General features: G+C 44.7%; 2 protein-coding genes across 5 annotated transcripts; one reads left to right on the plus strand and one right to left on the minus strand.

Moving 5' to 3' along the window:
* Positions 1-9,277: 9,277 nt before the first annotated feature.
* Positions 9,278-15,211, minus strand: LOC116873793 (C-C chemokine receptor type 1-like). Of its 4 annotated transcripts, XM_032867841.1 has the most exons (3): positions 14,898-15,211; positions 14,307-14,399; positions 9,278-11,376 (listed from the first exon to the last, which is right to left on the minus strand). In XM_032867841.1, exon 3 carries the CDS (start codon positions 11,309-11,311, stop codon positions 10,256-10,258), a length of 1,056 nt encoding a protein of 351 aa, XP_032723732.1. In that variant the 5' UTR covers positions 11,312-11,376; positions 14,307-14,399; positions 14,898-15,211; the 3' UTR covers positions 9,278-10,255. The 4 variants fall into 4 exon arrangements, 3 of the variants coding, with proteins under 3 accessions (XP_032723732.1, XP_032723733.1, XP_032723731.1); XM_032867842.1 differs by lacking the exon at positions 14,307-14,399 and having other exon boundaries at positions 14,898-15,210; XM_032867840.1 differs by lacking the exon at positions 14,898-15,211 and having other exon boundaries at positions 14,307-14,612.
* A 19,799-nt stretch (positions 15,212-35,010) lies between these two features.
* Positions 35,011-54,048, plus strand: LOC116873794 (C-C chemokine receptor type 3). Its single transcript, XM_032867843.1, has 2 exons — positions 35,011-35,249; positions 52,747-54,048. The coding sequence occupies exon 2, from the start codon at positions 52,757-52,759 to the stop codon at positions 53,837-53,839; it is 1,083 nt and encodes a 360-aa protein (XP_032723734.1). The 5' UTR covers positions 35,011-35,249; positions 52,747-52,756; the 3' UTR covers positions 53,840-54,048.
* The last annotated feature ends 17,622 nt before the right edge of the window (positions 54,049-71,670 follow it).

Consider the following 71,670-nt stretch of genomic DNA (forward strand, 5'->3'; position numbering starts at 1 on the left):
TGCACCTAACAGACATATACAGGACATTCCATCCAGCAACAGTAGAATACAAGTGTGCACGAAACATTTTCCAGGACAGACCATACGTTAGGACACAAATAAGTCTTAGAAAATCAGAGAAGATTGAAATCTTACCATATATTTTCTCTGACCACAATGGCATGAAACTAGAAATCAGCAACAAGAGAAAAACTGCAAAATTCACAAACATATGGAAATTAAACAGCACTGTCCTGAACATCTGATAGATCAAGGAAGAAATTAAAGGGGGAGATACAAAAGTTCCCTGAGACAAAAATGAAAACAACATACCAGAACTTATTGGGTATTACACATAAAAGGATGAAACTGAATCTATATCTTACACCACTCAAAAAAAATTAACTCAAAATGGATTAAAGACTTAAATATAAGACCTGAACAATGGAACTCCTACAAGAAAATACTGGAATAAAGTTTCTTCTTTTTTTTAATTTTTTATTTATTTGACAGAGAGACATCACAAGTAGGCAGAGAGGCAGGCAGAGAGAGAGGGGGAAGCAGGCTCCCTGCCAAGCAGAGATCCTGATGTGGGGCTTGATCCCAGGACCCTGGGATCATGACCTCAGCAGAAGGCAGAAGCTTAACCCACTGAGCCATCCAGGTGGGTCCCGGAATAAAGCTTCTTGACATGGGTCTTGGTAATGATTTTTTAAAATATGATACCTAAGTATAAGTAACAAAATAAGAAATAAACAAGTGGGTCCACATCAAACTAAAAAGATTCTGCACAGCAAAAGAAACCATCAACCAAGTGAAAAGACAAGTTACAGAATGGAAAAAAAAATACTTGCAGGGACGCCTGGGTGGCTCAGTTGGTTAAACGGCTGCCTTCAGCTCAGGTCATGATCCCAGCGTCCTGGGATCGAGTCCCGCATCGCGCTCCTTGCTCAGCGGGGAGCCTGCTTCTCCCTCTGCCTCTGCCTACCACTCTGTCTGCCTGTGCTCTCTCTCTCCTCTCTCTAACAAATTAAAAAAATAAATAAATAAATAAAAAATACTTGCAAACCACATATCTGATAAGGGGTTAGTATCTAATTTATAAAGAACTGATGGAAATCAATCACAAACAAAACAAAGCAAAAACAAAAAGAAATAACCCAATTAAACATGGGCCAAGTACTTGAATAGCTATTTCCCCAAAAAAGATGTATGCAAGGCCAACAGGTGTATGAAAAAATGCTCAGCATCAGTGTCATCAGGGAGAAGGAAATTAGAATAACAGTGAGATATCACCTCACACCTGTTTTAAAGACCATCATCAAACAGACAAGCAATAACGAATGCCGGTGTGGATGTGACGCAAAGAGAACATCTGGGGCACCATTGGGATTGTATATGGGAACAGTTACTATGGAAAACAGTATGGAACTTCCTCAAAACGTTAAAATAAAACTATCATATCATATCTATCATATCATATCAAGCAATTCCACTTCTCGGAATATATCCAAAGGAAATAAAAACATGAGCTCAAGAAGATACCTGCACCCCCATGTCCCCATTACTTATAATGGCCAAGGCATGGAAGCAACCCGAGTGTCCATTAGTGGATGAATGGATCAAGAATTGTGATATATATTTTTCAGCCATTAAAAACAAGGAAATCCTTCCATGTGTGACAACATGGATAGACCTAGAAAGGCATCATATATGTGAAATAAGTCAGACAGAGAAAGACAGAGAAAGACAAATACTGTATGATCTCACCTACATGTGGAATCTAAAAACAACAGCAACAACAAACTCATGGAAAAAGAGACGAGACTTGTGGTCACCAGAGGCAGAGGGTGGAGAAGAGGGAATCAGAGGAAGGGGATCAAAAGTTACAAACTTGCAGTTAAAAAATCAATGAGTCTTAGGGATGTGATGTATGACATAGTGACCACAGGTAACACTACTGTAGAGTATATAGGAAAGGTGTTAAGAAAGTAGATCCCACTGGTGCATAAACAATCAATTCTGGAAAACTGAAAAGAAATTTAAAAAATTAAAAAAAAAAAAAAGAAAGTAGATCCTAAGAGTTTCCATCACAGGGAGAAAATTTTTTCCTCTTTTCTTCTCCTTCGTTTTTAAAAATTCTATCTGTATGAGAAGGTAGATGTTGGCCAGACCTACTGTGGTCATCATCCCACAATATATGTAAATCAAGCCATCATGCTGTGTGCCGTAAACATGTGGTTATGTTCAATTATTTCTCGATAAAACTGAAGGGAAAAACCCTTAGAATGGGACTTCTACCTTGGGTCATTCCATTTTCTTCCCTCATCTGTTGATGGAGACTTCTGTTGTTTCCATGCCTTGGCTACTGTGAATAATGCTATAGGGAACAGGGGAATACAGATGTCTCTTTGAGATAAGGATTTTGTTTCCTTTGGACTTCTATGCAGAAGTGGAATTGCTGGATCATATGGTAGCTCTGTTTTTAATTTCTTAAGGAAACTTCAACCTGTTTTTGATAGTGGTTGTACCAACTGACATTTCCACCAACAGTGTACAGGGTCCCCTTTTTCCCACATCCTCACCAACACTTGCCATCTCTTGTCTTTTTGATAATAGACATTCTAATGGGTGTGAGGTGATATTTTACTGTGATTTTGACTTGCATTTCTCTGATGATGATGTTCCCTGAGTGATGTTGAGCACCTTTTCATGTATCTGTTGGCTCTTTGTATGTCTTCTTTGGAGAAATGTCTATTCAGGTTCTTTGCTTATTTTTTTAAATTATTTTTTATTATGTTATATTAGTCATCATACAGTACATCATTACTTTTTTTTTGGTATTGATTTTTTTTTAATTTTATTTTTTATAAACATATATTTTTTTCCCCCAGGGGTACAGGTCTGTGAATCGCCAGGTTTACACACTTCCCCACACTCATCATAGCACATACCCTCCCCAATGTCCATAATAACCCCATCCCCCCCAACCCCCCTCCCCCCAGCAACCCTCAGTTTGTTTTGTGAAATTAAGAGTCACTTATGGTTTATCTCCCTCCCAATCCCATCTTGCTTCATTTACTCTTCTCCTACCCCCTTAACCCCCCATGTTGCATCTCCTCTCCCTCATATCAGGGAGATCATATGATAGATGTCTTTCTCCGATTGACTTATTTCGCTAAGCATGATACCCTCTAGTTCCATCCACGTCGTCGCAAATGGCAAGATTTCATTTCTTTTGATGGCTGCATAGTATTCCATTGTGTATATACACCACATCTTCTTTATCCATTCGTCTGTTGATGGACATCTAGGTTCTTTCCATAGTTTGGCTATTGTAGACATTGCTGCTATAAACATTTGGGTGCATGTGCCCCTTTGGATCACTACGTTTGTATCTTTGGGGTAAATACCCAGCAGTGCAATTGCTGGGTCATAGGGTAGTTCTATTTTCAACATTTTGAGGAACCTCCATGCTGTTTTCCAGAGTGGTTGCACCAGCTTGCATTCCCACCAACAGTGTAGGAGGGTTCCCCTTTCTCCACATCCTCGCCAGCATCTGTCATTTCCTGACTTGTTAATTTTAGCCATTCTGACTGGTGTGAGGTGGTATCTCATTGTGGTTTTGATTTGTATTTCCCTGATGCCAAGTGATATGGAACACTTTTCCATGTGTCTGTTGGCCATCTGGATGTCTTCTTTGCAGAAATGTCTGTTCATGTCTTCTGCCCATTTCTTGATGGGATTATTCGTTCTTTGGGTGTTGAGTTTGCTAAGTTCTTTATAGATTCTGGAGACTAGCCCTTTATCTGATATGTCATTTGCAAATATCTTCTCCCATTCTGTCAGTTGTCTTTTGGTTTTGTTAACTGTTTCCTTTGCTGTGCAAAAGCTTTTGATCTTGATAAAATCCCAATAGTTCATTTTTGCCCTTGCTTCCCTTGCCTTTGGCGATGTTCCTAGGAAGATGTTGCTGCGGCTGAGGTCGAAGAGTTTGCTGCCTGTGTTCTCCTCAAGGATTCTGATGGATTCCTTTCTCACATTGAGGTCCTTCATCCATTTTGAGTCTATTTTCGTGTGTGGTGTAAGGAAGTGATCCAATTTCATTTTTTTGCATGTGGCTGTCCAATTTTCCCAACACCATTTATTGAAGAGGCTGTCTTTTTTCCATTGGACATTCTTTCCTGCTTTGTCGAAGATTAGTTGACCATAGAGTTGAGGGTCTATTTCTGGGCTCTCTATTCTGTTCCATTGATCTATGTGTCTGTTTTTGTGCCAGTACCATGCTGTCTTGATGATGACAGCTTTGTAGTAGAGCTTGAAGTCTGGAATTGTGATGCCACCAACTTTGGCTTTCTTTTTCAATATTCCTTTGGCTATTCGAGGTCTTTTTTGGTTCCATATAAATTTTAGGATTATTTGTTCCATTTCTTTGAAAAAAAATGGATGGTACTTTGATAGGAATTGCATTAAATGTGTAGATTGCTTTAGGTAGCATAGACATTTTCACAATATTTATTCTTCCAATCCAGGAGCATGGAACATTTTTCCATTTCTTTGTGTCTTCCTCAATTTCTTTCATGAGTACTTTATAGTTTTCTGTGTATAGATTCTTAGTCTCTTTGGTTAGGTTTATTCCTAGGTATCTTATAGTTTTGGGTGCAATTGTAAATGGGATGGACTCCTTAATTTCTCTTTCTTCTGTCTTATTGTTGGTGTAGAGAAATGCGACTGATTTCTGTGCATTGATTTTATATCCTGACACATTACTGAATTCCTGTACAAGTTCTAGCAGTTTTGGAGTGGAGTCTTTTGGGTTTTCCACATATAGTATCATATCATCTGCGAAGAGTGATAGTTTGACTTCTTCTTTGCCGATTTGGATGCCTTTAATTTCCTTTTGTTGTCTGATTGCTGAGGCTAGGACTTCTAGTACTATGTTGAATAGCAGTGGTGATAACGGACATCCCTGCCGTGTTCCTGACCTTAGCGGAAAAGCTTTCAGTTTTTCTCCATTGAGAATGATATTTGCGATGGGTTTTTCATAGATGGCTTTGATAATATTGAGGTATGTGCCCTCTATCCCTACACTTTGAAGAGTTTTGATCAGGAAGGGATGCTGTACTTTGTCAAATGCTTTTTCAGCATCTATGGAGAGTATCATATGGTTCTTGTTCTTTCTTTTATTAATGTGTTGTATCACATTGATTGATTTGCGGATGTTGAACCAACCTTGCAGCCCTGGAATAAATCCCACTTGGTCGTGGTGAATAATCCTTTTAATGTACTGTTGAATCCTATTGGCTAGTATTTTGGTGAGAATTTTTGCATCTGTGTTCATCAAGGATATTGGTCTGTAGTTCTCTTTTTTGATGGGATCCTTGTCTGGTTTTGGGATCAAGGTGATGCTGGCCTCATAAAATGAGTTTGGAAGTTTTCCTTCCATTTCTATTTTTTTGGAACAGTTTCAGGAGAATAGGAATTAGTTCTTCCTTAAATGTTTGGTAGAATTCCCCCGGGAAGCCGTCTGGCCCTGGGCTTTTGTTTGTTTGGAGATTTTTGATGACTGTTTCAATCTCCTTACTGGTTATGGGTCTATTCAGGCTTTCTATTTCTTCCTGGTTCAGTTGTGGTAGTTTATATGTCTCTAGGAATGCATCCATTTCTTCCAGATGTCAAATTTGTTGGCATAGAGTTGCTCATAATATGTTCTTATGATTGTCTGTATTTCTTTGGTGTTAGTTGTGATCTCTCCTCTTTCATTCATGATTTTATTGATTTGGGTCCTTTCTCTTTTCTTTTTGATAAGTCTGGCCAGGGGTTTATCAATCTTATTAATTCTTTCAAAGAACCAGCTCCTAGTTTCATTGATTTGTTCTATTGTTTTTTTTTTTTTGGTTTCTATTTCATTGATTTCTGCTCTGATCTTTATGATTTCTCTTCTCCTGCTGGGTTTAGGGTTTCTTTCTTGTTCTTTCTCCAGCTCCTTTAAGTGTAGGGTTAGGTTGTGTACCTGAGACCTTTCTTGTTTCTTGAGAAAGGCTTGTACCGCTATATATTTTCCTCTCAGGACTACCTTTGTTGTGTCCCACAGATTTTGAACCATTGTGTTTTCATTATCATTTGTTTCCATGAATTTTTTCAATTCTTCTTTAATTTCCTGGTTGACCCATTCATTCTTTAGAAGGATGCTGTTTAGTCTCCATGTATTTGGGTTCTTTCCAAATTACATCATTACTTTTGATTTGGTGTTCCAAGGTTCATTGTTTACCTATTGGGTTATTTGGTTTTTACTTTTGAATTTCATGAGTTCCTTGTATAAGTTGGATATTAATGTCTTATGGATGTGTGGTTTACAAATATTTTCTCCCGCTGCATCGGTGATCTTTTCATTTTGTTGATGCTTCCTTGTGCTGTGCAGAACCTATACCTTATATGCCAAAAAATAAGAAAGGGCTTAAAAATTGGTAGAAAGGATAAAAAAAGGACGTGGGATCCAGCTTGAAGGGCTCCCAGTAGATAAATCTGGGACAGTTCGTGCATCGAAACAGTAAAGATAATATCAGATTCTATCCCATTAAATAAAAAGGGAATCTATGAAGTCATGATGATATAAATAAATGAATGAATGAATACATAGGTGGAGGAGAAAAGATGCTTTTACTTTTTACAGCGAAATGCCCACTAATAATGGGCACTTATTAATTATTAGGTATAATATAATTTACAGTGTAGACACCTTGTGGAGACTTTCTAAAGCAGGTGATAGAGTTTAATATCCTTCATGATGGGACATGTTGGCAGCAAACGCCTCCCGATATGATGTACTGAGAACAACACAGCATCACTTCTGTGAGATTCCTGCTCTAGTTCATAACCTGACCCTAATCATCAGGAAACATCAGGAAACCCACAACGAGGAACCATCAGCCGGGTATCCATGGTATTCAAGATGTTTAGGTCAGGAAGGACAAGAAAAGCCTAAAGAGGTGTTCCTGATTGAAAGCAACTAAGAAGGCATCCCAACTAACGAAACAATTCTAGGTCTTGGGACTATGAAGGACATTATTTGCAAAGTGGGCAAAATTGGAAAGAAGGTACGATTACCTGGTTGATTTTGTGTCCGTTCGTTTCTGCTTTGATCACGCGGGAGAGCATCCTTGTTTCTAGTAAAATCATTCTGAAGTACAAAAGGATGATGAGACATCATATTTGCACCCTGCTCTCAAATGGTGCTGGAGAAAAGTAGTACATTTATATCTAGTTATCTCCCTGTCTATCTTTAGAGACAGAGAGGGAGGGAGCGAGAGAATGATAAATTAGAGCAAAGGTGGTAAAATGCTGACAGGTGGGGAATCTGGATGAGAGAGGCGGAAGTCTTTGGGCTCTTCTGACAACCTTTCTGAAGGATGAAATGCTAGAAACAGCAATAAACTGGACGAGACCCGCACACACGGGAGCAAGGAGCGGAGCTGGAGGCAGGAAGGCATCTCAGGAAGGGTTGGAGTGACTGAGGAGGAGCCCTGGCAGGGGGCGTCAGATCTCTTATCTGATAGATTTGGAGAAAGATCACCCAAGAAACAGACTTAACTACAGAGAACAAACTGCTGGGGAGGGTGGGTGAGGGGTGGGTGAATCAGTGATGGGGATGAAGGAGGGCACTGGGGGTGAGCACTGGCTGCTGTATGCAAGTGTTGAATCCCTCTATTGTACACCTGTATGTTAACTGGCTGGAATTAAAATAAAATAAAAATAAAAATATAAACAAACAAATACATAAATAAAAATAAAAAGTTACAAAGTAATCATCCATTTTCCTTTCTTTGCTTCATTCAGTCCTCAGGTTAAATCTGCTCCCCATGGGGCTAGATACTCGTCTTAGCCTCCCTTTATAAAGAAACGGGGCGAGGGGGTCAGAGACCCATCCATTCAACCAGCATTTAGTAAGCTCTCACTGCAGTCCGGTTTTACCATGGCTACGCAAAAAAATGTTGTGTGATTGCAGATGTGTGTGTGTAAACCAACACAGGAAGGAGATGCCCTGTGACATTAGTGTGCTAAGAGACACTGCACGCAGGTAGTGGCGACTGACTACAAATGCTTCTCGTTTCTTCTTTGGCCTTCTTATCTGTTTCCAGTTTTCTACAATGAACATTATTGCCTTTGTGACAAGTTAAAACATAAGGGTTCTTTCAGAAATGGACCTGGAGGAGGTCGTCATGACAACCTTTCTCGTTAGGACCGTTTTGTGGCTCAAACATTGTTTCTTGATGCCGTCTTATCTGACCAAAGTGGCAGACAAATGTTTTTTTAATTCCATTATGCCTTCTCCTCTCCATGCTGCAGAGACTAACTGGCAGGTTTACAAGTGGAAAACTGATTTCCCCGTTGACTCCCAAAGTCTGGATCTGTCCCCATTTTCTGGGTGGAAACATAAGCCCAGGGCAGTGTGACCGTCTCCTTCCCAGATAAAAACTATCCAGACCTTCATGATACCGGCCTCTTTACACAAAGAAAGCACGCCTACATAGTAGGTCCCTGCATGATGGGGAGGGTGGCTGGATAAAAGCACAATTTCAGGGTCCAAAAAGAGAGCAGCCAGCCCAGTGATGTCACTGTGCTGTAAGATGGGACACCCACTCCCTCAGGGTACTTTCTGACTGATGAATTCCTTCATCCCCTTTGCTGCCCAGCGCCATGGACTCCACCACAGTCCCACTCACCCTGGCGGGTGTCTCCAGGTGTCCCTGTACCTGTGTGCCTCCCATGGCTCAGAGAACTCAGAGAAGTCGACACTCGTCACTGCTAGATTGAACTGACTTGTGCAAACAATAATGGGGAAATGGGTGGCATAAATTAGGGTGTAGCCCTGCTGTGGAACACAGTGCAGCCTTCAGAAAAAGTGCTTTAATATGATTTATTCACCTGGGAAAGTGACCCCAGCATACTGCTACTTAAGAACAAAAAACAGCAAGAGTACAGTTGAAGTCTGTCTTTGTCATCATCGTAAATACACACAGGAGATAGCAAACACCAAACTAACAGAGAATACATAGAAAAGGGCATAGTTGTTGTCTTTGGGTAGTGAGAATTGGGCGTTTTGGGTGTTTTCTTTTCCCCCTTTGAGTTTTTAGGCTGTTTTGTTGTTGTTGTTGTTATTTGGAAAATGATTTTTAAAGAAATACACGTCCTAGGGAAAAGGGAAGAAAGAAGTGATGACCAGGAGGTCTCTGGTGAGAGATCAGGTGTTAAGGACATGGAGGGGAAATATGTTTCTTTGAGTTAAGGGTCCTCTCAACCTTCCACGTGAGGGTGAGTCCCCACCTCACCCCCTTCCCTCTCAGCCTCAGACACTGTCAGCTTGCACACCAGGTCATTTTTTCCTGCGGATGGGTCCAGGGTAACAGCCGGAGCCCAGATTGGTAAAACCAGAAGGCTTGCATGGGGAAGCGGAGGAGGGAAATCGACCCTCTCTCCTTCTGCCCGATATTAGTTTCTGCAATAAAGCCAGCAGAATGTACTCCTGCCTCATCCAATTTACAAGGAAGGGAGATTCTGGAAAATATTCAGAAAGAAGAAACTGGTAAATGGAAATAATGACTCCCTCCCCTCTGTGTCTATTTCAAGAAGTCAAATGTATTGTGCACGTGGTCTGTGTCTAGACCATGGCCTGGATTGTTTGGTTTTTGCAAATGTAACGATTCTGGCCAAGAGCTTTCTCCATTCCACTGCCGAGGGCTGTTCCCCAATCCTATTTCCCACTAGGGCTCGAGATGTTCCATCATAGAGTCCTCTGTTCCTCGGGGTTTCTAAGAGCCTGAAACCTGCAGGGGGCATGGGGTGGGGGTAGATGAGGGTGGGGAGGAGGCTGCTGGCTCCTGCAATGCTCAGATTGGAGTCAGCAGGAAATCCCCACTTCCAAGTTCACTGGTGGTGGGGGCAGGGGCAGGGGCCCGAGATGCTCAGTGGCACTGTTTACAAATGTTAATGCTCACAAATCATGAAATCCCATTTGGGCCCAAGCTCTTCCCTGGAACCCTCTGTTCCAGTCCTCTGGAATGTCCCATTTCACTCATTCACTTCCTTTCTACCAGGGAGGAGTTCTTGGAGATGGCTCAGTCATCCCAGAAGTGATTTAGTCTAGACTGCTTTTAAACTCACCCCCACACGGCTGCAATTCCACACTGTGCCAGGTGTCCCAGCCTGCCTTGGCTTGGGTCAGCGTGCCTGGCAGGTCACCTTTGCTGGGTCCCAGATCAGCCTCCAGGGGCCCGAGTCAGAACCCAGCGGAGAGTTCCTGCTCTGCGGTGGAGGGCGTCACAGAGCTGGCCCTCTCGAGTCTGTCCGTGGAGAGGAAGGGGAGCCTTTTAACCAAGCTCATGGATAGCAGCTGGCGCAGGTACCTGCGGAACCGCTCCCCGACGAAGGCGTAGATCACGGGGTTGACACAGCAGTGCGTGTAGGCGATCACCTCCGTCACCTGGATGGCCAAATCGAGCTGTTTGCTCTGCCTGCACTCATCGGCGAAAAGGCTGTCTTGGAAAGCAGAGACCAATATGGCCAGGTTGTAGGGGGTCCAGAAGAGAAAGAAGACCACCATGATGACAAAGATCAGACGGACGGCTTTGGCCTTCTTCTCATTGGGTCGTTTGAGCAGAATCCGTATGATCTCGGTATAGCAGATGATCATGACCAACAGGGGCAAAACCAGACCCAACATGTTCAGTTTCAGAGCCTGGAACTGTTTCCAGGCTTTGAGGGTTTCATGAGGGAAGTGGAGGCTGCAGGTGGTGTGGGAGAACTCCCACTGGATCTTGGAGAAGTAGAAGCCTGGGACGGAGGCCAAGAGGGCCAGGGCCCACGCGCCACCGCTGGTGATGAGACCAAAGATGACGGTCCGAACCTGCAGGGCAAACACGGCGTGGACGATGGCCAGGTACCTGTCCACGGTCAGCAGGATGATGAAAAAGATCTCACTGTACAAGCCCGTGTAATAAAACCCCGAGAGCAACTTACAGGTGCCATCACTGAAGTTCCAGTCATCCTTCAGCTTGTAGTCGATCCAGAAGGGCAGCGTGAAGAGGAAGAGCAGGTCAGAAATGGCCAGGTTGAGGAGGTAGATGCTGGTCATGCTCTTGAGCCTCTTGTGCTGCATGAGGACCAGCAGCACCAGGATGTTGCCGACCAGGCCGATGATGAACACCAGGGAGTACAAGGGGGGCAGCAGCTGGGCTCCAAAGGCCCTCACCTCTCCCTTCTGGCATGGGGTTATGCCCTCATAGTCATATTCTGTCGTCATGTCATAGTTCTTTGTGGGGGCCGAGGTTTCCATCGTGGATTTTTGCACGAGTCAAGGAAGATGATTTCTGTGGTTACTTGGCCAGGAAATGCGGTGGACTGCGGACAACAAAGACGAGGCGGTGATTACAGGTTTTCACCCACCTGACAACTGTTTACTGAGTACCGACTATGTACCAGGCCCCGGGACTCGACCTTGAGCAAGGTGGGATCCAGGTCCTCTCTGCCCTTGTGGACCCTGTGGTCTAACAGAGGGTGTAGGCAGTAAACAAATGGGCCCATCAGTCATTAATTCAATTACTTTGGCACTAAGTGTCGTGAAGGAAAAGGCTACCAGCTGCACAGCACAGACAGAGGGAGATCCCGCCACGCTGCCCCGAACCAGTGCTATCCATGGCCTTGGCATTGAACTTAGTGCTAGATAACTCCTCCCACCCCGACCAGAGGGGGTTCTGCTATCATTCCCTGGTTTAGAGGTGATGATGCGAGAGTCAGAAGTGGTAAGGACACGTATCTAGGAGAATGAGAGCTGAAGTTGTTCTTGCATGCATTCCTGAAGCCACGTGCATCCTTGTGTCCAATCACGGAGCAATGATTTTGCACTGTGGGGTCTCTGGAAGGAAGCTGAGAGTCCCAGACTTGCAAATGGGACTTCATGGCTGAGGGGGCTAGAAAGGTTCTCAGCCAGGGATTATGTAGCATGGTGGGGGCACATGAAAGTGTGTAGGGTTATTATTTTATTTTATTTATTTTATTTCTTGGTTGCCACTGTGACTAGGGGATGCTACCATCTGGTCATTCAGTAGGCAGGGCCAAGGATGTTCTCTAAAGCAAAAATTATCGTATCCCAAAGGCCCATAGTGCTGTCATAGTGAAATTCTAGAAGGCCAGCCCCATCCTTTAGTATAAGAGGACCCTGAGGACACCAAAGCAGGTCAGCTTGGCTCACGTCATACAGCCTTGATGGGGCCCACGTGGATCTACAGGTCACTCAGTAGACCTCCCGTGAGGGCCGTGAGGAGGATTCAGAGGACTGTATAGTCTGGGAGGAGTGGGGCAACCTCATGAGAAGAAGAGTTGGGGGTGGGCAGGGGAAGAGCTCAGAACAGCCTCGAGCCATGAGACATCATGCGATGACCGGTAGCTGGAGTTCTGCTGAGATACGCTCTGAGATATTTTTACCCAGGGTTGGCTTGAAACAAAGAAAAACAAAAGAACCACTAGAGAGCTTGACTTCATGGGACTTTCCCAGCCCCCGATTTTCAGCATTTGTTTTCCATCCTTTCCACTTACGACAGAAACCTCCCTGAAGGGAGCATGGGCTTTCGTAGAACCTACCAGTGTGTGACTTTGGATGAGTTAATCTACCTCTCTGAACCTCAGTTCCTCATCTGTATAGGTGGGGCTGAAACGAGCACCTCAGTTCCTCATCTGTAACGTGAGAAAGTCACACCTTGCAGGACTACTGTAGTGTGTGAGAAAAGCTACCCCCTAGTACTTACCGGGCCCTCAGCAAATCTTGGGGTTCCTCCTTCCCTGCACTGATCCCTCTCTGGGGCCAGTCCCCAGCTCCAGTCCTGTTCTGGCTGATGTACCCTGCTCCCCAAGTTCCCCCACCCGTTCTCTCTGTAGTTAATCTGGAAAATGAATTCTCAAGAGTGATGAACCAGGACAGTTCCTTCCATGCGAACTGCCCTTTGAAATTTTCAGTAGGTTCCCACCAGTCTGAAAAGTAGCCAGTTCCTACATCATAATTCCCACCCTGAATCTGGGGTCTCTAGCACTCTTCCTTCTAAATTGCTTAATGAATGTTTTCTTCCTACAAAATTGGAAAATGGCCATTGGAAAATGAGGCACATGGGGTTGGGGTTGGGGGGGTGACAGTGTCATACACCCTGGCTGGGGGACTGTCATTTCCAGTCAAATCCCCCCCTTATGGCCAACTCCTCCAGCTCTGGACTTTCCTCTACCCAACCAGCCCTACTTCTGGAGAAACCCAGGCTGACTGTGCAAGCTGTGTGAACGATTTCTGATTTCCCGTCCGAATAAGGACAGGTCGGCTTTGCGGACAGCATTTTTGGGTGGGCTGGCAGGTTTTCAGCAGAAGTTCCAAGCAGCTTGGAAGCCCAAGGAACAACTGGTGCAAGACTGAGCCCAGGAGCCCAGTTTCTGGGGAATTTTGGCAAAGGTGAAGGCAAACGGAGTCAGCATGGCTCATGCCATTTGAGCAGAGAATTGCTTACACCAGTCCCCTCCCCCGTACACTTCTAACTGCAATAACTATTTTGCCAACTTGCCAGGCACCACACAACAACTCTGGGAGAGAGATGGCCTGGCATGGGGCTATGGAGGGAGGCAGAAGGACCCTGTTGCCATCCAGCCCCGCTGGAGTCTGCTGCAAAGTCCGCCCCAAGGCCATTGCTCAGCAGACAGCTGGAGCCCTCGACGCCACCTGGGACCTTGCAAGGGCAGCATCCTCTAGCCTGGGAATTGGTGAAGGCCTTGAGCAGAGAAAGGGCAGTCTGCAGGGATAAGACACCCAAAAGGGTGGTGTGCAGGGGCTGGCTTATCCTGGTTCATAAAAAACCAATCGTGTGCTTATCTCCCCAGCTTAACATTCAGGGGCTCTATAACTTGAAATCAACCATAGTGAGGATATTTACACCATAGAAATCCACAAACACTAGAAATCAGCCCCCCCCCCCCGAAAGCCACTTGTTAAACATTTACCGGTCCTTCACTCCCCACAGTCTGCATAGTCTAGAGCTGTCCTGCTAGTCAGATTGGGGACTGAAGTGCCAGTAAGTGGTACACAGCCTGACGAAAACCTATGCAAACTTCCGAGTTTCTAACTCTGAAAATCTGGGCCACTCCAGAGTTTATGGAGGAAAAGTTGAAATAGATACCTCCAAGTAGCCCCCATGCCCCTCTCTCCTCAGAGAAAATTCTGACCCGCCTCTTTGTTAGTAGAGCAGAATGGATGCATCCCAAGAGGACATCTCCCTGCCTTCGGGAGGGTAAAATCCTACCTCCTCGAAAGACAAACCAGCAGTCCTGATTGTAAGGCTCCTTGGGTCTAAGTCTTCTCAAGAAACTGGTCCAGTATCAAATCATCCTCGCATCTGCAACGTTTTTTTCTAATTAGTATTTCCCTTTCGCTACAATTTCTTCATACACCGTGTTTGGTTTTTGTTTACACAGACCAGTTTGGCAAGTGATTTCCTCTTGAATGGTTTTTCAGAGATCCTCTTGTTCTTAACTGACTTTAGAAAGGCAGATTTTCTCAATCAGTCACCAAAAACCCATCATTCAGGAAAGCTTTCCTTTTTTAGCAAAAAACAAAAACAAAAACAAAAAAAAACACAACCATTTTACATCTGAGCACCCCATCTTATAAATTCACCCCTTGTGAGTATTGCTATACAATTAATTGCCTTATAGGTGCATTGATGGTCTACTTAGGCGTTTGCTTGACCCTCGAAGAACTCCTCACCTTTGAGGAGGCAGGTAAAGAATGTCCTGCAACACGAGGACCCCAGTCCCACCTGGCTGCATGCATGACAGCAAACCAGATTGACCTCATGGTCACTGAGGAGACAGAACAGACAAGTGCCACTTACTCTGGTCCCTAGGGGTTTTGTCCACGAAGTCTTTATTTCTGGAGCTTTTAGAATCTTTATGAATTCAAGGTTCAGCGTCCTTACACAGCAGGAAGTCTTCTGTTTCCTGTGTGATGACTGAGGACTCCAGGGTTCACAGTCTTTCAGAATGACAAGAAGGGGATAGAGTTCTTCTTTTTGTATCTGGTTGGGTGTCCGTGAGTGGCCACGACACCTGCCAGTGGCTGTTCCTTGATGCTGGGTTTGCTCGAAGGATTGTCTCTGCTCACAGAGATCGTGAGAGTGATTGAAAGCACAGAAAAAGGATTGTGCTTCTCCCTCGGGAGCTCTGCCTTAAGGGGACTGGGCTGGGTGGGGTTGGGTGGAGTTGAGAGGGGGAGAGGTGGTATGAGGTGTTCTGGGAATTTGTGAAGCAATTGAAGGCTGAGATTATGCGTGTGTGTTGAGGGTTGTGGGAGGGCGGGGTGCGGACGTCTTGTGGTCAGTGAGGAGCCTTTTTTTTCTTAAAGCTTGCAAATGGAAGGGTTTAAACCAGAAGTCTGGGTCCTGTTCCTCAAAATGAGAGGGCTGATAGCCCAAGAGAAGTGGCATTTTTCTCTTTGGCGCCCCCCCTAGGTCCTTCACCTCTGACCATTTGCTGTCCCTCTCTGCACCCCATTCATTGTGGGACCAAACCCCACTGAATAGTTTCACCTCAAGGAACCCCCAGCCTGGAGTGAGCCCAGGTCTCTAGGTTGGGTTTTGGCCTTTCCTTTCTGATTCCAGGTTCCTGTTGTGTGTGATGATCCAACCAGAGGCCAGGGCCAAATCCCAGCTTGGTCCTGGAGACAAGGGCAGGTAAGGATGCCTTGATAAGTCTTGGCTCCCGCTCTATCGAATGAGAAGGCTGAACACTTTGGCTCGTAGCGGGATGCCCCAGGTCAGCTTGTAGGTAAAGGGTGTCCCAGAGCACCTGGCCCAAGAGAAAATGTCTGATGGAAGATGCCTCTTGTGAATTTCCCCGAGGCGGCCAACACCTGCTCTGCCACTGAGCTTGCAGCCCGCTGGGGTTTTGCTCCTTTTCCGTAACACAGGACTCCGCTAGGCCTTCTTCACAGATTGTGCAAAGCACCAGTTCAGAAAGGGATGCCTGTGTGCTTTGGAAATGTCGCTTGTCCCCTCAAGGCTGTTTCCTGATCCGTAAAATGAAGACTTTAGACAAGGTCTTCAAAGGAACATTCCATGAGTCTCCTGGGATCGGGTCTCCCCTCTTCAGCAGCCTGTCCACAGAGAGATGGGGGAAGAGGGAGGCCAAAGGTGACCAGATGGACCAAGAGGGAGACGGGCCCAAGAACTTGCTGCCTTTGTGCGGAGAGCAGGGCATGAGGGGCGCGCTCTGATGAGCCTGGCAAACCAGACCTGCATCTCATCCTGGGTCCACCTCTTGGTAACTTTGAGTGTATTATTTATGCTTTTGACGGTCTCTTTCCTCTTCTGTAAAACAAAGTTAATGATGCCGACTTTCTAGAGGATTAGATGAAGATGGAGACATGCCTGTGAATGAATGGTTTGGTGGAGTGCCTGAGACGTGTTCGATGCCTGTCTTAATTTGGGGTTCCCGGTTAGGTGCAAAGCCTGGAGTGGAATGCAGACACAAGTAGTGTATTTTCAGAGGATCCTAGGGAGCACTGCAGGGGAGGGGAAAGCGGGCCAGGGAAGGGAATGTGATGATGAGGGTAGCACTGTAGAAGGCAAGTGGCACCCTGGCCTTAGGGGTAGCTCAGGGAGCCCCCAAGAGTCACCCCTACTGTGGGACCAGAGGTGAGGAGACCAGGCATGTATCTATTAAATCTCTACCTGCCCATCGCTGGCAGAGGACTCCTTCTCATTGGCTTGTGTCACTGAATATCATTCCCAGGAGATTCTCCACCAGGGCACAGGGCTGGTCCTTTAGGTACTGGCCATCGCCCTAGACATAGCGGGGACAGGTAGAAGTATCAGTAAGGTGCACACCCCAAGATTCTGACCTTGACTTCGCCTAGGTATCTGACTCCTTCATTTGGCACCCCCTTCATTTGTGTCAACCCCTGACCTAGCCTGCTGACCCTCTCCTTTCATCTCACACACTTCCATTGTGTGGGATTTTGACATCGGATGTTGACCCCGCCATTTCTGCTGCTCCTATCCTGTCTCAACCTCAACATCCCAGAAATCTCATGCTCTGTTTAATCAAGACAGGGCAAGGCCAGGCTCATGGACTGCGTGGAGCCTGATTCTCATGGAGGCTCACTCTTCAGGTTCAAGTGGTACACCTGTAGCTAAATTTCCAAGAGGGACTGGCAGTGCCAGGACCATGGAGCTCTGTCTGCTGCCCAATGTGTCATCTTCTCTCCCCTAAGTTCTGCTTGTTTCTCTACTGTGCTGTGTCACGTCCCAATGTCATCGAGGGTGTTGGCCACACCCATGACCCTTCTCCTCCCGCCTGGATCGTGCAAGATGCCACCTCCTCTCTTGAAGCCTTCCCACGCTGCAGCAAGAAGTCCATCCGGGAGGGGCAGACGCTGGAGCTCTGAGAGTTTTCTGGGGGAGTGGTGGAGGTCCCTTTGTTTACACCTGATGACATATGTTGGATACTTTTGACAATAAATAGCAAGGCAGTCCACTCGAAATAGTTCAAAATAAAAATGAAAAAAAGACTAAAAACTGTTCTTGTCTCACGAACTTAGATCTTAGCTAATAATCTCTAACATTCCCTTGTAATAATTCTTGATGATTTCACAATCCACACATGTCTGCAGCCTGACACCCTCACGCTTAGGGGCTTAACATCGCGCTGACACTGTGGCGTGAATCTGTGGGGCATGGGTGTCCCCGTGTGGCAGTGGGTACTGGTGTTCGACGGGGGGGTGTCCTAGTTTTCCACATGGCCTCCCGTCCTCCGGCTGGCTACACCAGCTTCCTTGCCTGGTGGTGGTGGTGATGGGTGGGGGTGGGGGGTCCTCAGACATAAGCAGAGACTGAAGAGTGTCTTCAGGCATAGCATCAGAAGTCACCGATGTCCCCTCAGCTGCATCCTGTCAGTCACAGCAAGTCACAGAGCCCAGCCACAACCAAGGAGTCGGGGGATGGAAGGAATGTTTCAGCTGGAGCCATCGAGTACACTGTAGAAGGCCATGTGCCCCAAGACAGGGGGGACCTGGAAGCCCTATTTTATCCTCCCCCAAAGTGCAGGTGTCCTCCAGCTCTGGGGCCAATGGGTTCCTTGAACTCCTCCCCTCCTCGGCCGTGTCTTCCACATTCCCCAGCCGCTCACTCCCGTGATCCTAACTCCTGGCTCTCCCCATCATACCATCTGCGGCCTTCATACCTCGGTCCCCAGCACCCCAGCCTCTGACCCCACTCCCTCCTTTCCTCCCTCCTGCACCGGTGGTTCTTGGATCCCAGTGGGTTGTCAGCTTTCCACAGACCATCTGCCTCCTCCTGCCTTTGCTGTCCATCATTGTAGTCCCTCCCTGACCTACACCCTCCCTCCCTTCCTGGGCTCCTTTCGGACCTTGTGGGGTCCGCCCAGCAACATCCAGTCCCGGGCAGAACCAGCGCCACACGCATACCCACGAATTTGAGCGTGGCCAGAGGGAACCCTGCAGGCATCCCGCCCGGGATGGTTCGAAAGGAATGGTGGCCCCACCGGAGGGCCCACGGTCACCCATGGGCAGTGTGATGACTCTGTCTATCTTTCTGACGCGCTCAGACCAGCTCTCTGGCCCGGCCCGGAGAGGGCTGCTAGCGACACCTCCAGGCATCGTGATGTCTACCAGAAGACAGGGCTGCCTCTTCCTTTCATCAGTTTAGAAGAAAAAGGAAGTTCCAGGGAGTTCTTTGAGAAAACAGCCCCTGGAGAGGTCGCTTCTCTCCAGTGAGCCCAGGGCAGGGCCTGGGTGACAGTCATCGGAGGGAGAGCCCCTCCTCCCCATTCTTCTGTCACAGGGCAATGCTCAGCAGGAAACAGAAACTGGAGGGCAGGGTTTGAAAGCTTAGAACCAACCGACAAGGGGAAGGATGAGCCCATGATCCTCATCTAGTCTCCTTCCTCTCCCCCTCCTGCCCACCAGACTCCCTAGTCTCCGGGGTGGTCGAGAGCTCCCCAGAGCCTAGCCGCTAAGCCTGTAGACGCAGCCCACCAGACCACGGCAGGTGGCAGGGGTAAGCGCCGGCAAGGACTGAGTAGTAACTCACTGTCAGGAGGCAGGGGTCTGTGAAGAAGGCGATCAAAACCTCTCGTGCCTCGGATCGAAGCTGCAGACCGTGAGGCGTATGCACCTGCCGCCTATCTCTTCTGAAAGCTGAACCCTGTGGGGAGGGGGAGGAGAGTACTCCTGCGGGCACTGGTTCCCTCCCACTCCATCCATCCCTCACCCAGGATGTGCCCTCTGTCTGTGTCACAGGCCCCCAGGTGAGTGAGGCAGGGCCTGGCACTCCCGTGTTCACCCCAGGGGGTGGCCTGCGAGCGGGCAGCATCAGCATCACATGGGAGCAGATTAAGAAGATTCTCCGGCCCCACCCCAGACCTGCCGAATCAGAATCCCCACGATTGGGTGTTGAACCCAAGAAGCTGGAAGCCCTCCAGGGCATCTTATTTATTATGCTGGAGTTTGAGAATTGTTGCTAGACACTTGCTGATTAATGTGTGATGGCAAGACCTGAACGCACTTCCAGAAATGCAGACCACGGGCCTGCGGAAGGAGAAACTGCGTTTTCACCAGATCCCCCCGGGGATTTGTTTGCACAGTATGGTGTGAGACACCCTGGTTCTAGAACGTCACGGTCCAGTGATTATATCTGTGTAAGGTTCAAGAGATGCCCAGAGGAAGGTGGGTGGAGTCCCAAAGCATCCTGCAGAGACGTTGACACCTAGTCCGGATGCCCCTCTGGGTGAAGAAGCTCGGTAAACACTGGGGGACTGCTTGTCGCTCAGAAGGAGAGCGCTAGCTGGGCTAGCTAGACAGATAGACACGACTTCCAAGCCCCACCCTGAAGCTTAGTGCGGCTGCCCTGGGCCCTGACCTCGTGTGTTGGTGAAGTTGAGGAAGTCACGCCTACCCATTGCTGGAGGGAGTAGAAATCAGGTCCCCCACCAGGGAGAACTGTTTGGCCATTTCCATTAGAAATCCAATGGGGGGGGCATCTGCGTGGCTCAGTGGGTTAAACCTCTGCCTTCGGCTCAGGTCATGATCTCAGGGTCCTGGGATCAAGCCCCACATTGGGCTCTCTGCTCAGCAGGGGGCCTGCTTCCTCTTCTCTCTCTGTCTGCCTCTCTGCCTACTTGTGATCTCTACCTGTCAAATAAATAAATAAAATCTTAAAAAAAAAAAGAAATCCAATGTGGGGGCACCTGGGTGGCTCAGCTGGTAAGCATCTGCCTTCCGCTCAGGTCTTGATTCCAGGGTCCTAGGATTGAACCCCACCTTGGGCTTTCTGCTTAGTGGAGAGCCTGCTTCTCCCTCTCCGACACCCCCTGCTTGTGTTCCCTCTCTCACTGTCCCTCTGCCTCTGTCAAATAAATAAATAAAATCTTTGAAAAGAAAAAGAAATCAAATCTGTGCTTCTTTTGTTCTAATTCCACCTGTAGGAATTGATCTTATGAGTATTTACACTGGGGGCAGAAGATACAGGCGGCAAGGATGCTCCCTGGTTTGTGGGGGCTGGTTCAGGAATAGTGTGCAAACTTCTGTGTCAGTAAAAAATGCCTCCAGGCTGGAGGGACCGAGGATGCTCCCAGTGGGGGAGGGGCTGCTGGTGCAGGTGCCCTGTGAGGGAAACAGGTGATGTGGGGAGCGAGGAAGCTTAGTTTTCACTGTGTGTTATTTGGTACCTCTTGGCTTGCATCTACCGGGCTGTTCTTAAAATGTGGTCCAAAGGGGTCTCCCAAACCCATCCCAGGGGACCCTGACACCTTCCGTTTTCCAACTATGTAGTTGTTGGGCGTCTGGTTTCCCTCCACAGGCATCAGCTGAAACAGTCATGACGGACAGGGGCTGAAGCAGTTTCAGGGATCCGGCCACTCTTCCCACTGACCTTTTTTTTCATCTGGGAAAATATAACTATTTTCCTGAAAGTCTTATTTATGTTATTATGGAACAGTTTTCATTCCTGTTATTTTAAGAGAATGACATTGTGGAGCACCTGGGTGGCTCAGTGGGTTAAAGCCTCTGCCTTCGGCTCAGGTCATGATCCCAGGGTCCTGGGATTGAGCCCCACATCGGGCTCTCTGCTCCGCAGGGAGCCTGCTTCCTCCTCTCTCTCTCTGCCTGCTTCTCTGCCTACTTGTGATCTCTGTCTGTCAAATAAATAAATAAAATCTTAAAAAAAAGAGAGAATGACATTTTAATAAGTTCTCAGTGTTGATTTCTGCAACAGTAAATATTAATAACCCATGTAAACAAAAGGTCTTTGGTGCCTGCGGTCACTGTAGAGTACCCACATTCCTGAAACGCAAACCCGGGTGCAGGTGCCGGGCAGACCGATGCAGATATGTTCTTCTGAATTCCTGACTCTGCCATTAGTAGTTAGGGACCCAGGGCAAGTTAACTATTTTTCTGAGCTTTGCTCTGTGTGCCTTAATAAGATGATGCACGTAAGATGTTTACCACATGGTATATACTTGGTAAACTCTGTTATGATAGGTCCCTAAACCCCACAGACAACTCAGGCTACCCAGCTGACCCTCCAGTGACATTAAGTTGACAGCTTGAACTTGGCACCCCTGAAAGTCTTCACGCCAGGAATTGGCCAACGCTAATGCTACACGTCAATGCCTTTTTCATTCCTCCCTGCCAGAAAGCTGATATGAAACCAGCTTGCCTCTGCAGGGCAGCCACAGGCCATGCACTAACGGGGAGGGGGTGTGTGGAGGGGGGATGTTGGCAGGGCTTTAATGGTACACCTGTGAGGGCAGAGGGACCTAACAAGAAATTTTGCATCTGAGTGCATACAGACCTTTGGTCTGGGCAGAAACTTGCTTTTATTTGAATGTCTGCCCCTTGCACAGCTAGCTGGGGCCCAGTTCCCCAAACACAGGGGGATTCCCTCCCATTTGAGGTGCACCCACCCACACCACAAGACCACCACTCATCAGCCTGGTCCTCTCCGTGGAGGGAGGCACTGGCCTTGGCCGCTGTCCTGTGTGTGGGGCCGGGGGGCGGGGGGTGCGGCAGCTGGGGAAGGGGCTCTGGGTCATGTCACACACACAGAAGTTCTAGCCCCGGGTCTGTGCCAGGGCATCTTGTACTCACTTTGTACTTCCCTTTTCTGGACTTTCTAACCTCCCTCCAGTCTTCCTTTTCCTTCTGTGGGCTTTCGAGGGGGAGCGAGGAGGGGATGGTGCTAGTTTGTTCTGTTTTCTGGCCTTCATCTTTGGTGTTTACTCTCCCCACTAGCACCAGCTGGCAGCTTCCCTGTCTTTGAAGGGCATGTTTAAATACTTCTTCTGAGAATCTCGTGTTCTTTTGCTCCTTGCAGACCAGCTCCTTGCAGACCCAAGGTCTCCCAGGACAGCCAAGGGGAAAGCTCATGAAGGGAAGCAGCTCCTGGCCTCCTTTGTCCTGCACCAGCATTTCCTCCCTGCAAAGTGTCCCCAGCATGCCCCCCACCTCCTGTTCCAGGACCTACCCCCCTAGCATGCCCCCCACCTCCTGCTCCAGGGCCTTCCCCTCCCCCCAGAATATCCCCCACCTCCTGCTCCAGGGCCTCCCCCTCCCCCCCAGCATGTCCCCCACCTCCTGCTCCAGGGCCTCCCCCTCCCCACTTCCCTACTGTCCAGACAGCACTCCTTTCTTATCTTTAATTTCCTCTTGGAGGTTCCTGTCCTCTTTCTGATGCTTCCAGTCTTGCCTGTTTCCTGATGTCTCTGTAAGGAGGACCCAGAGTCCCATCAAAGGCCTTTACAAAGATGGCTGTTGGGGGGCCTTTCCAGGTTGGGCGGACTCGAGGCCAGTTGGGCCTCTCTACTCTGGACTTTCATTTTTAGTGGTCTTAGTGACATGGAGGGACTCTCCCAGGGAGAAGGGGCAAAGACTTCCCATCCTTCTTCCCGGAGCTCAAGGGGGCCCAGGGGGCGGTCTAAACAAATTACCCCTGGGAAAGACAGAGTCAAGGGATCGCCCTTTCCAGAGCTGTGCAAGAGTAGAGAGGACAGTGGCTCTGGCTCGAAGAGCCATGACCTCCCAGGCCCGCCATGACCCAGTCCTTTCAGGGACAGTTTTGGAGCCTGCCAGAGGCTTCTTCCAAGGCCCTGACAGTGAAGGTCTTGCTGAGGTCTGGGCTGCTAAAGTCCTGTTCCAGAATGGCAAGGCCTGAGGAACCAGCACCCAGTGCCATGCCATCACCACAGCTCCCCATCAACAGAGAAGCCCCGCCCTTCCCCATCACCCAGAGCATGGCCCCAGGCTTTCCTGGATAAGCAGGGTAGAGGGGAGTTGATGGGGGCATCATGGGGACAGATGGGAATTGGTGGCGGCATCACTGGGACTTCTAGCCCAGTTGGGCATGTGAGGGGTCCAGCATTCCACTCTGGGATGTGACAGGGAGAGGTCCTGACAGCCTGGCTGTGTTGCTCTCTCATCTCATTTGTCTCTCTCTCTCTTGCCGCTGCCTTGCCGTTCAGAGCACTGGTCAGGCACCCTCAGGCTTCCTTTCAAAGGGTGCCACCATGCTGGTGGAGAGCTCAGGAGAAAAGCCTTCAGGGTGCCCTTCTCCTGGGCCCCTGCCTCAGAGAACTGGCTGCCCCAGTCCTGGTTAAGGGATAGGTTCTACCCTCTGCACACTGTCCCTGCCTCCCCTCATTGTCCAAGCATCTCCCAGCCAGCAATAGGCACCCCAGCATGCCAGACTTGGGTTCGAATGATAGCTCTATCAGATGCCAACCAAGGGATCGTGGGCAATTTTCCTTACCGCTTGTCTAAGCCTCAGTTTCCCCATTTGTAAAACAGGGATGATAGTATTTCTTTCTCTGGATTGTTGCAAGAATTAAATGTGATTTCCTAAGTGCCCAGCATTTGGTGGGTGTTCGGCTGATGGGAGCTATGTAGCTCTCTAAGTCTTCAACACAATCCTCAATCGAACCAGCAAACATGGGTAGAGTGCTTCCTATGTGCAAAAAAAAAAAAAAAATAAAAAAAAAATAAACTATCGTAGGGTCCCCTTCCCCCCACCTCCATGCCGGAAAAGGGGAAGGAGAGAGTATCTCAAGGGAGTGCCCTGAAAACTTCCCTCCTTCACCAACCCGAATTATGTAAAGCGAAACAGGGCTTCTCTAAGAGCCAGGAATGCTACTGCAAGCTACATACCCAAGAGAAAGAAGGGCATATGAACCCAAAAGATATGCTCAAGAGTGTTGCTAGGAACTTCATTCAGAAGAGTCCCAAACTGGAAATCCCAAATTCCTATCAACAATAAAATGGGTAAATTGTGGTATCTTCATATGATGAAGTGCTACCCAACAACATAAAAGTATAATCTGCTGCTGCTATATTCTGTATTGCTCCATTTCTATTGAGTTCAAGAGCAGTCAAAACTAATCCATGGTGATAGAAATAAAATAGCAATTACCTCCATGGGTACTGACTGGGAAGTACCCAGTCAAGGAACATTCTGGTGTCTGGCAACATCCTGACTGGTGGTTACACGGGTGTATGCATCTGCAAAAACCCAAGATTAGTGTCCTTTAGGCATTTTACTAGATGCATCCTGTATTTCAATTTAAAAATCTTTTAATATAGGGCACCTGGGTGGCTCAGTGGGTTAAGCCTCTGCCTTCAGCTCAGGTCATGATCTCAGGGTCTTGGGATCGAGCCCCACATCGGGCTCTCTGCTCAGCAGGGAGCCTGCTTCCTCCTCTCTCTCTGCCTTCGTCTCTCCCCACTTGTGATCTCTGTCTGTCAAATAACTAAATAAAATCTTTAAAAAAATCTTTAAATATATATTTTTTTATTTTGAGATATATTGCCCAGAATGTGACTGCTGGGTTGTACTGTAAGCACGTGATTTAGTTTCGTAAGAAACTGCCATACTCGTAAACAATGAATCTTGGAACACTGAAAAACTAAAATAAGGTCTGAAGAAAATAATAAAACAAGCTTGATTAAAAATTAAAATTATTTTAAAACAACAACAACAAAAAAGAAACTGCCATACTCTTTTCCAGGTGGCTGTATTATTTTATACCCACAAGCAGCATTGGGGGTGGGGAAACCAGCATCTGGTTGTGTCCCTGTGTTTTACTTCAGGGATTCTGACAGGTGTGTGGTAATATCTCACAGTAGTCTCCATTTCCATTTTTCTTTTTCTTTTTAAAAAGATTTTATTTATTTATTTGACACAGAAAGAGAGAGAGAGCACAAGCAGAGGGAGAAGCAGGTTTCCTGACAGGCAAGGAGTCTGATGCAAGACTCCATCCCAGGATCCTGGGATCATGACCTGAGCCAAAGGCAGATGCTTAACCGACTGAGCCACCCAGGTGCCCCTCATTCACATTTTTCTAATGCCTAATAATATTGAAGATGTGTTCACGTGCCCAATTGTCATCTGTATGTCTTCTTCCTGGAAATGTCTGTTTATGTCTTTATCGTTTTCTACGTGGATTTTTTTGCTTTTGAGTTCTAAGAGTGCAGTACATTTTAGATACAGATATTTTGCTGGATAAATTGTTCACAGATATTTTCTCTGAGTCTGGAGCTTGTATTTTCATCTGCTCAATAGAGTCCCTCGCAGAGGAAAGGTTTTCATCTTGACGAAGGCAAATTTATCAGTTTTTCTTCTTACGGATGGTACTTTCAGTGTCAAGTCTACAAACACTTGGCCGTGGCCCAGATGCCAAAGATTTCTCCGTTGTCATCCAGAATCTTCTAGTTTTACGTTTTATAATTAGGGCTGTGATTGATTTGAGTTAATTTTTGTGTAAGATATGAGGTTGAGGCAGGGGCTTATTATTTTCTTCCTGCCCGTGGATATCTACTTGCTCCAGCACTATTTATTGGAAAGGCTGTCATGGTGTCTTTCTCAAAAAGCAGTTGGGCAATCTTTGTGAGTCCATCTCTACATTTTGTATTTCATTCCACTGATCTGCTGGTCCCTCTGTAAAAACTACAGTGCCTGGATTACCATAGCTCTGTAGGAAACCCTGAAATCAGATAAAGTGATTCCTCTGGCTTTAGTCCTTGTTTTCAAAATTGTTTTTAGCGTGTCCAAAATCCTGTGATTATCCATGTCAATGTAAGAATAATCAGCTTGTCTATGTCTTTTTCTACAAAAAGACTTTGATGGGATTTTAATCTAAATTGTTTTAAACCTATAGATCAATTGTGGGGCAGAGGTGGGGAGGAGAACTGACCTCTTTACTATGTTGAGTTTCCCCACTCATGAACATACTGTCTCTCTCCATTTATTTAGGTCTTTTGTTTTCTTCACCAGCATTTTGCAGTTTCTGGCACAAAGTCCTGCAAATGTGTTGTTGGAGTGGTCCCAAAGCCTTCTGGAGTGACTATAAATGGCATCGTGTTTTCAGTTTTGGCTTCCAGTTCATTAAATAAAAACGTGATGGATTTTTGTTTGTTGGGTTTTTGTCTTCCTACAACCTAGCTGAACTCAGTCATTAGTTCTGAGTTTTTTGGTAGATTCTTTTGGATTTTCTCTGCAGATGACAGTGTCATCTTCAAACAGGGACTAAATTTTATTTCCTCCTTTTCAGTTGATGCACCTCCTATTTCTTTTTCTTCCTTATCGCTGGCTAGGATCTGTGGTTGGGTAGGAGTCGTGAGAATGGGCATCTCACTCCGTTCCTGATGGTAGAGGGAAGCACCCAGTTTCTCACCAGCAAGTGCAATGTAGTCACTGGCTCTCTATAGATGTTGTTTATCATGTCAAGGAAATTTATATTCATGGTTCTCTATTTACCATGAATGGGTGAACTATTTTGCCAAATGTTTTCTCTGTGTTACTTCTCGGCAAATGAACCCATTTCCTATAAGATTTTGCATTTATGAGCGTAAGGTTTTTCAAAGTATTCTCTCTGATCTCTTTTTTGGCTGAAGGATCTGTAGTGATATCTCCTTTCAGTCCTGACGTGGATTCATGATTAGTGTTTTCTCTCTGTTTCTATTCTCTCTTTCATGTCTTGCTAGAGGTTTACCACTTTTAATGATCTTTTTTTTTTTTTTACTTCTTTTTGTTTCATTGATTTTGTGTGTTGTTTCTTTTTTCAGTTTTATTGTTTTGTTTCTTCCTGCTTCCTTGGGATTTTGGGGTTTTTTTTTCCCCTTAAATTTCCCCCCTTTTTCTAGTTTCTTAAGAAAGAAACTTAGATTACTGATTTGAGGCTGTTCTTTTCTAACCTAAACATTTCATGCTGTGTGTTGGCCTTCAGAGCTGCCTCAGCTGCACCCCGTCGATTTTGACTCATTATATTTTTGTTTTCATCTAGTTCTATGTATTTTTGTTATTTCCTTTGAGACTTCCTCTTTGACCTATGCATGATCTAGAAGTGCATTTTTAAATTTTCAAGTGTTTGGAAACGTTCCTATGATTCATTTTCAGTTGATTCCGCTTTGCTCTGAGAATGTATTCTGTGTCATTTCAAATTTTTTTATTTTTTTATTTTTTTTAGTTTTGAGGCCCTGGATGTGGTTTATCTTGGGGAATATTCCATGGGCACTGGAAAATATTTACTAAATATGAAGACACTGGAAAGATGTGGTTGCTTGGAGTTGGGGGCAAAGCGGGGGTTGGACAGCAAAGAGGCACAAGGAATCTCTTCGGGGATATTTCAAAGTTCTGTATCTTGACTGTGGCAGTTGTTTTCCAGATACATGGAAGTGTCAAAATTCATCAGATGGATACAGTTGATTGTCCAAAAATGGCATCTGAATAAGCTGATGCAAAAAAAGCAACCACCATCTATGATAAACTCCCTCTCTTCTATCAGGTTCCCAGACCCTTGAGGTGAGGGGTCACATGCGAGTGATTTCTTTTTTTTAATTTAAATTCTAGTGAACATAGAATGCAATGTTGGTTTCAGGAGTAGAATTCAGTGATTCATCATTTACACACAAAGCCCAGGGCTCATGCAGCAGTGCCCTCCTCAGTCCCCATCCCCCACCCACATCCCTCCATCAACCCTCGGTTTCTTCTCTGAGTGCTCTCAGAAGCAACCAGCAAGCAAGGGAGTGAGAAAGAAGGACAGGCCAGGAGGAAATCAGCATGAGTGATGGCAAGCAAAGCCCCCTCTTTGCCCCATGTACATAATGTACACATTTTCTTCTGATTGGTTTTGAGGAGATGTAGAATTAAAGCACAGGTGTTCAGATATAGAATGCAACGGCTGGATCCTGGGCATGGGCTGCTGCAGGGGGATGGGGGTCCTGGCCAGCTGCACACCCTGACCTCCAGGGAGGCAGTAGCTGCAAGGGGGCAGGCGGGGGAGCGTTGGTGGGGGTTAGGGGGTGGAACTGGGGATCCCGTGCAGGGGGATCCAGCCCCAGCCCCACTGTGTTCTGGCTGTGTGGTCTCAGGCTCATTGCTTAACCAACTCGCTTCAGTTCCTCCTCTGAGAAATGTTAAAAACAAGCTCACTTACCTCACAGGCTCAGGGAGACACCTTTTACTCAAGACCAAGCACGTGAAGCCCTCCGCAAAGGCCCTGCTGTGACATAGGTGCTCAGGAAAAGCTGTTTTCATTATTAAACCATCCTCCCCTCCTGCAAGTCCCCCATGGTGGACACCAGCCCCCAGCCCTGTCACTCCTGGCGGCTTTGAGTCCCTTGTGTCCTCCTGCATTCCGGACTGATGGACCCTTCCTCCAGTCCCCACACTGGCTCTTTCATCTTTCCCAGAGCAGAGACTCGGGCACGTTTTTTAATTCATGCAGGATTTGCACTGGGCCAAACAGAAGCTTGACACATTTTGAAAGGGTCCAGATAAATCTTGTTTTGTGAAAGCCAACCATCAAACCTCTCTACCCTGAGCTCCCACTCTGGGTGTCCCTCCAGCCCCTGGGGTTCGTAGAAATCTCCCACATGCCATACTCCTAGGTCATGAGTAAAGCAGAAATGAACTGTTCTCGAATGGGAGAAACACTTCTGGCTGCTGTTTGGAGGAAGAAATGAGCGTGTCGATCTATAATCTCCCATCCCTTCTAGCTCCTGTTTCTCTCGTCTATTTTATCTATTTTCTCCTCCTCCTCCTCTCTCCCCCTCTTCCCCTCCCCTTCTCCAACTTGCATTTCCAAGGGCAGCCCATCTCAGAGTATAAAGGAACATGGATGAAAGGACTTCACTCTTCTACTCCACTGACGTCACACAAGTTTGCTCCTGCTTATTCAGGGCTGTATTCTAGCCCATACTCCCGGGGAGAAAACTGTATTTTCTGCACCATTTCTAATCACTGCATGTTTTTTTCTTCCCCATCCTATTTATTTACTAATTTTCACATTAGATTTATGCTGTTTATACAGAGGAATAAAAAAGAATAAAACGAAACACACAAAATGGTTAGAGGGACCGTAGCAGCTGAGCCCAGAGCCTTATAGGAGTGGCCTAATGGGGCCCGGGGTCTGTTTTCAGGCTAATCAGAGTATGTAGGTAGTGCTAGCCCAGATCCTGAAAAGCGGACACCAAGGAGGTTTTATATCTGTTAGGGTTCGTGAGGGGAAATTTGGGAAGGGGGCAGCTGGGACAGCTGTCAGGAACCCCGCAGAACAGGGCAGGATTGCAGAAGCCTGCTGGCCATCATGCAGACACAGACAGAGGGATGTCTGGTGTCGTACTGAGGAGTCCTCACCCTGAAGTCAGCCAGCAGAGGAGGAAGGTGACCCGGGAATGGGCCTGCCTCAGCGTCCGCACTGCCCTAGGTCCGGGGCAGATGGGGACCAGGAGATGTGGGGCCTTGGGGCAAGCACAACTCTGGTTTCGGAGCCCAGCAGGGGGCCAAGGTCAAGCCCCTACCCTACAGCCAGAGGTGGTCAGGGTACATGCTCATGGCCACTTCATGGGGTGGGGTTTGGTCCAGCTGGCTTTATTTGAGTTGGAGGCCAATGCTGAGGCTAGACCCTGCTTTTCTGTTTTCTGCACATCCCGCCAAGTCCACCGCCTCCCTCCAGTCTTTCTTGTGAACCGTCTAGGAGGGGGAAGGCTTGCTTCCATAGATTTTTGAGCTTCACAGAAGGGCAGTGTACTGTGGATGGGGACCTCAGAGATAACACTGGGCCACCAGTGAGCCGTCGACCTCAGCCCTTCCACAGCCCCATTGGGAAAATGTTGACCCCAGAAGGTGTGTGGTCCAAGCTCAGCCTCTGTGCCCCAGGTGGGCCCCGAGACCGTGCACCCAGGAGTTGCTGACCGGAAGCTGGGCGCAATTCAAGGAACCGCGTACTCTCTGCTACTCTGGCAATCACTTCCTTTCACACGCTCACTGCTGGGGTTGACCTGACCTCTCCTGCAAGAGACTTCTGGCCCTCTCCTAGTTCCTGGAGGGTCTTTGTTTATTTCTCCTGCCCTCGCTCCTATCTTCCTAAGTTGTCCTGTGTTTGGTCTGTTGTGGTGGTGGTGGTGGTTTGGATTGTTTTTCCTCTGAAATGTTTCTTCTTTAGTTTATGTGACATTGAGAATCTGGAAGATCACAAGGTATTAGCGTTTGGGGTCAGGTTTTCCTGTGAGCTTAATGCTCTGAGTGGCCTGAAGGAAGCACCAAAAGTCTCTTGTCCTTCCTGGGAAGAGTCAAGACAGAGCAAACCCCGTGGTCCTCAGGGAAACCTACCTGGGTTCTGCCCCTATGTTTGGCACAATGTCATCCTCATGGTCAGCTGAAGTCCCATGGGCCCCTGTCCTTCAGATGGTGGGACTGCGCAGGAAAAGAGAGTACTCAGTGGGTCGTCTACACTGTGGGCTGGAGCCTAGCTCTGCTCTTCACCCTCCCTGTGGCTTTTGCCAAGTCCCTTGACGTCTCTCGTTTGTCTCATCTACAGCATCAATGTAACAAGAGCATCCTTGACAACCTCGTGGGCTGCTCTGGAGACCCCCACCAAAATGACAGAATGGGCCGGAAGGCAGTTTGCAGCTAGCTGCCCCGTGCTACATCCATGTACGCAACAATCATCAGACCACCAACTTTCAGAGCTCCAAGGGATCCCAGTCTTGAAGAATGTGAACAGGTGTTATTTGAAAGAAAACAATTTTTTTTCCTGCATTAAAAATAGTTTGGGGGAAATGCTGGGTTAACAAAACTTAAATGGGTTCTACACTAGAGGATTTCTCAGAGACTTTAGTGTGTTGTGGATCTCCGTGAGTGTTTTCCACTAGTGTATGAGAGGATCTTCTTTACGTGGGACCTTGTGGGCTCCCACACAACAGCCTTGAGTGGAAATGCCGTAGGAGATAACACAGCGTTTCCTGGAGAACGTAGGCTTCGGATTTGGGGCCAGCTCTCGTGCTAATGCCTGATCATAGGAGACATCAAACACATTGGGACGGATTAGTTAGTTTAAGCAACAGATGGGCAATGAGGAGCTGTAGCCTGTAGGGACCTGAGCTTCTTGATACCAAAACAAGCCCAAGAGGACCCTTGACGTGTGAAGAATCTGACCACGATCTTCCAGAGTCACCGCGCGCCCTTCCACAGTCCACACAGGCTCCCGAATCCTGTTTCCATTCAAATTATCTGTAGTTGTGTTTGTCCTCACATAAATTAACCCCCATCAGTAACTTTCTCTAAAGCTTAATCTCTCAAGTGGTGAGAAAGTGTGCCCCTGACCAAAGTCCCCAGGGAAAGGGCTCCCAAGGTTTGTCGCCTGCACACTGAGGGCGCTGTGGGGTCCCTCCCTGGAGGATCCATGTCACTCCTGGATTCCACACGCCCCAGCAATGCACCCCAAACGTGTTTAGACCTCTTCTTGTCAACTCTCCTCTACCATCATTGCCAGCACTTGGCTTGTTCCACAACGTAAAGAAGTTCTTCGATAGCTTGGGGGGGGGAAGACTGAGCTCAGTGGCAGTTGGCCAAGTACAAGACAGAGGGCCCATTCCCTACCCAGCCCTATCCCTGCCACCCACCTGCCTCCTCCTGAAGGACACTTGGCGTGATCTCCCAGCTTCCATCCTCCCCACTGCAGGAGGTGCAATGACTTGAATTTGAAAAGTTTGGAAAGCACAGCAGGGAAGGCTTGGCTCAGCTCTGTCCTCCTTCCCCAGGCAGGAGAGCTGCTGGTAGCTCTTGGTGTTGCCTTTGCCTCAGTAAAGCATCCAGCCCTGCGGTTTGGGGAACGGGGTGATTTGTGGCCTCTTTGTGCTTTCACTTGCTCAGAACCAGAAAATAAACGGAACAGGTGGAGAGGGCAGGGGTGCTGACTTCTCGTCAGATGATGCTGTGCACCAGAAGTCTAGGTCAGCCATAGATGCTGCAGAAGTTCAACGGAGGAGGTGAGAACCAAGCATTCGCTCTGGGGTGAGACACTAGGACTGGTCAATATGGATGGCTGTTTCTGTGATTTGTGTCACGTAACAGAACACCTGGCCTTGCACGTACACAAGCAGATTGAGAAATGTTGTTTATGAGACTCTTGCTGTGTCAGTGACATTGGGGGCCTGGTTATTTAAAATATATTACCTGGCCTCCAGCTCAGAACTGGCCCTTCTGTTCTGGAAGAACTACAAATCTGTTCTCACATCGCCTCCTGCTCCAGGCATGGAATCCAGGAGTGGGGTACAGACATGCACACGCCCATAGTCCAGGCTCCTTGAAACTCTAAAAGGGTGATAATATAGAAATGCAGCTTACTCCAAACTGCACATCTGCAACAAATGTGTAACTTCAAACCCTGTCATTTGCCCTATAAATATGGCAGAGAGGAGGACCCTCCACCTAGGCCTCTCCATCTGGACCCCAGCCTGGCTGTCTCCACCCGGCTTCCCCAGCTAGTGAAGTCGTATGTCGAAAGTACCCGATTTGACATAGCATTGCCTTGTTCTCATTTATTACCTTCTATTCCCTTCATGTATGTGTAGATTGCTTTCCTCTTCTGTTTCTATTAGGTTTCTACAATAACGACACAGTTTTCTTTCTTTTTTGAAACCCAAAACCCTGCTGTTGTGAATGTTTTCCCTAGAACAATTACAAAAATGAGGTTCTTCCTGTACTCTTTCACTTGTTCAATGGGTATTCACCTAGTGCCATTGGTGTGCAGGGGAGACGAGGCTGGGCAAGGGGTGATGGGGGAGGGGCTGGCCCCGAGTTCCAGGGAGCTGCCCTCGCAGGGGTGAGTGCACAGCGCCCCAGGCTATGCATCCCCAGCTTCTTCTGGGGCTCCCAAGATGCCCCCCACCCCCTCAGGACACCCTGCTGAGATTTCTAGCTCTCTGGGGCAGAGATCCCAAAAGAAAGGCCAACTCCATTATAATGTACAACAACTTCCTATCTTCTTCTTCAGAAAAGAAGCTTCTAGTTCCTCTAACTCTTCTCTGGCAGGGCTTCTAGGACCTACCTGACCCTGCATCCTGGCTGTCAAGCTCCCTCAAACTCCAGCCTCCAGGAAGCCCGTGAGCCCTCTTTGGCAGAGTCCTTGCTTTTTCCCCTATCTTTTCTTTATCCTTTGAAGCATGTGGCACAGCCCTGCGTACATAGCAGATGTGTGAAAAATTTTTGGTGAATTTTATTGGCGCGTCCACTTTGCCAGTTTATCAGATCTCTTCCCACAAATGTTGGGTGACACGTGCTGTGTGCCCAGCCTCATGAAAGGTCCCCTGGACACATCACCACTCAGAACAGGCACATCGCACAGTGGTATTCTACTCACAACTTATGTTTGCTTAGCCCTATATATTCCAGAGAGCTTTTTCCCATATTCTAGTTGTTTCCATGTCTACCCTATGATTCACAGATGAGGAGGCTGAGGTCCAGCAAGACCTAATGATGAACACAAGGTTATGCTGCGTTCAAGGGGGCCACAGCTGGAAGGCTTTCTCAGGTCTTCTTGGGACATCCAGCCATGGGCTCCACCTTGACTCATCAAAGTCTCCTGTTGAGTTCTGTAGAATAATTTGGTTATCCCACAGTCTATGTGTTCCTTTGGACAGGAGAATTCTGGTTGTATTAAAAAATATCTTTTTAATGTGGTATATATGTACAATGGAATACTATGCAGCCATCAAAAGAAATGAAATCTTGCCATTTGCGACGACGTGGATGGAACTAGAGGGTATTATGCTTAGAAAAATAAGTCAGTCGGAGAAAGACAACTATCATATGATCTCCCTGATATGAGGAAGTGGAGATGCAATGTGGGGGGTTTGGGGGGTAGGAAAAGAATAAATGAAACAAGATGGGATCGGGAGGGAGACAAACCATAAGAGACTCTTAATCTCACAAAACAAACTGAGGGTTGCCGGGGGTAGGGAGAGGGTGGTGGGGTTATGGACATTGGGGAGGGTATGTGCTGGGGTGAGTGCTGTGAAGTGTGTAAACCTGGTGATTCACAGACCTGTACACCTGGGGCTAATAATACATTATATGTTTATAAAAAATAAATAAAAATTAAAAAATAAGTAAAAAATAAATAGCATTTGGGTGCAATTTTAAAAAAAGAAACAATAAAAAAACATCTTTTTAGTATGGGGCAGCTGGGTGGCTCAGTTCATTGGGCCCAGGTCATGATCCTAAAGAGCCAGGATCAAGCCCCAAGTCGGGATCCCTGCTCAGTGGGGAGTCTGCTTCTCTCTCTCCCTCTGGTCTTCCCCCTGCTCATGCTCTCTCTCTCTCTCACTCACTCATTCTATCCCTCAAATAAATAAATAAAATATTTTTTAAAAAATTTCTTTCAGTATCGAAGAGCAACTGACATACAATTAGTTTCATGGGTACAACATAGTGATTCAACAATTCTATACGTTACAAAGCTCATCACCATCTGCCAGCTGTAGTCACCATCTGTCACTCGATTTTACTTCTTATTCTGCCTCCCCCAGGTCAAGGCAATGCTTATTTGAGAACTATCTCTAAAAAAAAAAAAAAAAAACAAAACAAAAAAACATAAACATAAAAGAACAAGGCCAAGAGAATGCAGAACCCCTAAAATAGCTGTTCAACATCGGCAGCATTCATCTCAAGGATTACTCAACTGAGTGCTTTAGAATGTCATGTCAATGGTAGAAAAGAAGAACTGTACCAAACTTGCTATCTTCTGAAAACTTGCAAAACCTGAGCAGCTGGTCTGTTTAAAAGGGGAAGCCGTATTGTTTCCTACCTTACTAATGTCTCTGATCAGATGGTATCTTCATTGCGAGTGGTGAGACTTAGCTGTCACTGGATGCATAACGGACTTTGTTAAAGTAGCAGGTACCGCTTGTCTTCTTTCTGTTCTCATCTGGGCAAGAACTTATTAAATGGGATAGATGTTGTTTGTTTAGACCTGATTTCTGGGTAGACCGTCGGGTTTCTAAGAACAAGGAGTTGGAGAGAGGGGTCTAGGCAGGTGCTCTTGGGTTGAGGAGGCAGAGGAGAGGGGCCCCCACCGTGATTTAGTAGGTAATGTGGGGCTAAAGTGGGAGAGTTTGTTGTGACATATGTCCATTTTCTTCTGCTTTTCTCATATTTTCCCTTCTTTTCTCCCACCCGTTACCACGATGTGCTTGCTACTCCCAGTCATCCCACCTTGGCCCTTTATACCTCTGTAGTTCAACATGCCCATGGCTGTGTGCCTGGTGTGTTCACTATGCTTTCATAAATTCCCAACTGTTGAGAACATGAGAACCCCAGAAGGATTACACTTCATAGTTTTGTGGATATTGATGGATATTGACTTGTACGAAACAGTCAGTGTGTGTGTACATGCATTTATATATTATATTTGTAAGTAATGTGTGTGTGTGTGTGTGTATTTTTTTTTAAGTGTTCATTGAAAATCCACTCTAAGGCTATGAGGTGAACCCATTAGTCAACTGATTTGGTCTTTGCGTCTGGATTTACAAGGTTGACTATTTGTTTTCCTGGACCTGTAACTAGAGGACAGGGGTAGAAGTCCTTCCTAATCTTTTGGAAAACTTGGATTTATGGGGATGGAAGCTAACTGTTGTTTGACAAGTGTCTCCAGGAAGGATGATGGGAAAATGGTGTCTTTGGTACATGGAAGCGGTAGGTGCATTTGTCACTCTTTCCAGAAGGCGGCGAGGATGACATTAAACCATGCAGACCGAGTTATTTTCCTGGGGGAAGAATTGTATGACTCAATAAAAAAAAAGCAGATGTACTCAGGGGAATGAAATGGGTAAAGGGCACAAACTGATAATTCACAGAAAAGGAAATACAAATGCCTACTAATTACAGTTAAAAAATTTCTCGGTAATTAAATAAATATTAGTTACACAATAATGGCATCATTTTCACCCATATAATTGGCCAGTTTTTTTTTCTTTTCTGATTTCTTGGTGTTGATGGATGCTTGCTGAGACCCACACCAATATCTATGAGTGCCAAGAAAATATATACATTGCTACATACTTTCTGGAAACAATATAGCAAAATGCATCAATAGACTTAGAAATATGATCATAGGTAGAAATTGCACTTTGGGAAATCTACTTTAAGGAAATAATTTTAAAACCACAAAGATGTTCATTGTAGCATTATATATAAAAGTGTATATCTGGGACAACTTGGTCACACAAAAATAAGACAATGATTGTATAACCATGGATATCTATATAATATTTTGGAATATTAACAAATTATAACTTTTAAAAAATATTTATTTATTTGAGAGAGAGAGAGAACAGGTAAGAGGGATAGAGGGAGAGGCAGAGAGAATCTCAAGCAGACTCCACACTGAGCATGAAGCCTAGGACCCTGACATCATGACCTGAACCTAAACCAAGAGTTAAAAGTCGGATGCCACCCAGGAGCTTCTACAGATTACATTTTCTTTCTCTTTTTTTAAGATTTTATTTATTTATTTGACAGACAGAGATCACAACTAGGCAGAGAGGCAGGCAGAGAGAGAAGGGGAAGCAGGCTCCCTGTGGAGCAGAGAGCCCGATGTGGGGCTCGATCCCAGGATGCTGGGATCATGACCTGAGCCGAAGGCAGAGGCTTTAACCCACTGAGCCACCCAGGTGCCCCTACAGATTACATTTTCAAATAATTATTAACAAATGGAACAAGGTACAGAATATGCAACTGAAAATATCAGAACACGAAAACTGATATAGAAGTGTGATAGCCATTCTAACAAACATGGTACCTAGAAAAGAGGCGGAGACAATGGTTCTTTCTCCATGACTCAGGAGAACGTGGTCCAGTACCAGTACCAGTACCAGTAGCCGGGGAGCTGAGTCCTCTGTTCATGCTGAACACGCCCCCTCAGCCATGTTATTTTGATTACATAGTCATGCCTTCCCTATGAAAACACGTTCCTCACAATCATCTCTTTCAACTAAATAACATGTCAGCCTGTACCCAATGAAAATTCAACCACATTTGAAACACCTAATGTTGAACTATAAGGAGTAAATCTAATCTTTTACAAAAAAGCTGGTAAAAATATCTAAAACCATTTGGCAGGTAGATAAAACCAAGTCACTTAAAATGAACTGGCCACATTGCAAGAATGGAGTATAGCCTTAGCTCTAGTAACTAATGATAATGATTGGCGGTTGTGGAAGTCCACCGGCTGCCCTAAAATACAGTGTTGGGTTGGGTCTTCGGTTGGCAAGAAGACTGTATTTATTCACGATTTCAAGCTTGAGAGGTTCTTGTGTGTTTCCAGGGAGGGAGCTTCCTGGCTCGCCAAGCAGCCCATTCTGTTCCCACACAATCCTTGTCCATGTGGGACTGAATGCGGTGTCCTTCAATGCTGTCAGATTGCTGTGCTCTAGGGAGTCAACCTCCTCTTCTGCAGGAAAAGTTATCAGTCTATCTCAAAGGGACCTAAAAAATTGCCCCATTTAAATATTAATTAAATTAAATTTAATGTAATTTAAAAAATAAGAGGGCTGCCTGGGTGGCCCAGTCAGTTGGGCATCTGCCTTTGGCTCAGCCCATGTTGGCTCTTTGCTCAGCAGGGAGCCTGCTTCTCCCTCTCCCTCTGCCTGCTGCTCTACCTGCTTGTGCTCGCTCTCTTTCTGTCAAATAAATACATTAGATGTTTAAAAAAAAATTAGAAAATTTGGTCCAGGCCAAAGAGTTACAAATACAAGTCCAAAAAAAAAAAAAAGAACTAAAATTAATCTGAGAGTTAGAAGACTTGTATTTTTCATACAAAACATTCCAGGTTCTGTCAATTATAGTTGCTGTTCTGATGTTTCTGGACCTTTATCATCCTAGCCTGTCTTATACTCCAGATGGATACTAGCTCCCTTAAAATGGGGTACCCGGGACAGAACATAATACTTCAAAAGTGTAGTCTGCACAGTAAAAAGCACAATGAAAATTATTCTGGTCCATCCTTCTGTCCATTTCAGAAGTGTTTATTAAGCAGCTATTAATTGTTGGGCATATTATATGGATATTAGTCACCAGTTCCACACTGTCTGGTATGGTGACTATTTGCCACACGTGGCTACTTGAATTTAAACTAAGTTTCAATAAAATGAAAAGTTCAGTTTCTCAACAGCACTAGCCGCATTTCAAATGTCCAACAGCCGCATGGTTAGTGGTGCCTTGCTGGGCAACAACAGAAGCAGAATGCTACCGTCACTGCCGAAAAGTTCTATTGGTTCGTGCTCTGCCAGGTAATTATTTTTTTCTGACAACTCCAGTTTCTCTGTAAAACAAAGCAAAACAAAAAGGTGAAAGGGGAGGGAGGTCTGGCTTAACTGCATAGGTGGGAAGCAATTTGAGTAGATAGTTGGAGAGGTAATTGGATGGATAAATGAAGGGGCAGGGGGAGCTGGGTAGAGAAGTGGGTGGAGAATCTGGTAGGTAGATTTCTCTTGTTCTAGATGATCTACTAACACAGACTAACACTGAATTCGCTTGCTGTGTCACAGTGTTGACATTCTTTAGTCCACCCCTGAATTTCCCCTTTTCTCCTCACCTAAGCTTAAGGAGGTTGGAGGGTATGTAGCTCAGAGACAGAAACAGATTTATAAAATTTAGAAGAGACTTCATGTCACTTCGTCCAAGAGTGGGGGAGATTTAAGAATCACTGTGGTCTGGATCCCACCTCCAGAAATTCTGGTTTAACTGCTCAGATGTATAGCCTAGCATCGGGATTTCAAAAGTTCCCCCATGGTATCCATGTGCAGCCTGGGCTGATAACCACTGCTGGAGTCGAACTTCTTCTCACCATGGAAATCCCCTTCTGCAATGTCCCTGCCAGGCAGCCACCGAGCCTCTGCTTGGATGCCTTCAGGCACAGTTTGCTTGGCCTCTCGCAAGGCATCCTTTCATTTTGGGTAATCCTGCTCAAGCTCTTTCTTATGCAGTGTTTCAGTTTGCCTCTAGGAACGACCTCCTATGGGTTCTGGAGGGCACCACTGTGAATCTGATTCTGATTCTTATATACACCCCAGTATTTGTTCTCTTTCCTACCTGCAGTGTCTTTTCTCCTGGGTAGATGGATACCTCTGGCTTCTTCAACTCATCTTTATCGGGTGGGGTTTCCTCTCCCCTACGTTTCAGTTGTCAGTGTTCACATTAAATGTCTTGCCTGGGACCTAGCACAGTGCTCTGGATGTATTCTCAGACCACTTGAAAATCCCATCACATGCTAACCTGTAATTCTAGTTGACCACAAAGTTAGTGTGTGATGGGGGGTTTTAAATTTTTATCTATTTTTTTAAGATTTCTTTATTTTTTTTAGAGAGGGAGAGAGAGAAAGCACCAGTGGGAGGGGCAGAAGGAAAGGGAGAGAGAACCTCAAGCAGACTCTGCTCTCAGTATGGAGCCTGACGTGGAGCTCATGATACTGAAATCATGACCTGAGCAGAAACCAGGAGTCAGACGCTTACCCTACAACCCCACCTAGGGATCCCTGATTTTTTTTTTTAATCCCTGTTTTTTGAGAAAAAACTTCCTGTGTAAGATCATCAATGGCAGCATTATTTGAAATGGCAAAGAGTACCTGTTTGTAGGGGACTGGCTAAATAAACTGGTGTATCCACACAATGGATTCTTGACAGCAGTAACAAAGAATAAGAAAAACTTAAGTTGTGAAGTGGAAAAAGCAAGGTGCAGGATGATGAATGTAATGCTTTGTTTTTATGCAACTGACAGGGTAAGATTAGAAGATACATTTATATTCACTTACAGTTGCATATGGAAATGTTTCCCTCCCAGGCAAAGAGTGGGCAGGTTTGTGATCAGCCCAGTGTAAAAGATTGGGGGTTCCTACACTCAGATTGTTCATCTGTGAGCCAGTTCTGTTGTGTGCAGGGACTCCCCACTCCCCAGGCCACTCCACATGGCCCCTGTGCAACTTGGCAGCATGAATAACCAATGAGGACATCTAGCTACACGCCTGCTGTATGTCCTTTGTCCTTATCTAATTGTCATGTGCCTTTCTCTAGTATCCGTGAAAAAGTGGCAGGCTTGCTTGTTAGTCTGCAGGTAAGGTAAGATCTTAGACCCTTCACAGCTGTTGATGCAGAAGAGATGTACAGGGATGAAGTAGGATGAGACTTCTTACTGTGTATCTTCTCACAGTATTATGTTTTGAACCATATGATTGTGTGTATTCCCTTTTCTGTTATAAATAGCATGTAATTTGAAATAAAAATGTTCCTCTTATAAAGAAAATTTCTTTCATACAAATATAGATTAAGTTAATCGAAGTGTTGTATGCAGATTATGGGAGGTGATCACTTCTCAGCATCCTAAGGTGGTCAGAATGAAGTGTCCAGTAGAACTCTCCCTGATTTTTGGTTGTCCTCAGTTTTCTGAGAATTCATCTATCTCTCTCTCTATCCCTATCTCTATCTCTATCTTTACCTATCACCCACATTATCTTTGTGAAAGGTAATGGGACCTCTGATAGCTCTCCATTGGGCACATCAAAGAGTAAATGGATTAATATAATCCAGGGTTCCCATTAGGTTATTTAATTTTGTTGAGATCCAGACTTGTTTGTAGAAATTCAAACTCTTCATTTAGAGTAGCTAAAGATTTTAATGAAGACTGAAATATCTGGTTAAAATAAATTATTGGATGCCAATCATTATAGGTTTTCTAGAACCTTGGGTAATGGACTACTGACTAGATATTTGTGGAAAGATAAGCATTTCTGTTTAGGTGAAAGAGACACTTGCTCCTCTGAAGTCATATTATACTACATTGGACAAGAATCTAAGAAATTTTGGAAAGGCTTGAGAACTTGAAAAATAAAGATCAATGGGTTGGGGGTGGCAGAAGAACTGACATATGCTTGCCTGGCTCTGTGTTCTAGATGTTCTCATATGTATTAGTTCATGTTATCCTCATACCACTTTTCTCTCCTTGACACCATCTTCACTTGGCTTCTGAGACACCCACTCTTCTGGTTTTTCTCCTATTGTCCACTCCTTCTGAGACTCTCTTGCTGTGTCCTCCTTGATCCTCTGACCTCTGATTTTTTATATACCTGAGAATGCCATCCTTTACTATCTACACTCATTTCATGACTTGAAACACCATCTATATGACAACAACTGTCCACTTTAGATCTTTAACCAAGAGCTCTCCTCTGGAGCCATATATCCAACTACCTACTTGCTAGACGTCTCCGCTTGGATGACACACAGACATCTCAGACTTGACATGCCCCAGGTTTCTTTACCTCAGCTGGTGGCAACTCCATCCTTTCAGTCATGCAGGTCAAGACTCTTGGAGCCTCTAAGCTTTGACCATTTCTCACTCACATCCAATCTGTTAACATATCCTTTGGTGCTACCTTCTGCATTTATGCTCAATCTGTCTACTTCTCGCCTTTCTACTCTTACTACCATGTCCAATCCAGTGTCATGTCTTGCCTGGATTATCATGGCAACCTCTTTATTGGTCCCCTGTTTCTAACTTTAATTCCATAGTCTGTCTCCACATGGCAGCCAGAAAAGTTTTTACAAAACATAAATTGGATCATGTCACAGCTTTAATGGAAACTCCCCATTCAGAAAAAAGCCAAAATTCTTCAGGGGATGCACAGCTACACTGAACCCTTGCCCACCTCTCCCCTACGTCTCTCTGAAACCTTCTCTAGATATACTCACCCCTCACTCCTCCTTTGGCCACACTGGGCTTCTTGCTCTTCTAAGAACATATCTAGATGCCTGCCATCTCAGGACATTTGTACTTGCTGTATCTGTGCCAAGGGCTCTCATCCCTCAGATATCTGTACAACTCATTCCCTCACTTCTCCCAAGTTTTTCTCAAATGTCACCTCAGTGGGCTCCTTATTGACCCCTCCTTCGATTTAGAAGTGCCCACATCCAACGCTACCCTATCCCCTTTCTTTATCTCCTACTTCATCTCTCTCTGTAGCACTCATGACCATCTGAGACCCTGTCGTTTTTAGTTATTTATTCTCTGGGTCCTCAACTAGAAAATAAGTTCCACGACATCAGGAAGTTCGGTTTGTTCTGTTGCTGATGGGGCCTGTGTCCCCTTGCCTGTCATAGGTGCTAATAAGTAATTGTTGAATGAACGGCTGAGGAACCCCATGAGGCAGTAACTCTTCTTATCAACATGTTACACATGAGAATTCTGAGGCACAGAGTGGTTAAGTTCCTTGCTCTATGTCACATAGTCATTTCTTCAGACATAGTAATGAATCATTATCCCACACTGAGGAGGATGAAGGATACATAAGAAAGAAAATCTTATAGATTCCCTTAGCACTAGATATCAATGAAGTCAAAAGTGGGTCTTGGGCTGCCTGGGTGGCTCAGCTATTAAGCTCAGGTCATGATCCCACAGTCCTGGGATTGAGAACCCGCATCGGGCTCCCTGCTTGGTGGGAAGCCTGCTTTTCCCTCTTCCACTCCCCTTGCTTGTGTTCCCTCTCTCTCTGTCAAATAAATAAATGAAATCTTAAAAAAAAAAGTATCTAGGGTCTTGAGCACAAGACATGATCTTAACACCAGGTGGTTTTTGCAGGAATGATCACCACTGGGAGTTACCTGTGGACAGGGCTCTTCCAGATGGGCAGGTAGAGTCAGGATAGCAGGCTGTGATGCCAAACCCACAGGCAGTCACACCTGCTCTCCTCTCCATATTCTTTGGATGATTTATGAAGTTCACCTGAGAGGATGAACCCTTCAAAGAGACAAAGCACTTACACACACATATACACATGCACACACACATACAATGCAGATTAGTGACTTCACTGAACTGGGATATCATTCCCCATGTGGTCTTCTATCCGACATGCCTGGTTTTAACCAACCTCCCCTTACTGCCAAGGATCAGCACTCTTCATTAGTAGCATAATGGATTTCCACTTCAGTGAAGTTTTGTTATAAAATGCATCTTAAATTAGCAGTACCTTTTTCATCCATCTGACTAGAGCTTGTTGACATTTACTTCTAAAAGCATTCAGACAAGCCCAAGAAATATTGCAAGAGATCAGTTCAGAGTGTCTCTGGCTTTGACTGCCATAGACAGACCCCAGGCTCTAGCACTGATGCCAAGGCAGGGGGTGGGGGTAAGGCGAATTGTTGGAGGGGGGTCATGACTTCCATGTACAGTGCATGTCCACAGTGAGGAAGTGATGCTGAAACTGAGAAAGGTGTTCACTGCCACACTGAAGGTCCCCACCCAGTGGGTAGGAGCTGATGGGCAGGTGTGGCTATAGAGAGCCTAGGTTTCTTTGAGTCAAGTTTCTGGACTCAAGTCCCAACTTAGCCATTTCCCTCTCTGTGATCATAAGTTATGGAATTGCTCTGAGCTCAGTTTTTTTTTTCCTGAGCTCAGTTTTGTTTCAGCAATAAGAATAATAAAAACATTTACCTCCCACGGCTGTCGTGATAAGTAATCATGTGAAATATGTTTCTAGGGAAGAACCTTAAACAGGTGTGACTCAAAATAATGTTAATTTTTTCATACCCCTGAAGGCCACAAGTATTCAAAAAGCCTCTTGTTTTAATTTTTTTCAGGCTTATGTCCAATGATTTTGTTTTTAAATTGCCGTCCACTCTTGGAGAGCCTTACTGAAATTCTTAAGAGCTTTGATCAACATTAAACCATCTTAAAGGACAATGAAGGCCTGTTAATTAGTCTGTGCTTTGAGGCCTTTGAAAGGCTGGGGCTGGGGGGGAGGATCATGTCCCATTAAAATCAGGAACCACTGTTACTTAACATTGCTACAGAAATTCCAACCAAATACACAAGGTGAGAAAAACAAAGGAGGAATATGAACAAGGAGGTTATGATGTCAGCCTTATTTCACAGCTAATGTGATTATTTAAAAGTCCTAAAGGAAATTATTTTAAAAAATCAGTAGGGTGACCAGTTTAAAAAAAAAATTTATTTCCCACATACCAAGCATTGTTCAGAAAACTCATTAGGGAAAAAAAATCTCATTTGCGTAAACTCAGAAAAAAACCAAAACCAGATTAGATAAAAACAATAAAAAGTGTGTGAGACTGAGAACTAAAAGAACAACAATAAATACAATAAGTACACAGATCATGTTCCCAAATAATGAAAACTTGATATTGTAAAGTTATCAATTCTCCCCAAATTTATTTATAAATGTAATACAATTCCACTCAAAATTATATCTTTATAAGTAGTTAACCAAATGATTCTAAGATTTATCTAATAGGACAGAAGGCTCTAACAGATAAGACATATTTGGAAATGAATAATGAAAGAGCCACATAATCAGACAATCCACATAAAAGGCCTAATACATCCAAATGGTGAACAGAGTGTTTCTGGCACCAAAACAAGAGATTTAGAGGTGTGGAATGTAAAGGACACAAACAGAATCAGGAATAATAAAGAATATATAACAAAGGTGATGTTATTCACCCATTTATAGAGAAAAAAATGGAAATGTACTTCATGCCTTATATCAAACTGAATTAAAAAGGATTAGATATTTATATGCATGAGATATTGAACCACAAAAATACATACACACACACACACACACACACACATATATATATATATATATATATATATATATATATATATAAATATTTATGCAATCTTGGGATGTGGAGGTCCTTATTAAATGGAACCCCAAGGCAATGACAGTGTGGGCTTTAGGGCAAAAGGGCACAGGTTCAAGTCTCATCTCTGCCATGCACAGAATAGCTTCAGGTGCGTGACCAAGACTTGCCAAGCCTCTGTTTGCTCATCTATAAAGTGGGGATATATAAACCTACCTTGTGAAGTTGTGAGATCAAGCAAACATATGTAAAGCACTTGGTCTACGGAAGGCTCAGTTATCATTGACTCTTATCTCACATTGGTTATGTGTAAAGAAAATAAACTTCCAGAATGCAGAGGCCATTTTCTTCCCGCTATTTTGCCCCTTAGCAGGGGGTTGCTGACAATAAGAAAAAAAATGCGTCAAGGCAGTTGGGGGAAATTGGAAGGGGAGGTGAACAATAAGAGACTATGGACTCTGAAAAACAATCTGAAGGGTTTGAAGAGGTGGGGGGGTGGGAGGTTGGGGGAACCAGGTGGTGGGTATTAGAGAGGGCACGGACTGCATGGAGCACTGGGTGTGGTACAAAAACAATGAATACTGTTACGCTGAAAATAAATTTTAAAAAATGATTAAAAAAAAAAGGAAGACCTGTGGGTATCATGGTGGGCATAGTTGCTTGGGAAAAGTGTTTCACAGCATGCATTTAAATAAATTCCAGTATGCTGAAAAAAAAAAGAATTGGACCATATCATGCATTATTTGATCTAGGCTGGAAAATGAGTATTTCTTTCATTCAGAAGTACCGTGAGGGCTGGCACTCAAGACAAAGGCGTTAGGGTCACAGCTCACTGGTTTTACTTGGGATGGCTTTGGAGTTTAACAGGCCTCTCTGAGCTGACTCATTAGGAGAAGGTCCAGCTTGCATCTGGGAAGGTGTTCAAGGGTGCAGGGAAATGGTCTCTGCTTCTTCAAAGGCAGAGAGGTGTGAATTACTGTAAACCCATTTTACTCAGGGACATCTAAACGCAGAGTCCAGTCACATAGGTTGAAGACCTGGGGCCAGCAAGAGAAGTACAGGGCCCCATGGTTATCCTCCCAACTTCAGCGTCTGCCAAAAGCACTAAGATGCACAGAGTAGAAGGAAGAAAATGTGGGAGTCACAGTGTTATACCCGAGATAATCTGGAAGCATTCTGGGAGCCAGTGTCTACACAGCCCACACATCCATAAGCTTGTGCACACCAGGTCATCTGAAGGGCTTCTCAGTCTTCCGTGGAAGCTGGCCAGTTCAGGTCTCAAGACCTAAAGAGAAATTTCTAAGAGAAATCTCCCCTCCCCCAGTCTGGTGGTTTCATGATAACGCCACCCAAGATCGACAAGAACCAAACATTAAGATCTTTAAAACAAAATTCAAACGCTCTACCTAGTGTGGGAGTTCCACTTCAAGTCTCTTAGATCTCAAATTTGTGGTTTCAGGTTATGATGACTAAACCCTTCATCTTGGAATTTGCCCACACTTTCAACCTAGTTACCTTTAGAAAATGTGTTTGCCATATCCCCAGCAGTGCCTATGGGAAGGTACTGCTTTTTATTACAGTTTAATGGCTAAGGGGACATAGAAAAATTCCACATCTTGCAACTTTAAGCATGATCATCCACTTCCCTTCTACAACTATTTTCATTATTTGCCCATTGCCATTTTTTTTTAAGAGAGGGAAAAAGTGGGGCAGGGGGAGAGGAAGAGAGAGAATCTTAAGCAGATTCCACACCCAGCGTGAAGTTCAACACTGGGTTCAATCTCAGGATCCTCAAATCATGACCTGAGCTGAAACCAAGAATCTAACACAAGTTGAATGGACTGAGCCACTCAGGTGCCCCTTCAAAACTAGTTGTTTTTCTTTTCTTTTCTTTTTTTGAAAGATTTTATATATTTGAGAGAGAGTGAGAGAAGAGAGTGGCGAGGAGAGGTAGATGGAGGGAGAAGCAGACTCCCCACTGAGCAGAGATCCCCGATGCAGGGCTCTATCCCAGGACCTTTACTTATTTTTTTTTTAAGATTTTATTTATTTGTCAGAGAGAGAGGGAGAGAGAGCGAGCACAGGCAGACAGAATGGCAGGCAGAGGCAGAGGGAGAAGCAGGCTCCCTGCAGAGCAAGGAGCCCGATGCGGGACTCGATCCCAGGACGCTGGGATCGTGACCTGAGCCGAAGGCAGCTGCTTAACCAACTGAGCCACCCAGGTGTCCCTATCCCAGGACCTTTAGATCATGACCTGAGCTGAAGCAGATGCTTAACTGACTGAACCATCCAGGCACCCCTCTAAAACTAGTTTTATTAATGACTACATAATAATCTGTTGTAGTAAGTGAACTGTGATTTATCCAAAGTCTCCTTCACTGTCAAACATTTAAACTCTTTCCATTTCTTTATTTCTTTCCATCATGAAAATCAGGCCACAATGAACATCCTGGTTTGGTTTGGGGGACTTCTTCCCCTTAGGGTAAATTCCTCAGAGTAGAACCCCTGGGTCAAAGCCATGTGTATCTCATTGGTTCTTGTTCTGTGCAAGAGCTCCTAAACTTACTGAACCCAGTTATGTTGTATCCAGAATGCATAATTGCTCCATGGTCACTCCAATCTCACCAACACTGGCGGGGAGGGGGGGGGCATCATTTACTTTTTTTCTTTTTTTTTTTTTTTTGATGATTAAAATGACATTCCAAACTTCAATCTATTTTCCTTTTTTTTAAATTTTTATTTCTTTTCAGAGTAACAGTATCCATTGTTTTTGTACCGCACCCAGTGCTCCCTGCAATCCGTGCCCTCTCTAATACCCACCACCTGGTTCCCCCAACCTCCCACCCCCCGCCCCTTCAAAACCCTCAGATTGTTTTTCAGAGTCCATAGTCTCTCATGGTTCATCTCCCCTTCCAATTTCCCTCAACTCCCTTCTCCTCTCCATCTCCCCTTGTCCTCCATGCTATTTGTTATGCTCCACAAGTAAGTGAGACCATATGATAATTGACTCTCTCTGCTTGACTTATTTCACTCAGCATAATCTCTTCCTGTCCCGTCCATGTTCCTACAAAAGTTGGGTATTCATCCTTTCTGATGGAGGCATAATACTCCATACTGTATAGGGACCACATCTTCCTTATCCATTCATCCGTTGAAGGACATCTTGGTTCTTTCCACAGTTTGACAACCGTGGCCATTGCTGCTATAAACATTGGGGTACAGATGGCCCTTCTTTTCACTACATCTGTTTCTTTGGGGTAAATACCCAGTAGTGCAATGGCAGGGTCATAGGGAAGCTCTATTTTTAATTTCTTGAGGAATCTCCACACTGTTCTCCAAAGTCACTGCACCAACTTGCATTCCCACCAACAGTGTAAGAGGGTTCCCCTTTCTCCACATCCTCTCCAACACATGTTGTTTCCTGTCTTGCTAATTTTGGCCATTCTAACTGGTGTAAGGTGGTATCTCAATGTGGTTTTGATTTGAATCTCCCTGATGGCTAGTAATGATGAACATTTTTTTCATGTGTCTGATAGCCATTTGTATGTCTTCATTGGAGAAGTGTCTGTTCATATCTTCTGCCCATTTTTTTTATATGATTGTCTGTTTTGTGTGTGTTGAGTTTCAGGAGTTCTTTATAGATCCTGGATATCAAATCAACCTTTTGTCTGTACTGTCATTTGCAAGTATCTTCTTCCATTCCGTCGGTTGCCTCTTTGTTTTGTTGACTGTTTCCTTTGCTGTGCAGAAGCTTTTGATCTTGATGAAGTCCCCAAAATTCATTTTCACTTTTGTTTCCTTTGCCTTTGGAAACATATCTTGAAAGAAGTTGCTGTGGCTGATATCGAAGAGGTTACTGCCTATGTTCTCCTCTAGGATTCTGATGGATTCCTATCTCACATTGAGGTCTTTTATCCATTTTGAGTTTATCTTTGTGTACGGTGTAAAAGAATGGTCGAGTTTCATTCTTCTACATATAGCTGTTCAGTTTTCCCAGCACCATTTGTTTATTTATTTGACAGAGAGATCACAAGTAGGCAGAGAGGCAGGCAGAGAGATAGAGAGGGAAGCAGGCTCCCCACTGAGCAGAGAGCCCTATGCAGGGCTCGATCCCAGGACCCTGGGATCATGACCTGAGCTGAAGGCAGAGGCTCAACCCACTGAGCCACCCAGGTACCCTTCAATCTATTTTCTAAAGAAGCTTCTCTAGGGGCACCTGAGCAGCTCAGTCAGTTAAGGGTCAGACTGGGTTTTGGCTCAGGTCATGATCTCTGGGTCACAGGATCAAACCCTTTGTTGGACACCCTGTTCCACAGGGAGTTTGTTTCTCTCTCTCCCCCTCTGCCCCTTTTCTCTGCTCATTCTCTCTCACAAATAAATAAATAAAATCTTAAAAAAAAAGAAGCATCTCTAATTCTAGTTGTTCATTTTCAATTCCACTTTGCAACAGTCATTAAAATTTTAAATTGGTGAATGTAAAACTCTGCTTGTTTACATGGAGGGTATACATTACATTTTACACAGTAAAAATTAAAGATTTGGGGGGTAGGGGTAGGGGACAGGAAGGAGGGCTCATCTCCTTCTGACTCCAGGAATTGTGAGAGAAGAGTCAAATGTCACAGAAGGAAGCAGTCATGCTTACGGGTTCCTATCTTTCCTGTCCAGGTTTTGACCAGAATTGGGGGGTATGAAAGCCTGTTTGATAAATTGAGGGGGACCCTCTGAGAGGATGTCTCTCTGCAAGTTACTTCCTTACCTTCATGGGTGGCCAGCATGGTTAACTGGTAGTCAGGCAGAAAAATAATTTAGTTTGTACCCTTGAGTGTCCCTTAGTTTGTACCTGGTGAGGATGTGGAGTCAAGGAGCAGTATGTCTGTCTAGGTTCCTGCCAATTCAGAAGATTCTCAGCCTGGGCCAGCAGCCTAATGTTGTGGCAGGAACAGAAACAGTCCTCCATTCCAGCCAGAGCTAGAGAGGTTGCTATGCCCAAGCATGATGGAGAATGAATGGATCATGAGGCCATTAGCTACAAAGCAGCAGATGCCAGCCAAAAGTTCGGGGTTGGTATGGGGTTGTCCTTCTTCAGCAGACACCAGCCGCATAAACAGGACCAACAGGAGACCAAGTCACCCTCTTCCCCCTCTGCCCGGGCTTGCCCCTCCCCCATATCTCCCCTGCCATCTTAGAAAGGACTAATTAGAAAAGATCAGAAACCCAAATAAATAAGCTGGCAACGTAAAGAGGATGAGCAAAACCATAATCACCCTTCAAATGAATGGTTCAGGCTAAGTTTACACCCCTTTGGACTAAACTCTGTGAATCCTCTTTCCAACTTCCCAGCGGAAATTTGGTAAGATCCAAATTGTTTTGGAGACTAAAGAAATTTATTTGCATGCACAGCTGGGTTGTCCTGTGAGTGATTTTAGTGAACCAGCTAAAGTCGTATAACTCATTTTCTGGGTAAAACGTGTATACATGTATGCATATCTGCATAGAGAAATGTTACTAGTAGTAGACTGCATGGGGGAATTTGGGGTGGTTTTACTTTTATGTTTTTTGCCTCTCTTTATTATTGGTGTTGTCTGTCTGCTTACTCTTATTGTACCATATTTCCAAAATGCAAAAAAAAAAAAGATTTTTAAGAGCTTATTTCAAACCTCTTAACTATTTCACACTGAAATAGTTATTTTGATTTGGACTGAAAACCATTTCAGTTTTCATATCACTGAACCCATGTAACTAGTAGTCAAGGACTTAGCTTCTGACGCCAGAGAACCTGCATGTTTCCCTGTTCATTGCACTCTAGAGCCCCTAAAAAGATTCTGTAATTTTCTCGTGGTCATGTTGAAAGTGACACATGAATTCAAGACATGATCATCAAGTTAAACAAAACCTTAGTGAGTTTTTTTTTTTTTTTTTTACTTTGACTTGTTTTTAGATCTGTCTCAGAGAAAAGGAAAGATAATAGAAACAATTAAGTGGGGAGTATTATACTTTTGCTCTCTGGAGCAAGCAGTTCTGGTTTTTGTTTTTTTTTTTTTTCTTTAGTGACTAAAGTTTAGAGAGGGACACTCTCTGTGATTGTAACTATGTAACAGACAAAATAATGGGTGTTTTTTTTTTCTCAGCGACTGTGGATTATACCGTTAGTAATAAGAATGCTGATAAGATCATAGAAATCAGTTGTTTTCAATCCTGTCTTCCACCACAAAAGCCTGGATGTGTTACTGATCAGTGGGATGTATTAGGATGGAGCCATTGAAATAGATCAGGTTCTATCCAAGAGACCTGACTTCCTTACTAATTTTATATGAAATGGCTTCTCGTTGCTTTTCTTTCAGTCCCACTTCCTACCAGTTTTAGTTTTGTTTGTTTTTTTTTTTTTAATTTATTTGATCCTGAACATAACTTCAAGTGGTATCAAGATCTGCATTTTGGGGATGAGTAAATGAGGCTCAAAGTTAAGTTCTCGTCCAAGTCCTACAGCTGGGGAGAGGAATGGCTGGGAACAGCTCCTGCCCCTGTCTATTCTCACTTTGGCTACACAGGACCCTGACAGGTGCTGACCACTTGGGGGTGGGGAGGTGGTCCCAGTATTTTATTAAGAAGCAAAGATAGTGCCTTGCCTTTGGCTCCAATTATTGCATTTCTTACACTTACCTTGAAAAATGCCCACTGACAGATATTCATGTCTTCACACTTGTCCCTTCCTCAGAGGAAATCAGTAGAACGTCTTCCAAGGAAACAGTGCAAGGACTCATTGCCCTCTGCGGAACACCTTCTTCTCCACTAAAGTCTGTAATCTTAAGAAAGGCAGCCACTTGACCTAGGGTTCCCATTCTAAAAATTATCGAATCCACTAAGAAATTCCATTGTCCTATCCCTCCCACTCAGTCCCTTTATGAAGGAGGAACTCCAAGGTGTTTGCTGTTGGCACATGACTGGCTTATCTCAGCATCATCAGGAGCAGGTAAAGGGCAGGAGCCTAGGTTACTGGTGCTTAGAACTGTAATTGTCATACTAGTTAGAAATAATTACAATGATGAAGTCTTCAAAAGCTGAACTTAAAAACCACTGCACTAGAATCTAGTAAGAAAAGACTTGTTCATAGATACTGAAGACCTAGCCTGAACTTGTATATTTACTTGTTAGAGGATTTGGGGTAAATTACTAAATTTCTTGCCGGTTCAATTTCCCCATCAGCTATGATGAACAGTGCCTTGTTAAGGGGCCACACAGAGGGGAAGTTATTTGTAATAATAACAATCACTATTATTATTATTAGCATTTAGTCTTTAAATAGGGAAGATGCTTTTGAAAGTCACATATAAACTATGAAACATAAAACTCAAAATGCCTGAAAAGATACAGCAATAATAACCAGTATAATATTATTGTTCTCATTCCCCAGCCTGCTTTTTTCCGGCTCTGTATTTCCTCCCTCCAATGCTTGCAGAAGTCAGCATACCCATTCTTCACCACCGGTTCATCACATTTCTTTTTCTTTTCCCATATGAATTATGCTGACTTTCAAAACTTCATGTCTTTCGCTCCTGACACCTCGCTCCTCCCACTCTCCAACATACCTTTGAAATACATGCTGAAGAAACTTTAAATGTCTAGGCTGTTTAATCACATGTAATTTGGTGGGCAAATGGGTAAATCAGTGGGTGTGGCTTACTAAGAGTTATCGTGCCTAATTGTGCGGTTGGTGTTTGTTGTTGTTGAACTACCTATCACAGGAATAAAATAATGGAGACCCTCACAGCCGTGATGAAGAGCATGGGTGCGTCTGTTGAGACCACAGTGTTCGACTATGAGGATTCAGTGCCATGTGAAAAAGTCAACATCAGAGAGATGGGAGCCCAGTTCTTGCCCCCGCTGTACTCCCTGGTGTTCGTGGTTGGTCTGCTGGGCAATGTGGTGGTGGTGGTCATCCTCACAAAATATAAGAGGCTCCGGATTATGACCAACATCTTCCTGCTCAATTTGGCCATTTCTGACTTGCTCTTTCTAGTCTCTCTGGCATTCTGGATTCACTATGTTATGTGGAACAAGTGGGTTTTTGGTCCCTTCATGTGTAAACTCCTCTCTGGGCTTTATTACATGGGCTTATATAGTGAGATCTTTTTCATCATCCTGCTGACCATAGACCGGTACCTGGCCATCGTCCACGCCGTGTTTGCCCTACGAGCCCGGACTGTCACTTTCGGTGTCATCACGAGTGTTCTAACCTGGGGCCTGGCAGGGCTAGCAACCGTCCCTGAATTTATCTTCCACGAGTCCCAAAAGGAGGCCTCCCAACATGTCTGCATGCCTCTTTACCCAAAAAACCAAGAAGATAGATGGAAGCGTTTCCATGCCCTGAGAATGAATATCTTGGGTCTTGCTCTGCCTCTGCTCATCATGGTTGTCTGCTACTCTGGAATTATTAAAACACTGCTGAGATGCCCCGGCAAGAAAAAGTACAAGGCCATCCGGCTCATTTTTGTCATCATGGTGGTCTTTTTCATTTTCTGGACACCCTACAACCTGGCCCTCCTCCTCTCTGCTTTTCAAACAATCTTCTTTGAGACAAACTGTGAGCAGAGCAAACAGCTGGACGTGGCCATGCAGGTGACAGAGGTGATCGCCTACACGCACTGCTGCGTCAACCCTGTCATCTATGCCTTTGTCGGGGAGCGGTTCCGGAAGCATCTCTGCCACTTCTTCCGCAGGCACGTGGTCACCTACCTGGGAAAATACATCCCGTTCCTTCCCAGCGAGAAGGCAGACAGAGCCAGCTTCTCTGTATCCCCATCAACAGGGGAACAGGAATCCTCATTTGTATTTTAAGACAGATGCGGAAAATGACCTAATGTGCTGGACCCAAGGAGCAGAAGCATTATGTTGATCACATTGACCTCAACGCCGGCCCTTAAACTTCCAGCTCAATGCTGAAACTCTTAAAGACATTAAAATATATACACAATGGGGTCAGTATATATGCGTGGCCCAGGCATTACCAGGGGTTGCTGGCCAGTCCATTCACTTACTGTCTACCACAAAATGTAGAGCTTTGCTTGGTTCTCTGAAGAGTTATATACATTGTAATGCCCCCGAGTGTTAGAGAGTTACAACACGTGGCTACCTACAGGTAAATCCTTTTAAATTTAAACCTTAACTTCAGCCAGCTATTGCATAAATGAAACATATTTCACAAAATACAATGTATCAATCACAATCCTTTTAACAGGACTAGCTCTCCCCTTGCTTGATGAAAAGGCTTTTTTCTTTTCATTTTTTTGGTGTATATATACTCTCAAGCAGCATAATGGCATGCCATCCTTGTTCCAAGTATTTTTTTAAAGGATTTTATTTTTAAATAATTTCCATACCCAACATGGGGCTTGAACTCACAACCCAGAGATCAAGAGTTGCATGCTGTGCCGACTGAGCCAGCCAGGTGCCCCCCTTTCAAGTGTGTTTATTAGTAAATGGATTTCCTGTTTATACCAAATGACCAGATTTCTTATGAGCAACTCAGTAGAAGAAAAGCAATTTGATATTTTCAGTAGAGAGAATAAAGACCTTGCTCGCTGAGACTTCTTGGAGTCCTGAAATGTGCAGACACTGTCCTCTTAAACACCAGGCTTACCATTCAACAACTGTGTACCAGGTGATACAGACAGGATGCACCAACATTGCTTTAAGTCAAGTGAAGGATGCAAAAAGTGTGTAAGATAAACACAGTCCTTGCTCTGTAAAACATCTGCTAGGGGGTGTGAGACAGAAACAAATAACTCCAGAACAAAAAGAAACTTCCTCAGTGCTCTCTCTAGGCCAGGAAGGGAGAGACCATTTTTAGTTGGAATCTGAGGGAGGAAGACTTCATGGAAGAAGTGGCTTTTGAGTAGGTCTTTGGAAATAGGGCAGGATTTGGAAAGGGAGAGGATTCGGGAAAGACACTTGAAGCCAGTGGGATGCCCAGTACAAAGGTGAGGGGGGAGGTCATGAACATGGATGGACAGGAGGGTGGGATGGGCAGGTTGGGATGGGCCACGGATTTCAGGCAAGCATCTTGGGCTTTTTTGGGAAGACAAAGGGAGCTACTGAAGGGTTTAGAGCAGGGGAGGAGAATAATCACCATGGTGCGTTAGGAAGATAAATCTGGTAACACAGGATGAAGTAGAGACCCCAGAACCATGCAGGGAGTTGGTTAGAAGAGAAGGGCACATATGAGGCAAGGAGAGATCAGTGGGTAATAAGAGAGGTGCCAGAAGAACTTAGAGAGGAATTCAGCCAAGAGACAGCAGTAAAGGAAAGGTCAAAGCCCCAGGAGTGATATAAAATTGACTGGGAAAAAAAAGCAAAGACAAAACAGCATGTATCCTATGTTAAAAAAAAAAAGAGGGGGGATAAACAGATTATTCGCTGTGTTTTGGGTGCATTCCCCATCCCTTAAAAAAATAGTAAAGGAAACAGCAATATTTGGTTATCTTTAGGGAGGGATGAGGGTGGAGAATAGAAGTGTGACTTTTCTCTGCCTTGTGCCTTTTGGCTTTTGAACTATGAGAACATGTTAGCAATTAAAAACATAAACAAAACTTTAGAATTATTTATTTAAAAAAAAAAAAAAAGCTAGGCTGCTCTTCTGATGTGGTATCCATTCTACCAGCCAAAAGGGCATTGGAAACTCTGAAATACCTTTTGTCTTTTTTGTGGTTCAGCCAGAATGTAAATAAAGCAATCATCTGAAGACTTAACTATACATCACTGTGTTTCTCTTGTTTGGTGAAGTAGTGCTTAGGTGGGCACAAGTGCAGGATATAGATACTTGGTCATATATCCAGGTCCCCGAAAGCTTTAGGAGCGTTGGGACCCTCACAGAATGACACATAACCAAATCACAGATTCAGTATCCTCCGTTTGGCCCTCTGGCCCCATGCTGTCCAATAGAACTAACTACAGGGATAGAAATTTTGGGGGGGGGCACCTGGGTGGCTTAGTCATTAAGCGTCTGCCTTTGGCTCAGGTCATGATCCCAGAGTCCTGGGATCACGCCCTGCATAGGACTCCCTGCTCTCAGTGGGAAGCCTGCTTCTCCCTCTCCCACTCCCCCTGTCTGTGTTCTCTCTCTCACTGTGTCTCTCTCTGTCAAGTAAATAAATAAAATACTAAAAAAAAAAAAAAAAGAAGAAGAAGAAGAAGAAAAAAAGAGAAATGTTCTATACCTGTGTTGTCCAGTAGGATCACCTACTAACCACATATAGCCCTTGAAATGTGGCCCCTGTGACTGAGGAACTGGATTTCTAATTTGTATTCAATTTTAATTGAAATAACCACAAGTGGCTTGTAGTGGTTACATGGGGTCAACGGTGCAGCACTGACCTCGGCCGCCTTGCCCCTTTGCATCTGTTCTACCTACACATCAGGCTTCCATTAGCCAGCAAACACACATCTTGAACCCTGCACGACAGACTAGGGAAAATACCAGTGATGCAAAGATGAATAAGACCCACTTCTATAAAAACTCGCTTGCTGTTTGCTCAAAGAGACTCATCTGAAGCCAATGATTATAATGAAACACGGCGGGTGCTTTCTCCGGCAGTAGGGAGTAGAAGGGAGTATTGAAGAAAAGTACCCAGAGAAAGTCACATTTTGCTTAGGTTGGCTTCCCCCAAGAGCAGATCCTGAGCAAGAATTGGAGAGCAAAGAATTTATTTGGAAAGTGCAGGGAAATCCAGTAGGGAGCGCAGGGAAGTAAGACAGGAGCAGGAAAGATGCCATCAAAGGGTTCATTATGAAGTACTTCCACTGGTGGTGACTGGAGCTCAAAACCACTAGAAAACTCCTGGCAACAGTGTAACTCACACTTGGCAATCCCATGGGAGGCAGAAAGAGGTTGGGTATTTGTACTGCATCCCTGGGAGTCATTGGCTAATGGCAGCCCCTGGGGAATGTTAATTCCCCGGGGCAGTTCTGGCCTGACTGGCTCTGGCGAGAGGTCCTTCCAGCTTTGCAGAAGTCTCCCAGGCAACGCAATGTGACTGCTGGTTGTTGGAAGCCAGATGGGCACACTCAGTGAAGGCTTGAAGGATAACACATTGGCTGTATTTTTTAACAGATTTGTGAACAACTTTTCCATAAAACAATGGGTGGGCCTGAGAGTGGTGTCTAGACAGGTGGGTCAATTTGTGGGACAGCACAAAGGCACAAAAGTACAGTAGGGAGAACCTTCTGCGGCAAGCCTGGAGTGACCTTGACAATGGCAGGTGGCCTTGAACACACCTCAGCGCTGACTTCCCTGCTCCTCCTCCTTCATGTTGAGCATCACACTCTACTAGTTTAAAAAAGATGAAAAAGATTTTCCAGTTTGAGTTTCTGAGATTTCTTTCAAATTCCAGAGCTAAAGTTCGGAAGTCTGATGCTTAACAAAGCAGGTTCCTATCCTTCATAGCTGTGGGCTTGCAAGAAATTCACCAGCATTTTCTTCCATTTCCACCCAGGTAAGTTCCCAGTATGGTTACGGTCATGTTTCTCCATCCACTGATCTCTTCCAGGGGTCCGTGAATTGTGACCCATGAGCCAAACACAGCCCACTGCCCGCTCTGTAAATAAAGTTCCACGGGAACACAGCCATACTCTTAGGCTTATAAATTATCTGTGGTTCTTTTGCACGATGATGAAAGAGTGGAAGAATCGTGGCAGATACCGTACTGCCTGCAGATCTTAAAATGATTTATCTTCTTGTCCTTTACAGAAGAAGCTCCCTGACCCCGATTATCCACACTGCTGCACAGGATCTGGGGCTCTGATAGACCATGCCACGACAAGGGAGACCAGATTGTGGGGGAGGACTTGAGATATGAGTCCTGTATACAAGCTGCTTAAATGCCCAGGCTAGTCCTACCTTGACCCTGGAAGCAGTTCAAAATGCACTGTAAGGGCCTAATTAGCCAGAGCAGCTCCATACACAACATAGGGTTAGGGGGTGTTGTGGCCCAATGTTGGTCTCCAATGCAAAAGGCTGACATACGTACTAGGATGGCACACTGAAAGATTTACTGAGACAGCAGAACTCCATAGATGCTGTATTGCAAAGCAGAGTATAAGCAGAACTTACACAGGAACTGTAAAAACAGGTTTTATGACTCTATAGGACCCCCCGGCCAACTATATTGGGAACAAAGAGATTGCCTTGATGAAAATAGGGAGATATTTAAAAAGGGGTTCTTTGTAGAAGGCTGCTGGTGCCCCCCTCCCCTGTAGGAGAAGAGAGGGAGAAAGGTGGGTACGTGTGTCTCACCTCAAGCCTGCAAGAATGAGGCCAGTGGCACCGACCGGGAGCTTGAGATGAGTCACCCAGGTTAAAGAGGCTCGGAGTATGGGATCCAGCCACCTAAGGGAGGGTTAGTCCACGGACCGCTGCCCCAGTGCCTTCCAAAGAATGGCCGCCTCTTGCAATCTAAACTTTTGGAACCGAGGAAAGACTCTCGGTTTTCAGAGAGGACAAAATTTTTCCTGGTTTGCTTTGAGGTCCTGGCAAATTGACCCCCATAAGCCGAAGCTTGAGCTTTCCCGGCATGCTAACACAGGCTTCGGTCACAGGCGCAATGGGAAATATGAACGCCAGAGGGCGTCCGCCCATGCCGGAGGCGCAGCCCGCCCCGTGGGGTCATTCAGTAAGCGGGGAAGATGTCTGTGTGCTAGGCTGGATATTACAGCAAGAAACTCAGGAATGCCTCCATCTGATGTGGTCCACCTGTGCGGCAAAACTTTAGGGGATGCCATTTACATCCCTAGGAATTGTGCAACGCAGTGAGTGCCCCAGAAAGGAAACCCGGGGCCGATTTATTATGATCTGGGCTAAACCTAGCTCCTTGATGTAGATGCTGGCAAATTGTTTATAGTTCAAGGCTTACGAAATTCCACCACCTCCTCCCAAACCAAAATCCAAATCTTATTCCAGAGGGCCAAGCCCAAGCCTAAGGATATGCATATGTCAAAAACGCATGTGAATAAAAGAGAACAGAGAAAAAGAGAATAGCAGAGCTTGCCCCTGATGAAACATGCAGCTGTTTGCCGGGTGGAAACAGAGTTGCTAGTGCCTGTGCTGGATCTTTTAATACCCAGAGGCCCCCCCAGCTGCTGGTGTGTGTGGTCCCATCTGTGTTCTGAAATCTAATGATCAGAACAGCAGCACCTGTGGCCCAGGGCGAGGGAGAATGGATGGAGCCCATGCTGTGTTGTTCAATCTGGAGGCTGTTCATCTGCCAAACCCAGCTGGTCACTTTTACTGAACATCTACAGCATCCTAGTCTTTATGGGGGTGGGGGCCGAAGAGGCAGTGAAAGGAAAGATAAAACAAAGCCTTGGTGGCTGGCCACGAGAAAATAACGCTCTATCTAATCAAAGAATGTACAGGACATCCTGGCCAATGCTCTTGGATCCACTCTGCCTTTCTCCACCCTGCCCTGTGTCCAAGAAGCTGCCCTGCATGGAGGTGACCAGCACTCTATCTTGCTGTCTGGATTGATCCCATTGGGAGCCCCTGCAGGAGGTTGGAAGAAAAGGGCAGAGTGAGGTCTGAGTGTTTATTCCCCCCAGTCCCTCCTGAGGCAGGACTGGGAACCAGGTGAACCCCAACCACCCTTGGTGGACCTCTCTACATGGTTTCCCCCACCCTTTACCCCTTTACAGCTTGTAACGAGCTCCGCTGCTACTCATCTTACTCAGGGGGGGTTGCAGTCTGCACTCACTTGCTGTTGCCTTTGTAAATGGACCTTTTAAAAAACTCTCCTCAAATTGCCCAATTTGAGTATGTCAGCTGTTTCCTGTAGGGACCGTGAGTGACACAGGATACGATATATAACACAGGAAAAGAAGTTGGCAAAAAGAGAAAAAAATAGGGTGTCGAGTAAGCATTCTGGGAGGACTTCCTGGAGAAGGAGGCAGGAGACTGCATCTTAAAGGCAGGAAGCTACACCCTGAGGAGAGCTGGGGAAAGTGTCTAAGCAAGGCTGCCTTGGGATGAGGGGAAATATTTAGGGAGCAGAGACTAACAGTGGGTATGGAATGGAGAAATTGGGAAGATTAGGTAGGAGTAGGAGGTCTGGAAGCAAAGACACTGGGAGGCTTGAATTAAGAATCTTAAAGCTACAGGCGTGAATGTGCCCTGTCAGCGACAACGCTGCACCAGACACAAACAGCAGGGGCTGGGGGGGCGGGTGCGGGTTGTCTGCCTGGCTCATGATGACCATCACCAGGATCCTTTCAGGTCCTCTTGATTTGTTTGATTCAAGGGCTTTTGACCCTAGCCTGACATAAGCAAGGCCACTTGGAATTCGAAAACTCTATTGAAGACACGCAGAGATGGGCAGAAGGATTGATCCTTTCATGCCCAGAGAGAGGCTGCATGATCTCCTGAGGCCAGGTGGCCCTTCCTTCCCTTCCTTTTTCCATTGTGGTAGTTGTCTAGACCATACCTATGCAGTCATTTGTAGCTGAAGCTGGGGCTGTTTATCCATTAAGAAAATTTCCACCTGAATGAAGGCTAGGGAGCAGGCTGCAGACAGAGACTTCCACAGAGGTGAGGTTCGTACCCATGTCCCAGAGTGGGAAGGTGGCAACCTATGTGATCTGGTAATGAAACAATTAGTCAACCACCAATGACAGAGCCCAGCCAGCAGTTGGTGATGGAGGGGCAGGAAGATGTCATTCACCAGTCTAAAGAAGATGAAGCCTGGCAGAACCAGAAGGTAGGATGGGTATTTCTGAAAGCACCAAGCACCTTAAGTAAGGGGGGGAACCCCAAACACTGAAATTTTAATCTTCAAGTTAGAGTAAAACTTAGAGCCTTTCTGGGACCATGTTGGAAAGAAACTCTATTACTTGCAGCTGCCTGGTTAAGAATGTTGGAAACCAGTTGAGAGCCTAAATTGGCAGGTGTCTTAATTATAATATGAACTGAATGTACACATTTGCCAAAAAACATGTGTGACTCTTAGAGTATGAATGGAGACAAACAGAGAACCTGGGGGGAATGGGGATATCTGGAAGGATGCAGAGGACCTGGGAAATGCCCATCCTCCATTGCCTTCTGGTACACTGCCTCCTACAGCTCTCTCTCTCTCCTCTTATCCTTAAAACAATAAAATTAACAGTTCACCCCATGGTGCACTCCTCATGCTTGTGCTCCATAGGATTTTAATTTCACATAGGCCAGAAAATAAAATGCAAAATCAGAGTCGGGAAGAAAATTCCAGAAGAAATTAGAGAAATTGTTTAATTGTTTATATCAAAAATATCTGGGTTTGGATTTTGAGTGCTAAATAAAAGTGGGCAGAGTAGAATTTTGGATTGGGATGAATTTATGGATGTGTGCAGTCATCAGAAATACTGAGTTCAATGTCTGGGGTTCTAAGAGTTAGCTGACTAGACTAATATACACTTGGACCAAACACTTGTCCATGCTAGGTGAGTGTGAAAGGTCAGGGATCCCTTGGAATAACCTAGAGGAAGACTAGAACATATTACCTCCACCTCATTGGTTCTGGCCAATCTACCTCACTCTCATTCTCTCTAGAGCACAGAACACAAGTCATCTAGAATGGTAGTGGGAGGGGCTATAATTGAAATACAACTTTGACCTTGAGGTAGAGAACATAACAAAGCCTGCATGTTTTATCTGCCAGAAACAACAGGTCTTACTAATATAAAAGCTGTCTGAAAAGGGTGGTAATTAGGACCGAAGGGCTTGTTTATCATGGGAACCCCAGAAATTAAATCATGTATTACTCAAGAAATTTTCAGTTCTGGAAAAAAAAAAAAAGCCAGCCCAATCTTGAGTTGCTTTAGTAGAGAATATGGTTTCTTCAAATTCTCAGAAATGAGTCTTCATAAAGCCAGTGCCTTTTGAAACCACATATCTTTGAGGAAGAGCTTTACAATATTGAGACTCAGGCCCAGTCTTTCCCAAATGGACCTTGTGCCAAATATTGAGACTGCCAGCCCCCTTCTTCAGCCCCACCTTTAAAAACTCTGCAGTCAGGCATTAGCCCCTCAACTAGGAGGTTAGAGGATTCTTCTCTGCGGAAACAAATGACCCCAGAGAAAGACACCTACAAGTACTGATGTTCAAGGGGTCCCCCAACATAAAGATCAGCTCCCCATCACCCATGGTAAATCCCAGCAGGGGACAAACCCACCCACTCAGTGCTTCCAATCAGTGGTGGTATGGCATCTTAAATATAAATGGAATGCAGACATTTGAAGACAACTGCCTACACGGAAGATAGCCACTAGGAGACATCTGGGAGAACAGGAACTCAGAAGAGAGAGAAATACAAAGGTATAACAACAAACAAACAAAAACTCAAAATCACATAGTATACATTTTCGAGGGAAAAAAAAAAGGGTTGGATTTCTAAAGCAAAGAAAAAAGGGAAAGAGAGAGAGATAACTAGGTAGGCAGGTAGGTACACGAGGTGCATAGGTGACTCCGTTGGTTAAGCCTCCACCTCTTGGTTTCAGCTCAGGTCATGATCTTGGGGTCATGAGATGGAACCCCTCTGGGGGCATGACTCTGCACTCAGCATGGAGTCTGCTTGAGATTCTCTCCCTCTCCCTCTCCCTCTGTGCCTTCCCCCTCTGTATGTGTGCATACACACTGTCTCTCAAATAAATAAATAAATCTTTAAAAAAAAGAAATTGGAAAACATTCTTGGAAAATAAAATTATAATGTTAGAAATTGTATTAAAAATGTTAACAAAAGGCTTGAAAGATAAAGCTGAGTAGAAAAACAAACTGTGAACAGACAATAGTAATAATCAGAACCAAGACCTGGCTTTAGAGTCCACATGCTTAGCCACTGTGCAATGGGAGAAAAAAGGGAAAAATCAGAAGTTGGTCATAGGAAAGAAGAGGGGGTGGCATGTAAAATGGTGTCCAAAATTTGACAAAAGGAGTTTGGAATAGAATAGAGAAAAAAATGCTGTAAAGCATATTATCATGTCACCTTGGTAATAGTGAGCCAGGAGAAGTTTCCAGAACAGAAGTACAGCACTCTCTTGAATGAGGGGGGCACCAGGTGCCCAGATCAATAAATAGACACGGAGTCTCTCCAAACACACCCTTATGAACCACTAGAACAGCAGGGATAGACATGTCCATTGAGAGCTTTTAACAAGAAAAAGAAATGGGCAATAAAAAGGAACTGAGGGGTGCCTGTGGGTGGCTCAGTGGGTTAAAGCCTTTGCCTTTGGCTCAGGTCATGATCCCAGGGTCCTGGAATAGAGCCCCGCATCGGGCTCTCTGCTCAGCAAGGAGCCTGCCTCCCCCGCCCCACCCCGCCACCCCTCTGCCTGCCTCTCTGCCTACTTGTAATCTCTGTCTGTCAAATAAATAAATAAAATCCTTTAAAAGAAAAGGGGGGGGGACTGAAATGTACCTAGTGTCAGACCCTCAACAATGCTGACTGATGAAAGATGGTGGGGCAGCGACTGCGCAGTTTTCAGACATTGTTGTGTTCAAACTGGAAATCTATTCAGAGCCCAAGTAAAGAATCAAGTATGAAGGGAGAGAACGGATACCTTGAGACATGTAAGGACTTGAACATTTCTCAAGAAGAGACAACATATATGCTTCAGCAATGTGAGGGAGTGAGAAAGAGAGGGTCCCAGGATCCCGGAAACGGGGTTCAACATAGGAGAGCAGCAAAGGGAACTTCAGGACCCCTGGAACGATCCGTCTAGATCAGTCTTGAGAAATAACATGGAATTTGTGAGGTTTGAGCACTCTGAAAAATTATTGCTAGGCAATAATAGACAGATCAAATTGGAGCATTTTGGAAAATTAGTGACAGGTACCAAAAAAAACCCTTATCAGTTTGGGGAGAGGGTGGGGAAGAATTTACTACCAATTCCAGGAACACAACACATTGGCTCCACAGTGAATGTTATTAATGTAGTCATAATAACGTGAACACTAAGTATTGACTCAACCAGAAACTGGAAAATAACCCTACTGAGAAGAGGCAGGGAGGGGAAGGAAGTGCGAGGGAGCAAAACCCTCATCTACAAGAACAGGAAATCAATAAAAAAATGTCTAAAATTGATACACCATGATACACCAAGTAGGTAAGCTCCAGGAGAAATGGCCAGTAGGAATGCCAGTGGTTGTCTCAGAGGCATGTGCAGGAGTGGGGAGAGGTATTTCTTAATGACACATTGTTACAATTTTCACAAAAAGTACTTTTAAGGTATTTGGTGTTACTAGATGAGGAAATGAGAGCAAAAAGAAAATAAAAGTAGGAGAGTAAGATTAAGCCATAACGGAATTCATTATTGCCCACTGGACAAAGGCCCCAACAATTGACGGAGATCAACACACACTTGACTACATGGTTCTCAGTAGCCCAAACACCAAGCAAACAGTGCCCAGTAAGGTCACTAAAATATTATTATACTATTAGGATAATATTAAATTAGAAGCCAACCAACTGCACCTTCTAGGTAAATGCTGAATGGTCCAGTGTTAGCTGAAACTCAATACCTAGCCACATCTAAGGTCTGAATGGATGGGCACCATCAAAGAAAAAAATTGCTAAAAAAAAATTGCTGAGATTGAAGAACAAATCAAAATGTATAATTATCACTCTAGTTGTATTCTTCAAAGTGAGTGCTCTACTTCTTAAAGTCTGACATCATGGTGCAGAGATAATCACTCCTCTGCACCATCAGTGTTCCGTGGCTCCTGTGGTCAGTACGTGGCACATGTAAGATGCTATACAGTTACTGCCTCCAACCGAGGTTTGTGGAGGTGGAAGGTTTTTGTGTTTGCTGTGCCATTTGGGGGGAAGTGCCCATGGAAGTGCCGTCATCACCAAATTACTAAGCTTTCCTTTCTTTATCTCTCGTGGTCATCAACCAAGATTTATCTCTTCCTCAACTCCTGGAATTAAAGATATCATCACCAGTTATAATGCAACTTCATTGAGCAGTGTTTGAAAAAGATGCCTTTGGAACAGTATTCTCAGAAGCTGACTATCTGAATACCTCTTAAGAGACAGTTCCAATCTTCTCAGCTTTTTCTGCTGGGGGCTCCAGTCCACCTCACAACAGGTGCAGCCTGGTGGCACCTGGTCCAGCTCAGCCATGCCTCACACCACCTAGCCCAGGATGCTTCCTTCACACAAGGCACCCACACTTGTGTAAGCTGCAAATGCAGGGGACTCAGTGTCCAGTGGGAGGAGATTTGACCAATGGGAGAGAGCAGCTGGTGTAGTTAAATATTCATCTAACCCCCAGATGGACAATCCTAAGAAGCACCTCAGCTTCCAATACCCATGGCAGGGGCCACAGAGCATCCTTGTACTCCTTGCTCCCTCCCTGTTTACCACCCCATCCCTCACCTCTGCCACCTGAGGTCACATACCTTGATGAGGTTCTGGCACAGGAGCCTGGACCTCGGGCTTTGCCTTCTGGGGAACCCAAGCGAAGACACAGGATTGCGATGATCACCTTCACTTTCATTTTTAAATTTCTAATATTCCCCCACGCACTTGGGGTTCCCTACAAGTGCTTGAGAAAACTTTATTCTTAAATCTTTAGTCTAATACTGTGCCTTGAAGCAATGTGACCAGCATTCAAAATTGTCTCAGATTCTGTCTGCATTTCAGCTCTCATTGCACACACAGCTCTGGAGTGAAAGGACAGCAGGACCTTACAGCATGTGGAGTCCAAAATACTTGTGCTTTCGAGATGACTTCTTCAAAGGCTTCCAGTAAATCAGCTATTTTTCCACAAGCAACTCAGGTTCTATGCCAGTACTGTTATCTGTCAAAGTGATTACACTTTCTTTCTTTTTTCTTTTTTTTTTGAGAAAAAGACTGGGGTGGGTGGTGAGTGGAAGGGCAGAGGGAGAGAAAGAATTCTAAGCAAGCTCCATGCCGAGCATGGAGCCCGGCGTGGGGCTCCATCTCACAACCCTGAGATCATCACCTGAACTGAAATCAAGAGTCAGACGCTTAAGTGACTGAGCCACCCAGGTGCCCCTGATTCCACTTCTTTTGATTAAGCAGTCTTTCTGACACATCATGGATGCTACGCCATTTGTTTGAGCATTTGGGATAAATGTGTATCAAACCAGTTTCACTGTTTTGGAAATGCCATGTAGCTTGCCTTCAACTAAAACCTGAATACAAGTGGCCTTCTACCATTTTGCTTACACCCAGCAATTCTGCTGCATTATGCTGTATTGTGGGTGCTTTCTGAAAGGTGTGAACAAAACATACCATGCTTGTAATCCCTAAACCACTCATTGCATTGCCCCACATTTTCTGTTCTCTGCGATACTTACACAGCACTTGGCACCAGTCAACATTTTCCATTAAATACATTTTTTTTTCTTTCAGATTCACTTTTTGTTATCCGTAGAAGATCCAGAAATCTCTTGACAGGCAAATAAAGTAAAAGCATAAGAGAAGTCAGTGTGATTCCACCGAATCTCCATGACCTCCTTTCTTTCTTGTCTGCCTTTTAATGTTATTCCTATGCTCATATGCATCTGTCTACCGAAAGCTGACACAGTGTGCTTACTATATTGTCAGATGACATGCATTCTCTCTTACTTGTTTTAACTTCATTTTATTTTGTGTATTTGTTTAACCTTTTGAATCATCTTGATTTTCATAACTAAAAGGGAGAGCTGGTGTTATCATTAGTTTTGGCCACATTTTGCTCTTGCCATAGTCAAAGTGCATTCATATTTCAATTGATTGACAGGACTTCAACACATAAAGCAGGTAAGGAGATTTTTCACTCTCAGTGACACCTAAATGCTTCTTTATATTGGCCATGAGTATCCGATTATCTGCAATGAGCTTCTGCTTCTGTTGCATGCATTTCTCCAATGGGAACCAGCACGATCCTATGACCATCGAGCAGCCGTAAGTTCAGAAATTCCCAAAATGACACTGAGGCATGCATTTGGATGTTTGCCCTTCCAGTGCCTAACGTCAAATTTGAAGTCAAAATTAGATTCTTTTAACCATGCTGTTTACCCACCCCCTCAACCCTATTTTTGAATGGCATTGCATTCTCACATAAACTATATCCATCCTGGGTACTCGTCAAAATCTCTATGTGCTGTTTTGTTTCTTGTGACTCAGAAGGAGTTAAAATAGAAAAAAGGAGAGCAACATCTGTGTGGTTATTTCAAGAACTATAGATGTATCGGGAAGTCTTAACAAATGCCTAAAGATGTACTGGGAGAACACTCTTCTTTTTGTTAGTGTGCCTCAAAAATCCCTGGATTTTTTTTTTTAACTTATATAAACATTCAGCTGAGTTAGCAGCTGAGACAGGATCTTGGAGATTGAGAGGATATAGCTTTTGAACCAGAACCAGAAGGCATAGGTCCAGGAACCACAGGTGGAGATGGGTGGACATAGGCAAGAGATGATGACATATCTCATGTTTTTACCTAATGATCCTCTCATAAATGTGACTTCCTGTCCTCACACCTCTAGACCCTGCTGGTCACAGGGTGTTAGTTCCCAAGTGACCCCAAAATTTCCCCTTCAATGGAAACTGAGAATGCCACCTGACCTTGCTGTCATTTCCTTGCACAATTAGAGAAATGCCCCACCCCCTGAAAGATATATATTCTGGAAGATTATATATGTGAAATCTAGGGAAACATTTTGTGCATCTTATATTATTATATTCCCAAATGAGAGTTAACCAAAATTACTATGGTCCCATATAGACCGTCTAGGGATATCTCAGATGGCTGAGGAATAACAGATTGGGGCACTCCAAAGGACTCCACCCATGGAGGTGGTGGCCAAAAGAAAGGGGACTATGAAACAGTTGTGGAGGAGGGTCATAAATACCAGTTGCAAAAATAAATAAGTCTTGTTTCTGCCTGTGCTTCTCTTCCCTATTTACTTCTCACCATATTGTGTATCAGTAATTTTGGTTATGGTTACATTTAGCACTTGGTTCGCAGGATGCGGATTATCAACAGGCTCACAGTGACACTCCAGAAGAAATTGGTATCCTTGGGAGAGCATGGAGAGGGAACTCAAGGTTCACTCTAGGTGCAGCAGAGGGTGACAGCTTTGGGCATTTCCCCACCACCTCCATGGAGGAGTTAAACACTTTGCAGTTGACCTATTAGCCAGGGTCACCTCTGGATAATCAGGAAGAAAGGTCAAGCGTATGTTTGCATATAGCCAATGGGTGGACTGTGATGAAAGGCCAGAAAGGTGTCAGTCAGCTCACAGAAGCTCCCTCTGCTCCTTGGCTGTGGAGCTAACCCACACTGCATGATCATATTCAAAAATTTCAAACAACATTGTTTTGAACCTTCAAATGAAACCATTCTGGGGCCAAAGGTGGGTAGAATTGAGTCATCTCAAAGCTCTGGAGAACATGTCCATGAACTTCAGAGGCTGAGACCTTCCTCCCAGAGTTTTCAGTTGTTGTCCTTCCCAACACCAGGCTGCCCAGCTCATGCTTCCATTCTGTAACTTTGCTGTGCATCCTTCCAACAAGACCTTATGGAGCATAAGTGTCAGTATCAGTTGCTTTTGGAAGAAATGCAACTGATGTGAACATGAAGGGTGGATTCTTTTAGGAAATTTGATCTGGTCTTGGAGGACACTGGATTGGACTAGAGATGGTGGATTCAGAGAAAGGGTAGAATCATTGTGGGATAAGAAAGAAGGACATGGTCAAGCATGCTGCTCAGACTAGAGTGATTTCAGGACATGTACGTTCTGACGAACAAGCGTTGAATGGGGTGCTTGTGTATATGTGTGTGCGTGTGTAAAAACTAAATACTGACTTCTGCCACAGCAAGATGATCTAACCAGTGGAGTCCTTAAAAGTACTATTGCATATGTTCCACATATGAGTGTGGAGTTTTCTTTCTCTGCTTGACTTACTCCACTTAGCATAAGCACATCAAAAACTAATGACATACTACTGTACTATGCAGTGGCTAACTGAACATAATAAAAATTAAAAAAAATTATTATTGCAATCAACTAGTAGAGGAGAGGACGTTTCTCTTTATAGAAGGAGTCTAGCTAATAAATCAAGAAAAACAATAGGATGATAATATCACCACTCTGTAACCCATAATGAATCAGTACATGCAGGCAATGGTCATCAGTGGCTGTTAACATCACAAGAAAAGGGACAGCCTACTCCCATCTGTAAGTATCTGACAGCCTTTTATAATAAAGAAAGGACCAGAAGCTTATATTTTAAAATGTTAGTAATAATTACAGATTAGTTTTTCTTTCTCTATTTGTGCTTTCTTTTCCTTTTTTTTTTTTTTTTTGGTGGTTTTCAGATCACCAAGATAATATATACATGTTGAAGTAAATGAAATCTTAATATATAGAGATGGATAAAGATGATAATGGCAAAGGTGAGCATCTCTCCTTCCACCCTCCCCTTGCTCATACAAACAGTAACACGAGCATATCCACACATACAGAGTTCTCTTTGCTTGCGTCCATGGATATATAACTGCATGGTACTTATTCCCCTTCAACTTGCTGATTTTTCACTTCATGGTAAATTATGGGCATTCCCTCCATTCAACAGATAGATACTTAATTCTCCATCTTTCTCCCTGTTTCTTCATAAAAAATACACATTTGGGGGCAACTAGGTGGCTCAGTGGGTTAAGCCTCTGCCTTCGGCTCAGGTAATGATCCCAGGGTCCTGGGATAGAGCCCTGCATCGGGCTCTCTGCTCAGCAAGGAGCCTGCTTCCCCTTCTCTCTTTGCCTGCTGCTCTGGCTACTTGTGATCTCTCTCTCTGTGTCAAATAAATAAATAAAATCTTCAAAAAAATACACATTTGCACACATAATTTTACACTTATGATACTACATTATACATGCACAGGTGAGGGCATGTTTTTCTTTTTTTTAAATTTTTTAATTTTTTTAAGTTTTTATTTGTTTATTTTTTAATTTGACAGAGATCACAAGTAGGCAGAGAGGCAGGCAGAGAGAGAGAGGAAGGGAAGCAGGCTCCCACCGAACAGAGAGCCCCACATGGGCTCGATCCCAGGACCCTGGGATCACGACCTGAGCCGAAGGCAGAGGCTCTAACCCACTGAGCCACCCAGGAGCCCCATGTTTTTCTTTTTAGCATAGTTTTTGTTTCTTTCTTTTTCCTACCAATCTCTCCATCCCCTGTCCTCCCACCTACAGTCTCCACATCTCATGGAGGACCACGTTCTCTGTCCCAATGCACCACACCAATACACAGGATTGTTTGTTTTGGTTTTGCTTTTTTTTTTTTTTTTTGCCATTGTTTATAACCACTAATACATAGCTTTTGCAACTGACTTCCTTATTCAACAATACCTCGCAGAAAAATTTTCCAAATCAGCTGGTTTAGCTTGAATTCCTTCTTTTTAATGGCATCGTACTTCTAGGGTGCGGATGGGCCCTCATTGATTAAACCTTTCTAGTATTTAGAATTAATCACTTTCCAGGCTTTTTTTTTTTTCCCCTACTTAAATATCCTTAAACACCAGTCTCTGCTACTTTTATCTCTATGGCATCAATGTCAAGAATGGGATTGGGGCAACCACAGGATACATGTTCTCAGTTTGAAAGACCCTGCCCCATTAATTTCTGAAATCATCACAGTAATTTATGTTTTCCACAGACTGTGTATGAGGAAAGATCCCACGTCTGCCTCTACCTCTAAACTTACCCGGGCATTCCCACTCTTCCCATTGTGGTTAGTCTAAGGCATAAAGTGGTATTTTGCTTTGAATGTAACACTTTTGTGTGTCTTCACGTGTTTGTGTGTGTGTGTTCTGTTTTTGCCATTTTGATTTGCCTTTCTGTGAATTGGCCATTCATCAGGGATAAGAAAGGAGACACACTTATAAATGTGGAAAGGATTGTACAATTACAGGTGAATTCTACTAGAGCATCATGGCAATACATTTGAAAATCTTGAGGATACAGGAGACTACCTGGAGAGTTTTACATTATCAAAATTCTGCCAAGAAGAGGGAAATATGAAGAGATCAGTTAACAATAGAAAATTAGGAAGGTGAAGTAATATCTACTTTAAAAAAAAAGCCCATGAGAACCAGATGTTTTCACAGCTAAGTTCTACCTAACCTTTTAAGAATAGATCTTTTTAATGATATTCCAATGTTTGCAGCTCATAGAAAAAAAAGGAAAACTTATTTAATTTTGTGAGGTCAGCCTGTTGCAAAGATAGAATCAAATATATATGGACCTTACTTACATAAGTTTGTAAAAATCCAAACATGACTGAATAAAATTCAATAATGCATCAAAAGAATAATAATATATGGTCAAGTGATATTATGTAGATGTGAAAAGGTAGTACAAATTAGGAACTCCATTCTCTTAATACATTTGATTGACAAATAAATAAAAGAATAAAAACCAGGGTGCCTGGCTGGTTTAGTTGGAAAAGCTTGATCTCAGGGTTGTGAGTTCAAGCTCTACACTAGGTGTAGAGGTTGCTTAAATGAATAAATAAGTAAAACTTAAAAAAAATTAAAGAACAAAACACAAATGATTGCATTAATTGATTTTAAAAAGCTTTTAAAAAATAAAAGAACAAAACCCAAATGGTTGTAATAATTGAGGAATTTTTGGATAAAAG

This window comes from Lontra canadensis, unplaced genomic scaffold (genome assembly GCF_010015895.1).
Source record: "Lontra canadensis isolate GAN:19392208 unplaced genomic scaffold, GSC_riverotter_1.0 scaffold35, whole genome shotgun sequence".
NCBI lineage: Eukaryota > Metazoa > Chordata > Mammalia > Carnivora > Mustelidae > Lontra > Lontra canadensis.

Bases quoted from the DNA above. Each gene is read 5' to 3' on its own strand.
- LOC116873793 (XM_032867841.1), bottom strand. From the start codon at position 11,311: ATGGAAACCTCGGCCCCCACAAAGAACTATGACATGACGACAGAATAT.
- LOC116873794 (XM_032867843.1), top strand. From the start codon at position 52,757: ATGGAGACCCTCACAGCCGTGATGAAGAGCATGGGTGCGTCTGTTGAG.